This window comes from Phragmites australis, chromosome 2 (genome assembly GCF_958298935.1).
Source record: "Phragmites australis chromosome 2, lpPhrAust1.1, whole genome shotgun sequence".
Lineage (NCBI taxonomy): Eukaryota > Viridiplantae > Streptophyta > Magnoliopsida > Poales > Poaceae > Phragmites > Phragmites australis.
Window position 1 is genome coordinate 35,935,353 of NC_084922.1, and position 70,469 is coordinate 36,005,821.

General features: G+C 43.6%; 6 protein-coding genes, 2 non-coding genes and 2 pseudogenes across 12 annotated transcripts in view; 5 read left to right on the top strand and 5 right to left on the bottom strand.

The window, feature by feature from the left end:
* Window positions 1-3,954: 3,954 nt before the first annotated feature.
* LOC133906309 (uncharacterized) lies at window positions 3,955-8,600 on the bottom strand (annotated as a pseudogene).
* A 991-nt stretch (window positions 8,601-9,591) lies between these two features.
* LOC133908570 (uncharacterized) lies at window positions 9,592-15,517 on the top strand. Of its 2 annotated transcripts, XM_062350648.1 has the most exons (7): window positions 9,592-9,923; window positions 10,030-10,162; window positions 11,063-11,166; window positions 11,474-11,645; window positions 11,774-11,914; window positions 12,000-12,345; window positions 12,438-15,517. In XM_062350648.1, exons 1-7 carry the CDS (start codon window positions 9,862-9,864, stop codon window positions 15,155-15,157), a joined length of 3,678 nt encoding a protein of 1,225 aa, XP_062206632.1. In that variant the 5' UTR covers window positions 9,592-9,861; the 3' UTR covers window positions 15,158-15,517. The 2 variants fall into 2 exon arrangements, with proteins under 2 accessions (XP_062206632.1, XP_062206633.1); XM_062350649.1 differs by lacking the exons at window positions 9,592-9,923; window positions 10,030-10,162 and adding an exon at window positions 10,173-10,898.
* A 932-nt stretch (window positions 15,518-16,449) lies between these two features.
* Window positions 16,450-19,208, top strand: LOC133908571 (large ribosomal subunit protein eL28z-like). The gene is made up of 4 exons (XM_062350650.1): window positions 16,450-16,540; window positions 17,045-17,202; window positions 17,284-17,450; window positions 18,785-19,208. Exons 2-4 carry the CDS (start codon window positions 17,055-17,057, stop codon window positions 18,905-18,907), a joined length of 438 nt encoding a protein of 145 aa, XP_062206634.1. The 5' UTR covers window positions 16,450-16,540; window positions 17,045-17,054; the 3' UTR covers window positions 18,908-19,208.
* On the top strand, window positions 18,294-18,386 carry LOC133910332 (small nucleolar RNA R24). Its single transcript, XR_009908504.1, has one exon. It is a non-coding gene; the product is annotated as a small nucleolar RNA R24 (small nucleolar RNA).
* Window positions 18,608-18,700, top strand: LOC133910331 (small nucleolar RNA R24). Its single transcript, XR_009908503.1, has one exon. It is a non-coding gene; the product is annotated as a small nucleolar RNA R24 (small nucleolar RNA).
* A 337-nt stretch (window positions 19,209-19,545) lies between the features above and the next one.
* Window positions 19,546-20,319, top strand: LOC133908572 (uncharacterized). Its single transcript, XM_062350651.1, has one exon. The coding sequence runs from the start codon at window positions 19,772-19,774 to the stop codon at window positions 20,060-20,062; it is 291 nt and encodes a 96-aa protein (XP_062206635.1). The 5' UTR covers window positions 19,546-19,771; the 3' UTR covers window positions 20,063-20,319.
* Window positions 20,320-20,450: 131 nt separating this feature from the next.
* LOC133906328 (anoctamin-like protein Os01g0706700) lies at window positions 20,451-24,687 on the bottom strand (annotated as a pseudogene).
* A 1,367-nt stretch (window positions 24,688-26,054) lies between these two features.
* LOC133910050 (jacalin-related lectin 19-like) lies at window positions 26,055-27,333 on the bottom strand. Its single transcript, XM_062352574.1, has 3 exons — window positions 27,088-27,333; window positions 26,762-26,995; window positions 26,055-26,670 (listed from the first exon to the last, which is right to left on the bottom strand). The coding sequence occupies exons 1-3, from the start codon at window positions 27,088-27,090 to the stop codon at window positions 26,278-26,280; spliced, it is 630 nt and encodes a 209-aa protein (XP_062208558.1). The 5' UTR covers window positions 27,091-27,333; the 3' UTR covers window positions 26,055-26,277.
* Window positions 27,334-33,623: 6,290 nt separating this feature from the next.
* Window positions 33,624-49,477, bottom strand: LOC133908573 (IAA-amino acid hydrolase ILR1-like 2). The gene is made up of 4 exons (XM_062350652.1): window positions 49,044-49,477; window positions 48,423-48,548; window positions 34,622-34,936; window positions 33,624-34,517 (listed from the first exon to the last, which is right to left on the bottom strand). The coding sequence occupies exons 1-4, from the start codon at window positions 49,389-49,391 to the stop codon at window positions 33,981-33,983; spliced, it is 1,326 nt and encodes a 441-aa protein (XP_062206636.1). The 5' UTR covers window positions 49,392-49,477; the 3' UTR covers window positions 33,624-33,980.
* Window positions 49,478-69,007: 19,530 nt separating this feature from the next.
* The window catches only part of LOC133908574 (uncharacterized), a 5,257-nt gene continuing 3,795 nt past the window's right edge, over window positions 69,008-70,469 (bottom strand). For all 4 annotated transcript variants that reach the window (XM_062350653.1, XM_062350656.1, XM_062350655.1 and 1 more), the window contains 2 exons: window positions 69,546-69,623; window positions 69,008-69,465 (listed from right to left, as the gene is read on the bottom strand). In XM_062350653.1, the coding sequence (XP_062206637.1) occupies window positions 69,415-69,465; window positions 69,546-69,623 (129 nt within the window). In that variant the 3' untranslated portion in view covers window positions 69,008-69,414. The remainder of the gene's footprint in view (window positions 69,466-69,545; window positions 69,624-70,469) is intronic.

A 70,469-nucleotide genomic window follows, 5' to 3' on the forward strand; every position in this document is an offset into this window, starting at 1 on the left:
AACAACACCTTCCTCCATGGCACCCTCACTGAGACTGTTTATTGTCAGCAACTGTCGATGTATCAGGAACCAGGGGTCCCCGAATCTCGAGGCCAGGCCAGCAATCCGCCACATGGCGCCATCCCGCGGAATCTCCCCCGCAAGGTGAAAAAGATCAAGTCCCGGGAGAGGGCGCTCGGGGCCACAGTCGGTGGTCCCCGAGTGTCCCAGCTCCCCGATGATCCACGAAGTCTAAGTGCCGGGAAGAAAGTGCTCGGGAAGGTGTGCGCTGACCTCCGAGCACCCAAGTCCCCCGACGACTAGGAAAGCTAAGTACCGGGAGGAACGTGCCCGGGGCCGCTAGCGGTGGCCCCCTGGGCACCCAAGTATCCCGAGGACCCACCGAAGGAAGTTTCAGGAGAGAGTGCTCGGGGTTGCGTGCAGCAGCCTCCGAGCACTCGGTCCCACGAGGAGCCGTACAAGTGTGCCCGGGAGAGAGCGCTCGGGGAGGTGAACAGTACCCCCGAGCACTCGGTTCCCCGAGGACAAGAAAAGGCATTCTCTGGAGAGAGTGCTCAGGGAGGTGAACAGTGGCCCCCGAGCACTCGGTTCCCCGATGACCCAGGGAGCCCCCTGACAATGGCCCCCGAGGGGCCCACTGATGAGGTGTCAGCCAGTCAAAGGCCCAAGGCCGCATTTAAAGAGCGTGCGTGGCCTGTCACCTCCAACTGCTCGCGCCGCGCTCGGTGTCAGTTCCTACCACGTTCTGACAGAAGGGCGTGGGGTCATTGAATGCACGGGTCCCATCCCGTGCCATCTGGCCCGTCTCGGGATAACGTCGTAAGGGCCAAGGTATTCCGTCTGCCGCGCTGCTGTGGCAGGGAACAAGACAGGACGGGCACGCCGGGCCGCTCTGCGGCTACCCGGTGGGCCCTCTCCACGACGCCCATTGTCAGTGCATTTATGGTGACGGACGACTGGGCGTGGGACGCATTTTCCACCCCTGGTCACTTCGCCCAGAGGAAATGATGACGCCCTTTCCATTTATGGTGCCTCGGAACTCGTGCTCCCCCTCCCATTCGGGGCACACTGCTGCCGACGGGTATTTAAAGCAGCCGGTGGCACAAAAGGAAAGAAAGGAGAGAAAAAAAAAAGACAAGCTTCAAAAGAGGAAACAATTGCTCATAAGCAGAGAAGAGAAGATCACAGGCCAAAGAACAAAGAGCCCCAGGCTCTAAGATAGATAAACATCCTTGTAACCAGCAACATCCTTGAGGGACTTTCTCAGGGCATTCATAGTATCCATACAGGAGTAGGGTGTTACGCCCCCGTGCAGCCCGAACCTGTCTAAACACCAGCACATTTACTCCTTTCCGTATTAGATCACTCCGCACCACTGGCCATCGCATTCATACCCATTTATTTCTCCGGCGAACATATTCAGGATCATCCCCCCGGCCGAATCTCTAAAAAGGGGTCCCCCAGGATCCCTGCGACAGGAGTTCACCCTCCGACAGCAACCAACCGGGGGTTTGATGACATCTCTTGTCCTAACCATGTGTGTCGTCTACTGAAGTCTATCTACGGTCTCAAGCAGGCCCCTCGTGTGTGGTACCAGTGATTCGCCTCGCACATCCACACCCTGGGTTTCACTATCTCAGCCTTTGATGCTTCGTTGTTTGTGCTCCGTGATGGTTCTGTGCTCATGTACATTCTCCTGTACGTCGACGACATCATTCTGACAACCTCCTCCACGGCTTTTCTTCAGCACATCACCAGGCATCTTCATGAGGAGTTTGTCATGAACGATCTTGGCGATCTCCACTTCTTCCTCGGCATCGACGTCTGCTCCTCCACAGATGGCATGTTCGTCTCCCAGAGATAGTACACCGTTGACCTTCTTTAGCGTGCTGGTATGGCTGAGTGTCACTCGATAGCAACACTTGTTGACACGAAAGCTAAGCTCTCCGCCTCTGAAGGTGAGCCCATAGCCGATCCTACTGAGTACCGTCGTCTTGCCGATGCCTTGCAGTATCTCACCCTAACTCATTTGGATCTTGCTTATGCCGTTCAGCAAGTCTACCTCTGCATGCATGATCCGCGCGAGCCTCACTTCAACATGATCAAGCAATCCTACGATACATCAAGGATCCTTGGATCATGGTCTCCATCTTTCGGCAGTGTCATCCCTAACATCTCTCATGGCGTATTCTGATGCTGATTGGGCCAACTGCCCCAACTCTCGACACTCTACTTCTAGCTATTGTGTATACCTTGGTGACAACCTCATCTCCTGGTCTTCCAAGCGACAAACCACTGTTTCTCGCTCCAATGCCAAAGCCGAGTACCATGCAATTGCTCATGTTGTTGCTGAGTGTTGTTGGTTTCGTCAGCTATTGAAAGATCTTCATCACCCTCTCCACCGCACCACCGTTGTCTATTGTGACAATGTGAGCGCAGTCTACATGGTGTCAAACCCTGTACATCACCTTCGTACCAAGCACATATAGATCGACATCCACTTTGTGCGGGAAAAGGTGTCTCTTTGGTCAGGTTTGGGTGATGCACGTCCCCTCCGGTCATCAGTTCACGGACATCATGACTAAAGGGCTTCCCATTCAGCTATTCGAAGAGTTTCGTTCCAATCTGTGTGTTTGAGAGCCTCACGCTTCGACTACGGGGGGCGGGGGGAGTTTTAACGTGTATATGTTTGATATGTACGGGAGATAAGCCATATAGTTAGTTTGTTTTCTGGTCATCTTTTTCCTTATATATTGGGATTTCCATCTCTTGAACCTTGTATATGGCTATATAATGAAACCGAAGGCCGCCTCGATTTGTGCGCTGTGTTCCCAAATCTTAGACTCTTTCAGTGCAGAAATAGAGATTCCTTCCTATTTGGATCAACTCTTAGAACCAAAGATGCCATTTTAAATTGGAGCCAGGACACCAGCTTTCAGCATGGAGGAGTAGGTCACACATCTACTCACTCATCTTGCTAAATGCTAATCTCCTTTCTGAAAAAAAAAATATATCTTTGCTTAGAGCTAAATAAACTAGTACGATCGCCTCAGAAACTGGCTGGAGACAGCCATTGCTGACCCAGCATGACCTTAAAATGGTGCGAAGGGATATTATAGATAAGATAATACATTGGTTATTGTAATCCACAAGAATTTGTGAGGTACACCTGTGCCTCAATGTGATGGTGACCTATAGCTAGCATATGCAACACGAATGCGAAGGTCTGTTGAGCTCCTGCTTTTGTTTTGTTGTGTAAGATAGTCCACTAGTTCACGTCCTTTTTGCTGCGAATTTTTGACTGATTCAAACCAGAACACATGTCGATTTCTCCCAGGCTCCCACATCCTTGCTCGCAGTTTAGTTTATGTTGATCTCACGTGACTGTACAGCGCATGTGTTGGTTGACAGGGAACAATATCGAACTAATTTCTTACCACAATTCAACTTCTTCAGGTTTAAGATAACCTCTGTTATGGCAATCTATATAGATCACATCTAGATTTCTTCATCGAGTCCTACTACAATTCTTTGGTGTATCATCGAGAATCTTACAATAATTCTTTGATGTATCATCGAGAAACTAACCGGATATGACGGGCTTTTGGTGTATACATGATTACAATTGTGAAAAACAATACCTCAGTTCGAAAGTTCAGTTCAACCTTTCCATTGTCAACATGCTACCACACATTCCCAACTCTTTATCCAACACATAGCAATACAGCATGCGAAACATCAAGCCACCGTAACGGTGGATTGCTTGTTAGCAAATATTCCCAGCTGTCTATCCTACACATGGCCCTAGGCAGCTTGACTAAGTAAATCCTTTTACAGAAGTTCGTAGGAACTCTAGTAGCTCCACAGTACTTGCAAGTCACGTATGGCCCTTGTAAAGGGCCAGAATGGGCCTTCAAATTTGATACAGGCAAAAAGGGCTTATAAAACATGCTTTCAGTCTGAGGACTCTCCAACCTTTTTGATGGCATCCTCTATTGCAGGTACAGCATTGTGAAATGCTTCCCACTGCTAGACAGTCAAACTTATTCCTACATTTAGGCAGAATGTTAGTAAAACAAATGAAGAATGTGCAATCAAAGATGGCAGTGGCACACTAATACATGGAATGAAACAAAAACAAAGTGATCGCAAATCCAAAACATTGGCAAAACAAGCTGTGTAATCACAGTAAACCTGATTGAGATGACATAATAGACGCCTGGCACGCTGAGTTTCTTTTGAATCATATTGAATATGTAGTGTCCAATGCAAGATATAAAAACTGAAACACTACAAAATATTTTCACCTTGGAAAGATTGAGCACAGCATATAATAGTTGCTAATCCTGACATATCAACATGATACGAACATGAGGAACAACTCATGTGAAACAATGCCCAGGACCTGACATCCCAGTGTGTCATAATAAAGACCGTACAACAAAATCTAGACATTGCAGATGCAGCAGAAGAAAAGGCACGTAATCATAATCAAGCAGTGACAAATAGAGAGAATCAAACAGTGGTGGTATTGTCATAGTTTCTCTAACATGGCCACAGGTAAATGACAAATAGGGATGGTGGCTTTGACCAAGAATGCTACTAAAAAGTATCAATACACATTATCTGAGAAACTATGTACAAAAAATTAGTAGCTACATAAATTGAAAGAGCACCCTTCATGTTAAGATGCTGTATACCACAATTCACATATTATTTTTTCAAAGAACACACGCCCTATTATCATCCCTTCGTTTTTGCAGCAATTCTCCCAAGTTGGTCCTGCAATACAGACTGTAGATCAGGGTTGCAAGTTACAAATGTGCAAGATTCAATGTAGGCATGCATACAACCAGACGCAAATATTCCCAAAAGGAAAACAGATAATAAAGAAAAGTGACCTCACATAGTTTTCCGTTTTAACAGAATTTGGTGGTGCGGATTTCAGGACACTGAAATATATATTTTTTTACTATAAAAGGCAGAACAAGATCTAAACAATATTCCAGATTGTAGTAAGCTCGCCATGACTAGTAAGCTTGTTAGAAACGTGAACACATTAAGGTCCATTTGAGCTGAGCGCATCAAAGCATTCGAGCAGCAAAGCAAGGTTGCAGCTCAAGGAAGAAGGAAGATATGGGTCACCTTTGGAGGTGGGCATCTCCTTGCCGTCCTTAAAGTAGAACTCGCGGATCGACACCAGCGTCCTGCCCTTGAACTCCGACAGCGTCACCCTCCTCTTGGTCGACAGCTGCACGCGCAAACCAAATCACGCCACAAAACCCTAGCCCCCGGATCGATCAAACAAAGAGCGAAAGAAAGAAAAATCCGAGCGTTTGAGGCACGGATGGAAGAACTCACGCGGCATAGGATAAGGTCGCCCTGGTCGTCGTACTCCCTCTTCAGGCCATCTTTCTCCTCGTCCTCCTCCTCCTCGTCCTCCTGCTGTTTGTCCTTCCCCTCCTCGCCGGCGCCGTCCTGCTGCTTGTCCTCCTCCTCGGAGGGAAGGGAGCGGAGGTAGCTCTCGACCACCGCTAACTGACGCCGAAGCTCCGGTTTCCTTCGCCACAGTTCGTAGTCCGTACAACGCCTAAGCAAATCGTTGATGGGGGAAGACGGGCAGACGACTCGTGGGCTACAGGCTGAGATCTGGGCCGTGCCGCTGCAACTCGTGGGCCGTAGATTTTGGCCCTTCCGTTCGGTGTGTTGGGCCTTAGTGGGAAGCGGTTCCTCTAATGTCGGTTGACATCGTAGCTGATACATAAAACCCATTAAAAATTAACCCACGTATCAATAGTCACGTCACGATATAATTACATCAGAGAATACTTGCAGCTTTAGTGCTGATTAGTGATCATTATTTACGGTTGAGCTGAAGGCGCACACCTTCGTATTCCATTCGTTTCACGTGAACTGATGGAAGTAGTAAATCGGAGGGAGTAGTATATTATGCTGTTTCACTAGTAACAGCGTTGGAGGGAGGATCATCATTTGTCAAGTAAGCCAACACATCATCCGAAACTTCAAGCCACCATACCGGTCGACTACTTGTTAGCAAATATTACCCTAAACATGGCACTAGGCGGCCCGACTAAGTGGAACACTTCTACAAAAGTTCATGGGAAGTCTAGCGGCTCCATGAGGTAGTTGCAAGCCACGCATGCCCCTTACAAAGGGCCAGAATGGGCTTTTAAAGTTGATTTTAGTCTGATTCTCCCAGCTTTTTTATGGCATCCTCTATTGCAGGCACAACATCACGAAATGCTTCCCATTGCTCGACTGTCAAGCTTACTCCTGCATTTAGGCAGAATGTTAATGAAAGAAATGACAAACGTGCAATCAAAGATGGTACACTAAAGCACGGGATGAAACATGCCATAACATAAAACAATGAAGAAATCGAAGAACTCCAAAACATTGGCATCATTAACCACACCATTCCTGTAAAGATGATATGATACACACCTAGCAAGCTCCTAATTTCTTTAGAAACATATTTTGTAGACATGTGAAAACAAATGAAAAATTGTATTTTGGGCAATCGAAGTATAGAAACTGATAAAACACCTGCAAAAGATTGAGCACAGCATAGCAGAGTTGTTAACCCTGACATATTAGCATATCAGGAACACGAGGATAACTCATGCGAAACAATCACCAGGACCTGACATCACAAGTGTGTCATAAAGGATGGCAACTGATTTACAATTGCTTGCTTGTGAACACAGAATACCACAGATATGACTGAATCCTAAACAAAATTGACTTGCCATTTCCACAAACATATAATAAAGGAAGAAACACAAGTTGTAACATGACAGAAGAAAGAATTATCAACTGGCTTGTGAACCAAAGATTAATGCAGTTGAATATGGCAGGAAGATACTTCTGCAGATCAGTTAGCATATGCTTGAAATGACTTCAGATTTTTCATTATACCTCACAAAGCAGTTAAAATCTAAGACCGGCATTTTCTTGCTAATCAATTATGTTTACCTAGACGCCGGGGGGGGGGGGGGGGACCTCTGTAACAACTTCATGGCTAGGCTAAAAACTTTCGAATATGCATGAAACGCACCTTAAGATAGATATGAACTATCGTATAAATAAGAAACAGACAAGCATACCAATAACTCATAGCAGAGACCATACACAAAATCTAGGTGTTGCAGTGCAGCAGAAGAAAAGAAAGCCTAATCACAACTAGGCAGTAACAAATGGAAAACCGAATTTTGGTATTTGCATAGTTTCTACAACATAAGACCAAAGTTTATGGAAATATGGAATAACTAATAGCCGCAGGTAAATGACAAATAGGTATGTTGGCTTTGATCAAGAACACTTAACAAATTAGATGAGAAATACTGTACCGGTTCGCTGCTTACATAAATTGGAAGAACACTCTTCATGTTAACGCTGTATACCACAATTCACACAAAAACTATTAGCATCCCTTTGTTTTTGCAGCGATTCTCCCAGCTCATTAATGTGGTAGAGTATAACTAAGATCTTCTAAGTTATAAATGAGCAAGATTCAACCTAGGAATGTTGCCATGTTCTGAACAACGCGAAATATGACCAAAAGAAAAGCAGATAACAGAGACAACTGACCTCACATGGTTTTCAGTTCTGAGACAAATTGGTTATGTGGAATTCAGTTTCAGGAAACTGAGACATTCTTTACTGTAAGAGTGTAAAGTGCTAAAGGCGTGACAAGATCTAGCTGACATTGCAAATTGCAGTGAGCTTGCTAAGAGTAGTAGTTTCGTTAAAAAATGATATACTTAAGGAAGAACTAGGTGTCTTGGCATTAAGTAGAAAGACACCAAAATTTGAGGTTAGTTCTTAACTTCGCCATAAACATGAATGCATTAAGGTACATTTGAGTTGATCGCATCACATCTAGGATTCGAGCAGTAATCCATGGTGAAGAAGATATGAGTCACCTTTGGAGCTGGGCAGCTCCTTGCCGTCCTTGGAGTAGGACTCGCGGATCGACACCAGCATCTTGCCTCGGAACTCCTGTAGCGTCACCCTCCTGTTGGTTGCGAGCTGCACGCGCAAACCATATCATGCCACAAAACCCTAGCACACGGATCGATCGAACAAATGGCGAAAGAAAAGAGCCCGAGCGTTTGAGTAACGGAAGGGAGTACTCACGCGGCAGAGGATAAGGCCGCCCATGTCGTCGTACTCCCTCTTCCCTCCACCTCCCTCCTCCTCCTCTCCCTCCGCTTCTGTGTCCTTTCCCTCCCCGCCGGCCCCGTGCTGATGCTCCTCCTCCTCATCTTCTTGCAAGGAGAGGGAGCGGATGTAGCCATCAAAAACGCCGCGGACGAAGAGCTTGCGGTCGGGGACGGAGAGGTCCATGCCGAGGCGGTCGGCGGCGGCAGCGCGGACCTTGCACTCCGCGACGGACTCCCGGAGTATTTCCAGCACCGTAGCCTCCACCTTCTTCTTCGTCTCCTCGTCCATGGCGATGCCGCTATCCCGCCGCTGCGGCTCCCTTCGCCGGAGTTTTTCGTTTTTTCTGAGAGGTACAAAACGACGCACATTACTCACACACTCCACGCCTCGATCCGTGTAAGCCTCGATCCTGCTGATCCCTTCTCAGCTTTGATTCGGGGAGACAGGGGGACTCCTGGGCTACGGCCTACGGGCTGAACCTTGAGGCTTTCGGTCTTGGGCCCATATAGGCTAAGATCCTTCCGATCGTTGTGTACTTGTGTTGGGCCATCCCATCAGAGAGGCCCGGGTAGATGACCTTGAGGCCCATGCGCTCCACATACGTAGCAGCATGCTGAGTTTTTCTTACTTTTATATTTTCTAACATAAATAATTAAATAAATATACTCCGGATAAAAAGATTAGTAATAAAAGGAGAGCTGTTACGGTACGGGTGAACAGTACAGATCAAAAGTACTGTTTGCATGGCTCTTCATGTTCTCTGTATAAAACAGTAGTCTTCTGGTGATCTAAAAATCCTATAGTTTTTTTACGTATTTTATAATCTATGTGTAACCTATTTTAATTAGATTCATTCAAAAATTATGTATAGAATTTAAACTAAAATTCTCTGAAAAATGCTAGTTTTATAAGTTCTAACAATGGTTAGGATCCCAAATAAATTTTCAAAAATCTGAAAAAAAATCATTAATATTCTTTTTATGTGAATACATAACTTAAAAAAGTAGATTAAAACTCTGCAAACAGAATATACCTCTCGTGACCAAGGAATTGAAACTACACGGCACCTCTTCGGTGTACCGCACGGTCGACGATCAATCCTGCTGCTCCCTCGTCAACAGGGGGAATTCCCAACTCCCATTCCCCAGGCCACCACGGCAAGTTCCCGGCAGCAGGATGCATGGCCCGTGTCGCCCGAAGATCCCCACCGCCAAGCCGTGTTTCGACCGAGCGAGGCCCGAGCCGGCAGGGTCAAGGTCAATCGAGTTACTGGGCGCCTGCATCGACCCGTGCGTGCCACGCGGGACGGAAGCGGCGAGGAAGGCGCCGCTGCTGTGCCCGCCGCGCTTCGCCCCTCGACGCACACGGAATCCACCCCCCTTTCCACGAGAAAACGCTTCCTTTCCTTTTCTTCCCAGAAAAGTATCCTCTCCACCTCCCTTCCCCTGTCCTGTCCGCTCCCCCTTGGCGGCACCGAGCACACGCATCCGGAGCCTTTCTTTCCTATCCACCGCGGCAACGCAACGGAGCGGTCTGTTGGTAAAGAGTAGTTACTAGGTAGCGGGCGCGGCCTCCCAGTCTCCCACGGGGGCGGTTCGGTTTGGTTTCATTCCAATCTAGCCGGAAAAGGAGCTGCGTCGTGTGTCGCGCGGCAGGGGGGAGGAGAAGGCGGAGATGCATAAGAGCAAGGGGAAGCTCTCCGGCGTCCTGCACAAGGGCTTCAAGCCCGACAAGTGGTCCGTCGAGATCATCTATTTTTAGTTTTTTTTTTCTGCTTTCCCTGCGGATGTAGGCGGAGGACGAAAGCTTGACAGCTGTTTGTTCGCTTTGGTGATTCCGCAGCAAGACGGCGCTGCGGATGGCGGTGGCGCGGATCAAGCTGCTGCGGAACCGCAAGGAGGCGCAGGTGCGCCAGATGCGCCGAGAGCTCGCGCAGCTGCTCGAAGCCAACCAGGACATGACCGCGCGCATCAGGGTGCGTCTTCTGCTCCCTCGTTCACCTGCCATTTCGTTTCATCTCGATCCCTTCGGTTCGAGTTGACTCCATGCGCCATCAGCGCGTGGTAGTGCAGTTGACCTGATTGATGGTAGAGTTCGGTGATCCGGTCGCGTGGACTTGACTTTTGAAGCTGAGTACTACTGCTCAGTTATTCCGTGTGGTTTAGGTGTTTATACGCGGAAATGAAAGAGTTGGCTATAATTTGAGATGGAGTACATATGGTCTGACTCTTCTAGATAAGCCAGAAGAGTTGGCAAAAATTTGAGATGGAGTACATATGGTCTGACTCTTCTAGATAAGCCATGATCCGTAACTGTTGGAGGTGGAGTCATTGTTACGTTGTGAGCTCCAACGACTATGGACAATGTGACTTGTTTGATGGCATTTAGCATTGGTTCTTCCGCACTATGTGCTTTCCTTGGACACACTGGAGCATATCCTTGCAGCTTGAATTTATTTCCAGTTCCATTCATCCACTGCAGTTATTGTGTGAGAATTCGTGCTTGTGCTACTGAATTTTCAGCTGATGTTCCATGGGAGCATTGGATCCTCATCTGATATTATTGTATGGTTTTGTTGCTTGGTCGATGTGGAACCAGCAATTGGCTGACTGCGCCAGTTCCGCCTTCACTTTTACATGCCTATTGTTGCATATGCCCATGCTTAAGTTATGTATGGTCGTATACAAGTGTCTTCAGAGACCGTTATCCTGGTAGGCAACTTTGGTGTGGTATAAGCCATAGAAAGTGACCAATTTCTTTGTAGTTCGGTTAAATTTATACTCTCAACAGTCATAATATGTCTTAATGGTACTATGTCTCCAAGAAGCTCATTATCTTTTGTTGGCTCCATTTTGTTTCTTTTTCCCTCCCACAGGTCGAACATGCCATAAGGGAAGAGAAGCTCATGCAAGCATATGACTTAATTGAAGTATACTGTGAACTTATAGTGGCACGTCTGTCCATTATCGACTCACAGAAGTAAGCCAACCTTTTCATTCGTGTATGTAAGCCTTTACTTGCAGGTCTATGTCTTTAGCTGATGTCAGGAGCCGTTTCATTATCTCCGAGGTCACAGAAACACATAATGTTAGTTTGAAGACTATCACTAGGATCTCATACTAGATGACTTCTTTAGTTGATAACTTGATATGATAAGAATTATTTATTTTTCATGATCAGCCAACCACAGTTTCTTGAATAACATTCCTTATCAGCCAACCATGATTTAGCTTGGCTTTTTCACACATCTAAAAGCCCTTATGTGTTTTATTTACCTGAAATTTAGGACTTGCCCGATTGATCTGAAGGAGGCAATAGCCAGTGTTATATTTGCATCAATGAGGTGTGCAGATGTCACAGAACTAGCGGACGTTCGGAAGCATTTCACAAGCAAGTATGGAAAAGAGTTCGCTGCAGCAGCTCTTGAAGTGCGACCAGACAGTGGTGTAAACCGTCTGGTAATCTTTGCTACTCCTAGAGTTTTAAATTTTACGAAAGATTTTCCTTATCGTCTTTGGTTGCTAAAGGAATGCGTGTCACTTGTTTTAATCTAGACACAGTCTAAATACAATTGTTTTGGATACAGGTAATCGAAAAGCTATCAGCAGGAGCACCTGATGTACAGACCAAAATCAAAACCTTGAGCTCAATTGCGGAAGAGCACAACATCAAATGGGAGCCAAAAGCATTTGAGGAGAAATTGCAGAAGCCAAATGAAGATCTTCTGGTAAATAACTGGTTTAGAGTGTTTTTACTTTTTCTTCCTGACTGAAAATTGTGGCCATAACCTGATTGGTTAATTTATTTGTTAGCCTGGCCCTGCAACATATTGTGGAGGAAACATTTCAACAATGGGATCATTTACCTCTAGCATGTCAGCGCCACAGCCTACATATTCTGGTGTTAGTGTGGCAACAGTGGACTCAGCCACTTCCCGTGTGCCAACAGAGTCTTATTCACCTGCAGAGGTCTCAGCAAACAATGCTTTCTCACAAGAACACCGAAGGGGTTCCAATGCTTCAGTGGCTCCTAGCTTTCAACATGGTGCATCTGCTCACTCTTCAGCACAAATTCCTGGTTCTGACAATTTCTCACATGGAAATCTTGGTGGTCCAAGTATTTCTAAACCTTACTCTCAATATGATGCAACAGTCCCAGGTACAGAAAGGTTGTGTTGTTTGAATACCTGTCAGTTTTTATTGCTTTCTTGTTCAGATTCCCATCGACTAGTTCATTTTTTTTCTTTTCAGACACATTGTCCAGGAATGAAGAGATCAATCTGCATAGAGAAAGAAAACCTTCAGTAAGCGGTGCCAATTGGAATGTGGAATTCAAGGATGCAACATCTGCTGCACAGGCAGCAGCAGAGTCTGCAGAGATGGCAAGCATTGCTGCTAGAGCTGCCGCTCAACTTGCTAGTCGTGGAAACTATTCTGGAGAGCAAAGCACTGGAGCTTATGATTCAGCTGCATACAGTCACGAAAATACACTGAGGAAGCAACCGGCTGAACATTTAGTGAAGGATGGGAAGAGGAGTTTCCATGACCACAGTTCAGGTATTAATGATCCGAGGGTGATATCAAGTAATGTAAGAAAACATTCTGGAGGAGCAGAAACAAATCATATTGATAGTCAGAATGTACCAACTGCTCACATCCCAGCTCCATTCCATTCTCATGCTGTTGAAAGCCATACAAATGTTTATGAAATGCCAACTGAACCACCTTGTGCTCATTCACCTGAGCCTCCACATTTTGATGATTTATATGAGAGAGAAAGCAACATTGGAAGATCCGCATACAGTCACGAAAATACACTGATGAAGCAACCGGCTGAGAATTTAGTGAAGGATGAGACGAGGAGTTTCCATGACCAGAGTTCAGGTATTAATGATCCGGGGGTGATCTCAAGTAATGTAAGAAAACATTCTGGAGGAGCAGAAAAAAATCGTGTTGATAATCAGAATATGCCAACCACTCACATCCCAGCTCCATTCCATTCTTATGGTGTTGAAAGCTATACAGATGTTTATGAAATGCCAACTGAACCACCTAGTGCTCATTCACCTGAGCCTCCACATTTTGATGATTTATATGAGAGAGAAAGCAACATTGGAGGATCCGAAGTTCATCAGTTTGGTTTTCCTGGGGAGAAGTTGCAAGATACTGCACTTGGTGGTCGCAACGTTAAAGATGTGGAGCTTAGGAGAAGTAGCTCTGATCAAGAGAGCACAAATGACCACTATGGCAACTTTAGTTCTTCCCACGGTACATTTACCCATGGCAGCAGTACTATTTGGGACAACCAGAATGACAAAACTCAAGATAATTCCTCAGCTGTTGTTTTTGATCAATATGATTCTGATGTTGCAGAAGTGAATTTGTTTGATACTTTCTCCTCAAAGCATACTGATCACCTACCTGGTGTCCAAGATCACATGGGATTCTCAACCGCAGATTGGAGTAAACAGCATAGAAGTGAATCTCCCATTTATCGTAGAACTTCAACACTATTTTCCAGAACAGAAACACAACCATCTGATAATTTGGGAGCAAACAGAAGGGATATTCCTTCACCTCATTCTTATGATAACTTGCCTCCTACTTTTGATTCAGACGGAGGTAGTTCTGATGAGGAAATTACCACAAGCATGCATGCAGAGTCTTTAAGGTCTCATTCAAGAAGATCTGCTTCTTCTGTCTTGACTAAAGAAGCTAATAGAATTTCTGGTAAGCTCGTCCCTGATGTTAACGAAAGCGTTGAAGATTATGAATCTAGCCCTAGGAAGAAATATGGGACACCTGATCTTAATGTATTATACAAGGAGCCCTATGGCAGTGGTTCACCCAGATCTGGGTATTCAGGGGCACAGGGACAGAGGAACTTGAATCGTGTACAAAGCCAAGATTCAGATCTTTCGGATGAAGAAACAGATCCAGATAAACTGAAAGGTGCATCCTCGGCAGGAGCAAATGAGAACCAGAAGCTGCCTTTTTCCATGCAAACTTCAGCAACATCTGATGATAAGGACAAAGGTGGTCTTGGCCTGAACTTTGAAAGGTTAACTCCTGGACTAAGAAACAAACCCAGGCAACTTCCGCCATACACCAAAAACTCCAGGGAGAACATGCTGCCAAGGCAGTCCATGCTTAAGGCTTCTGCCAGCATTGAAGAATCAGTCGATTCCGAAGAGAGTATTACTTCATCTGGACAGACTGCAAATGCCCCGATAAGCTCACGCTCAACCAGGGCTTCTTTAGGTGGAAATTACAATAGTGAACTTTATGATAGGAATCGAAGTGTTGGAACAAGCAGGGAAGCAAGATCAACCACTGAGAAGTTATCTGAACAATCTGGTAATACAAGTCCTATCACAACTAAGAGTTCTGAATGGGCGAATTCTAGTCAAGAGCTTTATCATGAAAAACCAGGTATGGGAGCTCGCAGGGAAATGAGATCAAGTGTGACCAGAAATTACTTTAATTCAGATGACAGTGAGGAAGAACCTGAGCAACAACAGACTCCAAAGTCAAAGTGGTCTGGACAGCAGATACAATCACGCAGGACTCGGGAGGTAACATCAGACGCAAAGAGAGATGTCCGTGTCGGAACTGGAGTGAAATATGCTGATGAAACCGAAAGCATGCCAAAGGAGACAAAAGTCACTCAAGCATTCTCCAACTCAAGTACTGAAAGGAGGAGGGGTGGACCTGTATACTCCAGGGTTGGAGTACAACAATCTTCACCAAAAACGGAGCATGCTGAATCTCCGATGGCAAGAGGGAAGTCGCAAGAAGCTGAACTGGATAAAAGCTCTGTTCCAGAAAATGAGGGGAACACAGAAACCTCAGCAGGAACTCCGAAAGAAAGCACGCCAAAAACTCCCCCAGCGCATGTTCACCCCAAGCTTCCAACGGACTATGATTCGTTTGCTGCACACTTTATGTCACTTCGAACGAACCGCCGCTAGATTTGCATGTATACAGAGTGTGGATTTTCATGAATAAGTCATACTTACAATAGACAATGATACGTTCTAAAGATTGAGTTGAGATCTGTACAGTATAGCAACACATGATGTTTTCTGGATTTCATTGTGCGATGCCATTTTTGAGCTCGCTATTCTTTTGTTCTCTTTTGGCCTCAGATATTCTACAGATTTTATAATGTAAAGACTTTCCCGTTAGTGTTTGTAATAAGCACATCATGCTGCCAGATGTATAGAACCTTCGCGTTTCTTTCATTTAATTCCATTGTAACTGGGGCTGAACCATATTTGGTGCGTTCATGCTATGCATGAATTTGAAAGAGATTGTTCCGTGCTTTTCTGGAGTCTGGTCTATTGTCGATTTATGTAAACCGATATGGCCAAAAATCGCAGTATTGCCACGGCGTATATTTTGAAGTATTTCTTGGGAGTCAGGGAGTTGAATTTTTCCTTAAGAGTCAGATGCTGACTCTTGGGTGAACTTCTAATCGCCAAATAACGCAAATGGTGACTAGTAGAAAACATGGTAGCGTTGGGATGCTTAGGTTGACAATACTGGCATGATTATCATTTTATAAAATGATAGTACAGGGATGTGATCCTGAAACTAATATTAAGGCTCGTTTAGTATTAATGGTTACAAAAGAATTGTTGATGCACTTCTGCTACTTATGGGTGTGTCTGATTGCAGAAGAGGAGTTGTATCGTATAGCCTGGCTAAGTGAAAATAGATTAGGGAAGCTATATAATTTTTGAAAAGAGTATTTAATTGGCTGTATGAGCAGATACAATAGCGGATGTAGTGAAATTGTGAAGATATTTGGTTGTCTATACGAGTAGATGTAATAATCATGTGACCTGAGACTGACGAGTAAATCCTATAATATTGTAGCTCATGCAGCATGCATCCACCCAGCCTGTATGCAAATGAAGCTCGATTTAGCTGTATCGTACAGGCAAGATGACTCATATAAGATGTATCCACTATACAGATAATCAAACAAACTTCTATACGATAATATATAAATGGATACAAATTTCTCATATATACAGGTTCAGATATAGCAAAACAAACAAATCCTATATGTTCACTGTAGCCATTTCACGCTCCGAGAGAAAACTCAGAAAAAATAGGATCGTCGTCATGACCTATTATGCGCACAGGGAAAAGAAAAAAAATGGGAATATAGACCAAGATAAAAGCCCAAAATGGAAAGCAACTCGGTCCAGTCCGGCCCACAAAGCAGCCACCTGAACCTAGGCCGCAACACTATAAAATGGAGCCTCCAAAGCTCGTCGCGCCGACGCCGCCACCACCCGAGCCCCGGAGAGAAGAAGACTGGCGGCGCGGTACTCCAATCTCCGGTGAGAAGAAACCTTCCCTTGTCGCATCAACCTTCTTACTTGAATCCATCCGTGTGAACCTAGCGGCCTTCTTTATTCCGCGTAAATCGATCTGTTCGACCTCCGCAAGTGCTTGATTTGCCCTTACTCCATTGTCATCCGAGACTTGTTCGCCTCAGTGCTATAGAGTGTTTAATGAGTCCGGTTGTTCGTAGCTAAGTGCGCATCATCCCTGTGGAACACGTAGAATCGCTTTTGCATACACTTTTCAGGTCACTAATTGTTTATCGATTCGCCTATTTGTCTTCATTGACTCCACTAAAATCCAAACCGGTAGGCGGTAAGAGTAGAACATGTGGAACATCCATCTTGCAAATAATATGTTCTGTGTTGCCATCCTTAGTCTATAGCTCTCAGTTTTAGTGAAACTGCTAGTAAGTTTGCGATTCCAATGTTTATCATTTAGTTTAGCTGTTCCTGTTTGGCTGTTGGGTCTCATGTTGTTTTGCTGGATTGATGCTTTAGGTAAGCATAAATGGCGACTGTTCCGGATTCTCTGATCTGGGAGATCGTGAAGAAGAACAACTCCTTCCTGGTCAAGCAGTTCGGCAACGGCAATGCCAAGGTTCAGTTCAGCAAGGAACCCAACAACCTCTACAATGTCCACTCGTACAAGTACTCTGGTCAGTATTTGTTGCCCAGCCCGTTCGGTTGAATTCTTGATGTCATGTGTGGCTTTGGCGGCACTGATGGTTTCTTTTCAGGGCTTGCAAACAAGAAGACCGTGACAGTGCAGCCAGCGGGTGGCAAGGAGATGGCGGTGGTCCTCTCGACAACCAAGACAAAGAAGCAGAACAAGCCTGCCAGCCTCTACCACAAGTCTATCATGCGTAAGGAGTTCCGCAAGATGGCCAAGACTGTCAAGAACCAGGTATTAGCACTAGAACAAACACATGGTGCTTAAATATTTATATTGTTTTCCTTTGATGTCGTGTTCTGGTGGAAGATGATCTGGTTAGGAACAGTGTTACACGGACACAGGTGCGGGTGCCCGAGAGTCCGACTCGGGTGCGGGTGTCCGATTCGGCAAATTCTGAAAAACAGTACTCGGATTCGTCATATATATACTACTATTTGAGATGTATATACTATTTTCTGAGATGTGTATACTTCTTTATAAGAAATATTTTGTCCTGAAGTGTATATACTAATTTTTAAGATGTACATACTCCTTTTTGAACACTCATTAGAGGGAGAGTATGTACACCTGAGAGTACAGAAAAAAACTCTCTCTCTCTCTCTCTCTCTATATATATATATATATTATTTTATAAAATAAAAATGGAAATTCAAATTAGAGAAAATATGTTGTGCAATTAATTTTGCATTGCAGTACTATTTTTTTCACATTCTGATCCATATAAATCCACAATGCATCACATGTTTAATAAGAAAAATGAAAAAAAGAAAAGAAAAATGGAATAAAGGATTAGATGAGCTATTGGGCTGTCATTTCCAGCCCGTCTACACTAACCCTTCCCAACTCCCTCTCCAGCTCTCCTCTACCCAGCAGCTGCCGCCACCCCTCGCTCTAGCCACCGCCGCATCCTCCCCTAGCCGTCGCCGCCTCCCCCCCCCCCTCCCCCAGCCGCCTCTACCTCCTCGCCCCCGCTGCTGTCTCTTCCTCTCCCCCACCGCTGCCACTGGAGTTGCCGTCGGCTGAAGCAAATGTGGCGATTTGGCAGAGAAGAGTCCAATGCGTGTCGCGCACAAAGTTGCTCTGATGAGCTTTAACATGTTAGAAGATCCATTCACCTGTTTGGGTTATCAATGAAATTACACTTGTTACGCTTGTTCTCTGAGCTTGAACAGAGTTTGTTTTGCATTATCATCATGGTCCTTTCAGCCTATTTTTCCAAGTTAAACTATAGATGCTAGTTATACCACGAGCTTTAAGTTCTTGGAGCCAAAATATCTGTTGGTTCTAATAGCAGTCTTCACAAAAGAATGAAGTACTTGCCAACTTCTTAAACTGTATGGTAGAATCATTTCTGTGGACTCTGCTTGTCCTTGTGGTTCTCATATACAGTTGCTGTGATGAGCCTTAACATGTAAGAAGATCCATTCGTGAAAGTTGGTTCTTCAATGAGATATACTTGTTACGCTTGGCTTCTGAGCTACTTTGCATATTTGTCAGTTCTATTTAAATGTCAAGCATTTGCATAGTTTCATTTTCGTAATGGTTTTGCTTCTTGTTTTCTACAGGTCAGTGACAACTACTACAGGCCTGATCTTACCAAGCCAGCTCTTGCAAGGCTGAGTGCAGTGTACCGCAGTCTCCAGGTTGCCAAGTCCGGTGTCAAGAAGAAGAACAGGCAGTCAAATTAAAGAAGGATCAATGAGCTTGTTTTGTGGATGGGTATCAATGTTTATGTTTCTACCTTTTTAGATTTGTTATGAAAATATGGGACTGAAGTAAGATGAATGATGTGTTCACTCGAGGATGCTACAGATTTTCCTAGTAGGTTCCACCTTTCGCCAGAGTTTTTCTGCTGTTGATCTTGGAGTTTATGTAACTTTATTTGAAACTGTCGTGCTTCGCTTGTATGGGATGCAAGTTGACATGAATCCTGACGTGACGCCGACTGAACAAATTCTATCGGTACTTCGGAATTTCGTGCTTCGAATATTCCATGCGGGCAACTTTGAGGTAGTCTTATGATTATGCCATGAATTTTCCTCTATGGTCTTAATCTGTGTGTCGTGTTACGTGTTGAAGCATGAGAGTTCTAGATGAGTTTCGTTTTTTCCTAACTGGTTACGCATTTGAAATGCTGAATGCTTAGATTGCTTTTTTTTTTTGGTATATTTAATGCATTTTTTCAACGTTTACAAAGAGGCTGCAATTGCTGCCTATTGCCTCTGCTTTTAGCCAATAATCAAAATCAGAATGTCGAATTTAGAATACAAATACATTCTCTTTTTTTGAACTATGAATACATTGTCTCTTTTGAAGGCTACAATACTATTGCACCGTGTGCAATCGCCTTGCGTGCACAGGAAATTGTCAAATCCGGTACGCGCCGCTGAAAAATCGATGGCTTGGAAGCGAAACCTAGGTGCATCTTGGAAGGAACCATGGACCGAAACTCACTCTTACCAGACGTGCGGGACACCAACTTCCCCTGGTTTAAAACCGAACTCAAACTGTCCAACCCATGGTTCACCAGGAAGCCGGTACTACTCTGACACATGTCGGTCGGTAAGACGGCGGCCGAGGCAACGGCGGTCGGCGGACGACGGCGTACCGGCCAGCAGCTGAAGCCATCGTCACGCGGCGTCGCTCGCTTCGAGCGCCTCTTGTCCGGGCTGGGCGCCGATCCTCTCGTGGACGTCGAGCCCGACAAGGTCAAGGACGAGATCCGGCGATGGGCCAAGAAGGTGGCGGCGCTGGTGCGCCAGCTAAGCTTCGGCGCCTGGCCGGAGAAGAGCGACGGCTCGTCTGAGCACCAGTGTGCAAGCGATGATGGATCCGCGAGCTGAGCATCTCTAACTTACTATAGCTTCCGCAGGCAGCTACCACAACTCCGCTGACATGGTGGCGAAGACGCAGCAGGCGATTACAATGTTCATCGATTGCATTCATTCATTCAATCATTCGAGGTCAAACATGGGCGACGCAGGCTCTTGTACGTGCACTAGATCTTTCCTCCATTCTGTCAAACATAATAAAATTTCGCTGCAAAAGACATGGATGTGAATAATAATAAACAGCGGCCGGCATATTCTCCTGTAAGTTTATTGTATCACAAAGAAAGGATTTGCACGTGTCATCAATTCGTTTGTGTTCTCTTTGTCAACTGTGATGCTATTCTACTCCTAAAAAATAACCCAAAGCACACTACATGGTGAAAACTCTGACGCATGTCTGAGTTTCAGTTCAACTCAACCGGTCAGTAAAATTCGAAGGAAAAAACACACATTCTCACACTGATGGGCAACATGCTCCACGCTTGTCTATAAGTTCGGTACCGATATCTACACTTACCAGTTAGCAATAACAATATATTTCCTACGATTTGTACACCTGCTGTACCATACAAACCTCGCTCTACCTAAGCTACAAAACTAGCGATGCTTTCTGAACTGTACCCTATGTTTCTCAATCCAGCTTTGCGTCCAATTGAAATACTCCTCAAAAGTTGTTTGGAGCAGACATTTTGTGCCTGAGCTACGTATCGCACACGATTTACTTTCACCCACGCAGGTTCCTAATTGACAAAGAAAATCAACAAACCACACATTGCTGCTTCAGTTATCAAGAAATCAGTAAACCTTCACAGAAGAAGCAGAAAAAGATAGAAAATCACCTCAGGCACAAAGTGTGAGAATCCAAACTTGATTAAGAGGAGAGCATGCTCCATCATGAGGATTGCTGCAAGTCCTGGCTCAATCCTCCAGTTGCCCTCCTCATCATACAGACAAACAAGAAGCAAGCAGTTGGTGCATATTGCCATCACAACCAAGAACTGAAAATAATCTCCACAGTGAACATCAAGGCACGCATGTATACACGCTAGGAATCGAATTAAAAATTGAATTGATAGCAAACCTGGAATATGTTCAGCCATGCTCCAATCGTAGCTGCGGCATGAGGAATAGGTCTTCTCAACATGACTAACAACTTCAATGCATCTGCTCTTATTTCAGTAACATTGTTCTGCAGTGAAAATAGTTACAGAACATAACAGACATAAATCAAAGCAAAAAATCAACGGAGATCACATACCAGAGCTGCAAAGCAGAAAATCAACAGAAATGCACAGGCAAACATCATGATCATTCCAAATTGTAGAGTTAGCTAAAAAAAAGTCTGTAATGGATTCAATACTGTAAGCACAAATGCCATTGTTTTTTTCTTTACAGATCGCAAATACTATAACTGAAAGATTAGGAAGAGCGGTATATGCGAACCACATCCAAAGCAGACCACCAAAAGAACTGAAAAAGATAAATATTTACCATCAAATAAACCATCTTCAAGCTCTTCTCCTATGCTTGCAGTATAAGAGGGTTTCAAATATTCTTTCTCCACTCGTGTTGATAACAGGACTGACCTTCCTGCTGGTGATTCTTTCTCATCTTTTTTCTTGCTACAAGATGGGAGAATTCATACATTCATCTATTGGTCTGGGAATAAGAACAATAAGACAAAGAGTTTGTGCAAAACTTACTGAACAGCTATGTACTTTTTATAACTGTACTTGAGGTAAGGTATGGAATTCTTGATCAGATTTTCCAATACCTGAAAAAATTAAATATATCATCAGTTGGAGTCTATGGCACCATCATATCCAACAGTGAAACAGTTACGGTGCAGACATGGCTGGGACACAATGAGACGCTGGATGAGGACTTGCCGGAGGGCCAGTATATCACGATACAGAGAAGCATGGTAAAATAACCCAATATATGATTGCATAAAGTAAAGGCCAAAGACCTGCATTTCAAAAATGAGTGAGAAGCCCAACTTTTAAGAATGAACTGTCTTTCCTATTTTATAGTATTTACCTTATAAACTAAACTAGCAGAACTAGACTCTTCTCCTTGGTTGTTTTCATACTTTATCAAAGCGACATACCTTGCCACCAATTCTGGTGTAATACTGAATTGCAACAAGATATACCACAGTCAATAAATACCTGTATGAGGGAACATCAATCAGAACAATACATTGCAGATTTTAATGATAACCAGAAATGACAAAATAACAATAGGGAAACTGACAAGAATAATAAGGGAAGAAATCTGTTGCACAGTTTGACGAGAACTGTACCAGAGATGGATCATATTGACATACTTCAACACCTCAGTCTCTTTAATCTCGTATAGATGAGCATAGGCCAACTAAAATGGCAGCTGAAGACAAAATGATAGCCGACACAATGATAGTATTGTTCCTAATTCTAAGGAGGACACCAAACCACTCATTCCTCTGTAACTTTCTTTTCTCAACAGATGCATCGCTAATCTTCTTTTCCTCAATAATCAGAGAATCGCTGAAGGTGTCAAGTTCATTGCCCAATTTTTTGTATTCAGAGAATGAATAATTAATACCACATCTGTTGGAGGCCATCGTAAAGATGTCAGGGAATAGTTGTGAACAAGGAATTAATCAGCTTGAAATATACAGATCCAACATAAATTGCACGTCCTGCCTAGCAAGAAGCACTGAATTCTTCCGTTTCCAAAATTGCAAAAAGAAGATAGCCCGAGAAATAACAAAGATAAAGGAAGCAGGAGGAACCAACCACTGCAACAGCCTGAATTCAAATTTTAGAGGAGGAAACGTAGAAGTTAGAACAGACAGCTGACAATACAGTTCTATTAATAAATTTTCCAAAAGAGGCATAGTAAGTAAAATGCATACCCAAAATCTATAAGTTGAATTGCCAGTCCAAAAACGGCTGGGAAGAACAGCCAACGTGTATACATTCCTAGGAAAGCAAAGTATGTTGCGATCTGCAGTTCGAAATGGATTATTTTTAAGTAAAAGGTGGAAACATTAATTATACTTGCTTCAGACAGAAAGGTACAAAGATTAATATGGTAGGTGTAAGCTATGCTGAACACAGTTGTACCTTCGTTCCAAAGTAGGAGTAAATCTCATCGATAGGTTGCCATGTGAAGTCAAGCCAGTTAAGCGCCCAATTTCTCAGGAGTTACTTCCTTTTAATTTCATCTGCAACAAATTTGTTAGCTGGCTAATGCTAATAATTTGACGAATATAAGAACAAGCAGGATTCAGATTAGTGTACCATGCAAAGGAAATAAAAGCTTTAGACCTCCTTCATCTTCCAGCCTGGTCAATAGTGGCTCACTTTGATTCCAGTGGAACTCTTTTTCATCAAATTTAAGAGTTATTTGAGAGTTTGTCTTGTTGACCTGCGTAACTCGATTCCCACTTACTATCACATAAGTATATCCAAATAACAAAGAGTCGAACACTTTGTATGCTAGCTATATGATTCACTTCTCGCACATAATATCAAGCAAAAACAATGAAGGTGAAGCAAAGTGCGTTGATCTCACAAACTAGGCGCCAGCGATGGAACAAAGTGCATTTGAAAGAGCATCACATTATATACTAGGTTATTGGCAGTTTATGAAGAAGATCACAGAAGCAGAAGTATAGAATGTTTCCATAGCTAGGAATATAGAACAATACACGACAAATCACTAGGCGTAACTACAATGTTACAATCTGGAACAACAGCAGCTATACGTGAGGACAATTGTGCACTTACAATGCCATAAATCAAGTAGCGGAAGCAGCAATAGCGTTCTCTCCAGCTAAACAGGGACCCATCTGGTTGCCGGACGAATGCTGCGACCTGGTCCCATTCGAACTGCAGCTCCATTCCTGAACCGCAAATTAACAGCACACATGAGCACACCACCACTCTCAACCCGCATTTCAAATGCCCCTAGGTCTAGGTGGAGTAGTTCGGTTACCGATGTAAGTTAGCTTCTTCATCTGCATCTCAGCAGCAGCTCTCCCCAGGGTCCCCATTGGTGCAGCCAGCTAAATTCAAACAGCAAGTCCACAAGCATCAGAACTGAAAAGGCAAGCAGCACGCGTTCCAGAATTTCCAGAGGGAAGCAAATCCTAGGGATTGCGGTCTGAATCGCCTCATTCGGCTCAATCTCAGGGCACCAGCGAAAAACGAATTCAGAAAAACACTCACACCACACACCTTGATGAACTCGGCGGGGACGACACGCTCGACGAGCAGCCCGACGCTCTCCAACTCCCGCACCAGCCGCGCCACGCAGTCCTTGGCGCCGTGCCCCGCCGCGGCGGCGCGGGGGAGCTTGGGCACGACGATGCTCACCTCGAAACCCGTGGCCTCCTCCACTGCCCCATCCCCTCCTCCTCCTACTACTAATACCCCTATCGCCTCCTCCACCGGGATCAGATTCAGACGCAGGCGGCGGTGGACGCAAGGAAGCGGATCCGCATGAGCGGAAAGCGGAATGCAGGGGGTAAACAAAAGGAAAGCGAAAATAAATTTTAGTCTTCGGGAACGGCGGAGGCGGAGGAGGGAGGCGAGGCGAGGCGGCGGGGGGTAACGGATTAGAAGGGCCGGTGTCTGCGTTAATTCGATTTAATTAATTAATCGGGTGATTAGTTGGTGTCGTAACTGTCACTGAGCACGGAGAGCAGGCTGCGCTTGCATGCATATGAAATTCTGGCGGGGAAAATAATTTTTCGGGGAAATCATGCGTGCGATTAGACAGACGGCATGGCAGTGGGGACGAAGCGAGGGATGGGAGGACGCGATTTAAAAGCCGTGGCCCCGTGGCAGGAGGCAAGCGCTGGGTACTGGTATCAAATATTCCCTCTAATTACAGACATAGTTCGTTTTAGATTTATATATAAGAATTAAAAAAGTAAATTAAATAATTTTATTACTTTTTATTTATTCTGTATTGAAAAAGATAACTCATTTATTTGTGAGAGTAGTATTTATTAAATAAAGGTAAGACAGGAAAAAAAAAAGAAAAAAGTGTATAGAAGTTCGAGAATAACTTATATTTATAGAATAGTTGATAAGATTAAAACGACCTATATTTGTAAACAGAGGGAGTATCATTTTTTAAGACACGCGTGGGTATGAATATAGGGTGCAGATTTTAGCTAGTTTATAAGAAATATGTGGATGAATAGTTACATGTGGCATGAGTGTATATATATATATATGAGTTCAGATACTATAATTTATATTTTGGAGTTAAGGAAAAAAGGTATGTGAGATGCGGAACTCGCGTGTGTCCATGTGTATGCAACGCAAAGGGTGCAAGGGCGGATGGGTTTTTCCTTCCGGGAGCGGCAGTCGGAAGAGGTTTTGGCCGAACGGGGATGGGGTTGAGACAGTCGCACGACTGACGGTGGGGCCTGATGCTTCTTCTGGCCTGTGCGGCACCTGCTTCAACGTGGTGTGGCGTGGTGCGGCGCGGCGCGGCGTTATAGGCTAGTGGAAGAAAGGGTAGTGTTGGACTAGTCATCGGGCTGGTTCGAGACAAATTGCGGTCAGTGTTATCCAATTGCTGATCACGACACTTTTGACATGAATCGTCCCAATTTCGCTCACGTTTCTCTTAACCAGTCATCCAAATATAAGTCCATTTGGATATGTCTTAAATAAAAAGTTAGCTTTGATCATTAATAATTAAAGGATTAATTAGATTTATGATATTATAAATATTATGGTTTTAAAAATACCATTACAAATCCAGTATTTAAAATATATTGTTATAAATCTTTTGGAATTGGGTTTATGCTATTACAAATCTTCTAAAATATCATATTTGTAACGATATATTTTAAAACCACAATAATTATAATAGTATGATCTAATTAACCTATAATTAAAATATTATATAGATTGACAACATAAGGATGATGTTATTAGATTTATCACGAAAAATACATTCATAGTATATGACTCCTCCTATTTAAAATTATATTTTATTAATTAAAATGTCATACAATATACTAATGACTTATATTTGGGATGAGAGAGTATGTATTGATAGGGATTACTACCCTCTAAGTTAAGTGGCTTGCTCTTATCTTGTGATAGGCGAGTAGGCGACTGCACGGCCTTTAATTGGGTTCTTTTTTAGTGTTGGGGGGGGGGGGGGGGGGGGGGTCACGCTCATGAAACACTTCAGTGCGGTTCGGCTCGATTCGGCTATTTGTAGCACCACTCGAACGGCTTCTTGTTCTGATGCGTCGCCCCGTGCGGCTGCCGCGCCCCGCCGCTCCCGTGGACGAACGACCGGTACGCCGCGAGCCCGCGCTCCTGGACCACATAGCAGAGCGTCTCCGGCCGCAGCGCCGCGACGTGCAGGCCCACGGCGTCGAGGTGCCAGCCGCTCCGCCCCGTGAACCCGACCACCACGCCGCCCTCCATCGGGTACGAGAACGGCGTCCCCTCCGCGCCCGCGTCCCCGAACGGCCCGTGCACCGTCCACCGGCTCGTCGCGAACGTCAGGGACTGGACCACCGGCGGCGACCCGCCGTGCGCCGCGCCGTAGCAGCCACTGACGCCCGTCAGGAACTCGTACGGGAAGTCCAGCTCGATCTGCACGCACGTCAATTAGCAAGATAACACGCGCCGTTCTGGGTAGATGCAAGACTGACGAGCAGTTCGCGTGTCGCCTAGGCTTGTGCACCTTCTGGGAGCGGCTGCGGCGCGTCCCGCCGCCGTGCTTCTCGCCGAGGACTGGGCGGCCGCTCCTGTCGACGTACTCCACCTGCATCGACTCCAGCAACCGGTCCCACGTGACGGTGATGCTCCGGACGCCCCGGTGCGGACCGTCGTCCCACGGGCTCCCTCCGCGGCCTCCCCACGGCCCGACCTTGATGACCTTGCTCGATGCGACCATTCTTGGCTGATGAGCAGATTGCTGAGAAAAAGAAGAACACAATGCACTTATGCACATGAACATGCACACACAACGAAAAAAATTCTTTCTTATTAAACGATGGATGCCATTACCATGATTGATAGCTTTTCACCTAAAACTCGAGGATGTGAACTTGTGAAGTGAAACTAGGATTTCTTCAGAGTTAAGTGTGCAGTGCAGAGACATGTAGACAAAACTAAGTTCTGGTAGAAGCACTTACATATACAGGTCGAGAACCGAACTTCTGGGTATCTGGGACAGGTGGTCGGGGGAATTGGATACCCTAGATTTTCGACCAGGTCGAGCATAAATGCTTGTTAGTGTACTTGTTTTTCACACCAGACGACCTGAAAGTCTTAAACTTGACGTCTCCTGACTCTTGGTGATGCAAATAATTGAGGTGACAACTGAAGATTATTATCGTACATATACGGCACGATAAATTGATGAGCTGCTCTCGAACTGGCGAATACGATACCGATAGTGAGCATTGTGGACTTGTGGAATATTAGGTTGGAGAGAATCACATGATTGGCGCTTGTGGAATATTAGGTTGGGGAGAATCGCATGACTGGCGTTGATGTATACGTATACTTTTCCTGGTTCGAAAGAGTGCAAAAATAGAAAAATAGATAACATATGTCATCGTATTTGCTAAAAGAGATAATATAGTGATATATTTACAAATCTAGTACTCGTATTCGGTACTCAAATTCCAAAAAACCTTGGACCGGTGGGCTTGGTGAATACGGTCGAATATGGGCAACAGTGCTATATTCGGCACCTCAGGCACTGAATATGGCCCGGCCTACTGTGCGGTCGCATTGTGTCTTTGCTTTCGACGCGCGGTCATGTCGAGTTGTCTTGCTGTCACTCCGTGTCTCTACTATTCCCGATAATTAGTGATCCTCACGTTGTTATTTTTCACTATAAAATGAGAGCGCGCTTACGAGGAGTAGTCATTAAAATAGTGATGCACACATGAACTCCTATCCTTAGTTAAATAAAAGAAACAGCTATGAAGTAAAATAGAGGAATATTTTTATTGTCTTGTACTCATCGTAGACTCCATTACTCCCCTCAGCTCACTCAGAAAAAAAAAAAATCTATGAATAGGTTGTAGTGTCAATTTATAATGAGATTGAAGATTTGCTCAATATAACTTTCATATTAGGTTAAATAATATTTTAATTCAATATTACATATTAATTATTTCATTTTTATTCAATAATGATGATTTAATTAGCATTGTTAATTACTTAAATATTTAGCATGTGTATCGTGTAAATATGTAAGTAGTAATTTTATTAGATGTAACTTTATTTAACAGATATAATATGACTTTTCATATTTATTATGGAGAATATCCCGCAGTTTTGCACGAGAGGCTCGTAACAATTTAGAACTGTCAGTACATAAAGAATTCGGTTGAGGCATCTACTGACCTAGATGATCTGGAATCACATGTTATGAGCTTTTTACATGTAAACCAGAAATCATATACTATTGTCCTGGAGGATGTGCGGTCACAGGTTATTCCAAACAGTTCGGTTGTTGTACATCTATTGTTCGAGATGAGAAGAAACAATATATGAACTTCTTACTCACCTAAGATATTGAAGGAGAACTTTAATAGAGGGTGTACTTACATGCAGAATGATAATTGACAAGCACTTGCAGGAGAGGGCACAAGAAGACTCCAGTTGGTTGAAGAACAGAGCAGAGGATGGATGGTAATGTTATCTACACAATACGACTCAGCAAACTACTAATATAACTGCGATCAGTTGAGAACTTGTGGTGGTTTACAGTTTACAATAACCAAGCAACAAGAGCCAAGAACCGAAGTGTAGACTTCTTGCTGTTCCGTGGGTATGGATTTGCTCATTCTCATTAGCAGACTAGCTATGGCCTATGTATTGCTTCACCACTGGTAATCATGGATACCGTGGCTTCAAGTAAGTCGCTGCAGTGACGGTTATGCGTGACCTCAGATTTCTTGTTCTCCAATGCACCAACCTCGTATTTGGACAGACTGACTGATTGACGGTTGAACTGCTCCCATGATCAGTAGTCATCCAACGATCGACATCAGGTTTGCGCTGTCAAGAGGCGAAATTTCCAACTTTGCTGGGACATTCCACCACATACCCACTGCTATATTGGGGCCCTGTGCCGCGCTGCAAGATTCTTGAAGTGGTTCAAATCACTCACTAGCCCTACTTTTAGTGAGTAGTGACACTCCCTATGCTTCAGACAATTGTTTGCTTATCATTGTTCCTAAGTCAGTCTGTCAGTAGTTGTTTATTTTTTTTACTATCGGCAAAAGAATTGCCGTGCTATATTAAAAAAGAGAGAGAGAAAACAAGTTAGATCTTCCCTACGGAACGGTCAGGTCAACGAAAGTTCCCAACAAAACACATACATGAGTGGCAAAAGCCCTCCATACTCTATAGTAGACCGGTAGGCTGGAATGTGATTGCCTATATAGCCAGTTGTTGTCTATTTCCCCAACCTGTCTATTTCTTGTTCTCCAATCGCTTGTTTATAGGCTAGAATGTGATTGCCTATACAGCCAATAGTTCATCAGTCTTGTTTTACTCCGTAGACCGGTAGGCTAGAATGCGATTGCCCTGTTCCATGAGTTCTGAAAAACAAAAGAAGAAAAAGCTGTTCCATGGTCGCTTGGTCTTTGGCCTAAGTTCCGCTCGGAATCGTCTCGGTATCATGGACACCTCGACCACTTTCTGAAAGGCAAGTTAGCAATTAGCCAAGAGATAAGTACGGCAATGGCAGCTCCTTGATGGGTTCGCCATATAAAGAGCAACGGCATCTAAAGCTTCGCCGACCCGCCGACTGTCGTCTTTGTACATGCTCCGGTGATGATCAAAAGGGAAGGAAACGAAGTAGCCAAACACGACGACGCCATGAGACCGAGGCACACTGGACGCCCGTCATCACTGGCGAACAGTTTGGCAAGGCATATGGTTGCGCTGTCCGCTCGACTGCCTTTCCGTTGGCTCCTCGGGTTCTCAGATCAAAGTTCAAATTGCCTGAACCAACCTTGGCAAAATGACTGCGAACAAGAAGACTAACTGAATAATACTCCTGTGAAATTCTCGGTGCATTCGTTCACATGCATGTGACACCCATGCACCTGAACTTATTCATCAGCCTGAACTAGTGTACTCTGTCTGTGTCAAATGCAGTGGCAACTAACAAGTCGTACTCTGCACACCTACACATATCAGCTCTCATGCACGAACAATGAACATGCAGCTAGGCCATGCAGAGCCTACCAGCCGTTGATCATGAGCTGTCGCGGGGAGTCAGGCAGGCCAGCCCAGCCAGACTGTAAACGCCTATCCAACTACATGCACGGATTAGTTTACTTAAAAGTCTAATAGTTAACTATAATTTTTATTTAATTGTTTTTGTCTGGACTCAAATTCAAGACTTTTAGTCATCATACTATATTAAGTTGCACGGTCAATTCACTTAAAAACCTAAACTAATGAGAAAAAATTAAACAATTCATTTATACTTTAACACGATTTCTTTGCTTTTTGGATATAAAGAGAAGCGTTATTCATGGCTCCCTCATCTCTCGTTCCCTTACACACACCATCCCTCCAGTTAGTTAGCTACTGGCTTCGTGCTTTAACGTACGCTACGAAGGCAGCGTTTGCAACGTTTCTAGTAGCAGCATGGCCTTCAAGTTCCTCCGCTCCGTCGTCTTCACCGCCATCGCAGTGTCCTCCCTTGCCGGGGCGGCGCTGGCCGCCGACGAGCCCGACATCCGTGTTGGAGCTAACCTTGATATTTTGTATCTGCATGTTTATTTTCGTTTTGTATGTAGATAATATATTTGTGCAGGCCTATGTGACTTAGCAGGAAGAGCATACATGGACATAAAGAGATGCCGATGTGCCGTGCGAGACGGACGTTGCCGTGTGAAGTGGTGATGTATGTGAGAGCAATGGAGCCAACAGACTGCATGAATTAGTCTATGAGTCAGGTGGTGTCGCAGGCCGAGATATTTAGCTAGGTAATTATCTAGTGGTTGCATGCATGAGCTAGTACCAAGTGATTTGGTCAAGATAGTTAGAACATGCATGTAAGTAGCTAGTGGAGTAGTTGCACACATTCTGGACGTGAGCTTAGGAAGCGGATCAAGGCATTGGCCCTTGGACCATGTTAACTACGTGGGCGTGTGTTCTATTTAAAGCATTGTAATCAGTTTCTTCATTACGAAAATAGAGAAAAAAAAGATGTTGGCTGTGTGAAACAGCACATCACCAAAATAAGAGCCTCTCCATTGTTTTGTGTGTGTTGTGTGAATCAACTGAGTGTCCAGAGTGTTGAGCGATTCACCAAGCTTCTCACGTTCCCGGCAAGCTGTGTTGCCAGGTGATCGAGAACGTTGCCAACATTTGGTATCCAGAGCCGAGTTATGATGAAGACAATGCTGTGCGATGACGCTTCACCGAGCAGAGCCATTGTGAGCAGTGGCTTGGGCAACTCGACGACGACAGCGACGGCGGGGAGGCTCCCGTAGCCGATGCTGACAAGGACGAACTATGCGGCGTGAGCGATGAGGATGAAGTACCTCCTACGAACCAACATCGCATGGGGTGCTGTTGTTCGTGAGAAGGCGTCCGAGGGTGTCGATGAGAGCAAGGACCAGTTGGCCTTGACGATCATCTCCCAGTCGATCGACGATGAGACGCTGCTGTGAGTTGCGGAGAAGGAAACCGCCTCTGATGTGTGGGCGGCGCTGCGCTCCATGCATGTGGGCATCGAGCGCGTCCGGGGGCAAGGATTCAGTCCTTGCGCTCGGATTTTGACAACCTTAAGATGAGTGATGCAGAGTCCGTGGATGATTTTGCGGAGAAGTTCATGACGCTAGTTGGGCGCATCCGTGAGCTTGGAGAAGCGATGGAAGAGAAGTACATCGTGAAGAAGCTACTGCGAGCTATCTCCAACAAATTCATCAACGTTGCTTCGTCGATGATGTTATTCGGCGACATCAACTCTATGACCATGAAGGAGGCCATTGGGTCGCTGAAGGCACATGAAGAGCTACTCAAGGAACGGGAGGTCCAAACGGAAGAGCAACTTCTCATGGCAAGAGGACATGACTCGTCGCGAGGACGAGGTCGAGGCCGTGGCCGCGGCGAAGGGCGCAAAGACAAGAGCAAGGTACAATGCTATAACTGCCAAGAGTATGGACATTATGCTTGGGAATGTCCTAAGAAAGAAAAGGAGGAGAAAACCCTGTTAGCTCAAGGCTACACAAGCAATGAACCAGCCCATCTTTGAAGCTGCGGGTGGAAAATTGCATATCAAGATTAGGAGGGTGATTGTTGGAGCTAATCTTGATATTTTGTATCTGCATGTTTATTTTCGTTTTGCATGTAGTTAGTATATTTGTGCAGGCCTGTGTGGCTTAGCAGGAAGAGCATGCATGGACATAGAGAGGTGCCGACGTGCCGTGCGAGACGGATGTTGCCGTGTGAAGTGGTGCTGCATGTGAGAGCAATGGAGCCAACATACTGCATGAATTAGTCTATGAGTCAGGTGGTGTCGCAGGTCGAGAGATTTGGTTGAGTAATTATCTAGTGGTTGCATGCATAAGCTAGTAGCAAGTGATTTGGTCAGGATAGTTAGAACATGCATGTAAGTAGCTAGTGGAGTAGTTGCACACGTTCTGGACGTGAGCTTAGGAAGCGGATCAAGGCGTTGGCCCTTGGACCGTGTTAGCTACGTGGGCGTGTGTTCTATTTAAAGCATTGTAAGTAGATTCTTCATTACGGAAATAGAGAAAAAAAAAAGATGTTGACTGTGTGAAACAGCACATCACCAAACTAAGAGTCTCTCCATTGTTTTGTGTGCGTTGTGTGAATCAACCGAGTGTCTAGAGTGTTGAGCGATTCACCAAGTTTCTCGCGTTCCCGGCAAGCTGTGTTGCCAGGTGATCGAGAACGTTGCCAACAGTCCGGCGCTGCCGCCGTCTCATCATCGCTCGCCGCCGCCGTCCTCTGCCCCGCGTGGCGCTCCTCTTTGGGACCCTGCGTCGTTGAGTTTGAGGTCGATCACAGCGTGTGCTGGTGACAGGGCTGAATCTGTTGACAGGTCGCGCTGTTCTTGCAGGATCACCTGCCGTCTGTGCCTTGTTTACCTCCTCCTTCCTACATGTATTTAGCAGCTTTCGTCTTCTGTTAGTTTGTAGTGTTTTCTACCTTCTTGTGCAGCCCATCTATTTGTACCAATTCAGATATTTTATATCAGCATCTGCTCAGTTGATTCTTTGACATGTTATGGTCCCCTGTGGCCCTGTGGAATTTAGTCCCTGTGGATTCACTTGTTTGATTTCAGAGGTTCACGATACGCGTGCAGTCTTTATGGGTTGTGGATTTACTGAACACCCGGTGATTTCTTCTTCGAAGTTGCCGGGTTATTCTTCATCTTGTGTCTTGCCTGGGACTATGGGACAGGCACAGCTCGCTCTGTTAATATTTGGAGTTGCAAGCGACAAACGGTTATTGCAGGCAACCGAACACTCCCATTGCTTAGCCAATCAGAAAACGATCGTAACTGGAGTACTGCGGTTTAAGGGCGCGAAGTGTTGGAGTCCACCGGTGAGCTTTCATTTCCCAGATCAGTCTTTGCATCAGAATTCAGACATGAGCACCTCTATCAGGCAGGTTCTCTACATCATTCGCGCCCCCCAAGAATCACATCGTAAGATTCACCAGCTTTACACCCGCCCATCGGACTGCATGATCAGTCACAATGCATCCCTACATTTTTTTTTTATCTGAATACCGAACCGGATCCCGACGCAAGTGCTCGACGATGACAAGCGCCGCCTTCAGATTGGCCTTCTTGAGCTCGTCGAGCTGCCTTGGGCGCGAGCGCGCGCGCGAAGCCGGCGCCGCCAGCGCAGCGGCCGACCCGAAGGTCGCGACACGTGGCGATAGACCTACAGCTCGTCGTGGGAGTCCCTGAGCCCGCTGGACGCTGCGCGGCGCCGCAGGTACCCCATGGCGAGGTTGGCGTGCATCGCGGCGCCGTAGGGAAGCGCCGCGTCGTCGACGAAGAAGTGCGGCGAGTGCGCGTCGTGCACGGCCCCGAGCGCCTCGTTCCGCGTCCCGACGAAGTAGAAGTGCGAGGACGGGACGGCCTCGGAAAAGGCCGCGAAGTCCTCGCTCCCCATGCACGGCTCCATCGCGCCCCGGACGGCGCCCGCGCCGATCGTCTCCGTGGCGACGGCCACGAAGTGCTCGTGCAGCGCGGCGGAGTTGACGGTGGGGGGCAGCAGCGGACTACCGCCGGCGCTGAAGTCCACCGCGGCCGCGCACCGGTGCACCGCGGACTGCGCCACGATCACCTCCTCGATCCGCCGCTTCAGCTGCATGAAGCCCTCGCTCGAGAAGCACCGGAACGTGCCGCCGATGGTGACGGAGTCCGGGATCACGTTGAACGCGCCGCCGCCTCGAAACCTCGTCACGGTTACCACCTGCGCTCGCGAAAGAAAAAACAATCGTCTCACAGGCGCCATTACCATTACCATGGGAAGGGAGCAAGGGACTAAGGGAGTTTGCCATGTTCGAGCGTACGTACCTGGGAGTCAAACGGGTCGGCCTCCCGCGAGACGAGACTCTGCAGGCTGAGGACGACGCTACAGGCGGCCACGACGGGGTCGACGGTGCCGTGGGGGTTGGCCGCGTGGCCGCCCGCCCCGGTGATGACAGCCTCGAAGAACCCGCAGCCGGCCAGCAGGGGGCCGGGTCTGGAGCCCACCACGCCGGTGGGGAACATCACAGTGACATGGAACCCGAAGATGGCCTCGACGTTGTCCACGGCGCCGGTCTCCACCATACTCTTGGCGCCAATGCCCACCTCCTCGCCCGGCTGGAAAAGAAGGATCACCGTGCCCTGCAAAAGAACATCGTTTGGGCTACCTCTTGCTTTTCTTGCACAGTGTGAAATCGCAACAGCAAGAAAATGACAGAACTTCACGCCGCAGAACACGAGCGCATCTCATCGCAGCTCTAATGGGTATAGATAGCAGGGAGTTTTTATTACTATAGTAAGTAAAGAGGAAAAAATAGATGAGATACAGATAAAACTGATATACAAGTGAATCTTGCTAACGATCTTATAAGTTAACTTTTAAAAAAGAGAAAATAAAAGATAGTTTTAAGTACTGTGAGGTACGAAGAATTGAGAAAAATCTTTGTAATTTATTTAAAATAGGGCTGACCTCTTTAAGTAATAAAGTTTATGTTTTTTTATATGCTTGAATTTTCATTCTTCTAGTCTCTCTCTATTGGTTCCCTTTAAGTTCGTAACTTTTCTTTTTCGGTTGTGATTTTTTTTTTGTTTTTTGTTTTTGTGTTTGAGCTGCGGTTTTTCAATCTTAGGAAGTTATTCTTCTTGTTGCTAGAGGCATAAATTTTCATATACTCATGTATTTGAGAGGTCTTGAATCCCTTTATCTTTAAACCATCAACTTGGAGAGTTATTTTTTTCGATGACTATCTTTTTGCTTTATTGTTTATTCAAGTTTTAAGCTTTTATGTTCAAAGACACATTAAATGGTCTTAAATAGAGCCTATGGTTCATATTTCATGTGAAGCTATATTGTCTTGCAACTTTCTTTGTCGCTTTATCTCTCTAAAATTTATGATTCCATTTATACGTTTTTAAGGAGCGTTAGGTGAATAAGGAGTAGGCCATCTATATCGCAAGAAATTTGTAAGACGCCTATCCACCCCCCTCCTCTAGTCGTCATTCTCGGTCTTACAATTGTTACTAGAGCCGGTTTGATCACTTGTTGACCTTAACAGACTTTGTGATTCGTAGGCGATATGGAGATAAGTGAGAAGATTCTGTTGTTCGATAGAAGAGACTTTTCGTACTGGAAGGTGCGTATGGAGGCTTATCTTCTAAGCTAAGGAAGTGCAATATGGGAAGTAGTTGATTCTAACTATGAGATCCCTGTTATTTGCATGACTTAGATTCAAATCGAATAGTATGAGACTAACAACAATGTCAGAAATATTTTGATCACCAGCCTGAGTCGGAATGAATTTGATAGGGTTCAGCACATCCGTACTGCTCGGGAGATCTAGACTACTCGGAGTGTCTTCCATGAAGGCATTAATCAGATTAAAGCTGGACACTAAAGCACTTACATCCAAGAATACCAAATGTTTATTATAGGGTCTGGTGAATCTTTGGATGTTATGCTTGCTCGTTTTGATGGAATTGTGAGCAACCTTACATCCACTGGTGTTTTGCCCTATTCTGATCATGAGAGGGCGATCAAGCTTCTCTATACTCTTGAACGTAGCATATAGGAAGTGAAGATCTCGAGTATTGAAGAGTCACCAAGTTACGACACGCTAACTTATGATGAACTCTTTAGCAAGTTCATGTCCGTCAAGATAGCTAAGGTGGCTCGGATTGGCCTCAGAAACCCCCTGTATCAGAATATGGCGTTGGTTTCTGGACCAAATGGTGGCAATCAAGCTGGAGCTAGCTTTTCTTGTGCTAACATCTCACCGAGTGGTTTTGTTTTGTCTTTCTTGGTTTATATCACAGAGGAGCAGGTGGATGCACTGGATGATAAGGACCTTTCTCTCATCATGAAGATTTTCACCTGCTTCTACAACAGCAGAAGAGACCGGAGGAGAGGGGGCTCCCATGCTTGTTTTGAGTGCGGTGATACCACTCACTTGAAGGTGGACTGCCCCAAGCTCAAGAAGAGGGAAGACAACGACCATGCCTATAACAAGCACAAGAAAAAGAACAAGAAGCCCCTTTTCAAGAAGAACCGTGATAAGAGGGTCAAGAAGGCGGCCAATGCGGCTTCTAGGGCATTCGTGGTAGCTCTCAGCGATATCAACACCTCATCAAGCTCGGAGGAGAGCTCGAAGGAGGAGGAACCACAAGTGAAGAACAAGAAAAAACCCAAAGACTTCACCGGCCTCTACTTTATGGAAGACGACAACAACGACAACGACCTCGAGCTTGATCCCTCCAAGGTATTACCTTCCTACGATCATCTTTTCATCCAAGTCGATACCTTGAATGATGCTCTCGTTAGCCATGATAGGTTACTTAAGAAAGCTGTGTGTGAGTTGAAGGAGCTTAGGCCTAATTATGAATATGTTTATTTTGAGCTTAAGTTGCTTAGGTGTAGGGTCAAGGTTGAGGATAAGGACTATGAAAGTTATTTGGTTGTCATGAGTGATCTTGCCGAGCTTTAAACTGTGCATGCTCAATTCGCTAGTGGCCTTGAGACTACCGAGAAGAAGCCCCTTGAGGAGGAGTCTAAACCTACTCTATTAGGTGCTTGCAATAATTGCCATTTGCTTTCAAAGGATGATGAAGTAAGAGACAAACGCATAAAAAAACTAGAATCTAGATTAGAGAGTGCTGAAAGTTGTACGAATGTGCAACCTAAGTGTCCCACCTGCATGATCCTTAAGGACAAGCTCAACTGGTTAGAGGGCAAGTAAAGCTCATGGCTGAGAATGAGTACCTCCTTTTCTTGTTGAGAAGTGCTCATAAGGCGAGGGTAAAATGGATTTGATCTTGGCCAAGATCAAGATGTATGCTGATAAGGCTGTGTTAACTTTGGATTTGGGCTTTGAGAGAGTTACTTACACCAGTTTTGACAAGACTGTGTTCACCCCACCCGCTATCCTAGAGTCGGAGAAAGCCAAGATCAATGCCTCACAATCCATGCCAGAAAAGAACAAGCCTACACCTTAACCTACAAAGAAGAAATCCACACCCAAGAGAGCTCCATAACCTAAGATGAGGGTACCTGTGAAAGAGCGTAGAGTAACTAGCAGTCGAGTTCCTAAGAGACACTATCACTGCACCTACTACTAGAGAGAGGGTCACCTTATTGGGTTTTGCTTTCTCCGTAAGAGAGATGAGAGGCGTGAGTGAGAATGGAGTACCCGGGACATGTATCGCCCCTCTGTTTGTGTACATAAGTCTTTTTCTCGCTCCTACCCACGAGTCTATAGCGTTTTTCAGTCTCTTCCTAAAGGCATTGCCCAGTGTGAATTTTACCATGACTCATATGGTTTTGGTCCACATTTTAGAGGCTTTGACTCCTAGCGCTTTGGCGGAACACATGTTCCCTATCGTGGTACTCGTCCCTAGCATGTTGGTATTGAGTTGCATGCTCCTACAATTTCAGTATCAAGGCAAATGACCCAGTACTGGATTCTTAGTAGGTTTTTGATTAACCCCAGTATGGAGCATCTATCTTCTATTCTTCTTCTATGTAGGTGGTAGGTGGAGGCTTGGAGAACAAGTGGCTTATTAACTATAGTTGTTCACGCCACATGACCAGAGATTCATCATGGTTCTCTAGCCTCACCCTGACAAAGCATCACGAGTACATCACTTCCGGGGATGATTGGAAAGGTAGAGTGGAGGTCAAAGAAATGGTGAGGGTAAATGAGAGTTTTACTCTCAAAGATATGACTTTGGTTGAGTATCTAAGATACAACCTGCTTTCTATATCTCAGTTGCTAGATGAGGACTTGGAAATGCGCTTCAAGCGCGATACTTCTCGAGTTCTTGATTCTTCTAGCGCTTTGATTTGCAAGATTTCTCGAGTTGGGAGAGTTTTTGGAGCTGATTTTTTCTGAGATTTCTAGTTCTTCTCAGTGTTTACTTGCTCAACCTTCTTCCAAGCTTTGGATGTGGCATAGGAGATTATGGCACATGAGCTTTGATTTCCTTACTCGTTTGAGTGTCCTATGCTTGATCCGAAGATTGCCTAAGCTTTAGTTTGAGAAGAACATTGTTTGTACTCCTTGTCGGCATGGCAAGATGGTTACCGCTCTTCACCCACCAGTCAATCTAGTGATGATTGAACGACAGGGAGAACTTCTCCATATGGATATTGTTGGTCTCTGGGTCATGAGAATGCTTCTTGGACGGAGTTCCGCCAAGCCTTCCGTGATTATCACATCCCCAACTGGTTGTGGAGATCAAGAGATGGGAGTTTCTGGACCTCAAGCAAGGAGGCAAGCCTGTCATGAAGTATGTGCAGGTGTTCAACTACCTTATACAATATACGTCTTATGAGATCAACACCGATGAGAAGAAGCAATATCGGTTTGTGAATGGCCTCTCCTCAAAGATGCAAGACCGGTTGTCAGCTCATGAGTTCACCAACTTCAACAAGTTAGCGAGCACCTCCCTCATGGTTGAGTTCAAGATGAAGGGTCATCGGGAGGAGAAAAAACACAAGAGGGTTCTATCGTCTTCCATGGGCGGGAGCTCTCAACGTACTCGAATGGAGATTCAACCTCCTCCATTTCACATGTCAGCCTCAACTGCTCCACGACCAATGTGGATAGTGCGGCGTCCATCTTTCTCCGCTCCTCAAGGACAACCTCCAAGTCCTACCATATCTCAGGGGAGTGTGACAGGTGGTCCTAGCGGCCTGTGTTACAATTGTGGTTGTGTCTATCACTATGCGCGGGATTGCCCTTTCCTGAAGCCTAGAGCCATGGCGACTGCTCTAAGACCTTCACAGTCAGCTCAACCCATTCCCCAAGTTTCTTAGATGGCGCACGCTCCCAAGTGTGACCGAGTGAACTACACCACCACCGAGGAAGCTCACGAGGACGCCGATGTATTGATGAGTATGTTACTCATAAATTCTTCCCCTGCAATTGTGCTTTTTGATTCTGGGGCATCTCATTCATTCATCAAGGAAGGGTATGTTTTGAGTCACAATATTGCCACCCAAACCCTGCCTTCTTCATTCCGTATCGATGCACCTGGTGCTAAGTTGCAAACCAATCGGTTCGTCCCTTTGGCCAAGATTCTCATTGAAGGAGTTCATTATTTTGCAAATTTGATCCTCATTGACACTAAAGGAGTAGATATCATATTACGAATGAATTGGTTAACCCAATATGGTGCTCGTATTGATTGCGCCAAAAGGGTGGTTTCTCTCAAGAATCCAAGTAGTGTGCGGATTTCTCTTCACCTTGGAGCGGGTGGTCTCCACTTGTAAACCTTGAAGGTTGCCACTACCACAGATCTCCGAAATATTCCTATAGTCTGTGAATTTCTTGATGTCTTCTTAGAAGAACTTCCCAGAATGCCACCTGACCGAGAAGTGGAGTTCTCTATTGATCTTTTACCAGGTACGGCTCTGATTTCGAAGAGGTTGTATAAGATGCCTCCAAATGAGTTAGTGGAGTTAAAGTGGTAGATTCAGGAGTTGCTCTCAAAGGGTTTCATTCGCCCGAGCTCCTCACCCTCGGGATGTCCGATGCTCTTTATGAAGAAGAAGGACCAAACTCTTCGGATGTGTGTTGATTACCGTCCGTTGAATGAAGTCACTGTCAAGAACAAGTATCTGATTACTCGGATTGATATTCTGTTCGATCAACTGACTGGTGCTCGGGTTTTCTCCAAGATTGACTTGAGGTTAGGCTATCACCAAATAAGGGTCCGATTGGAGGATATTCCAAAGATGATTTTCTCTACTGTTATGGGCTTTATGAATTCACTGTGATGTCCTTCGGTCTTACCAATGCACTGACATTCTTCATGTACTTGATGAATACAGTCTTTATAGAAGAACTCGATAAATTTGTCGTGGTTTTCATCTCATATACTCCAAGACTGAGGAAGAGCATGTGGAGCACCTCCATGTTGTTCTTGGCCGACTTCGAGACCACCAACTCTACGTCAAGTTTAGCAAGTGTGAGTTTAGGCGCAACGAAGTCACTTTTCTGGGTCATTTTCTATCCAAGAATGGTATTGCCGTTGATCTGAGCAAAGTGCAAAAAGTCCTCAATTGGGTTCAACCCAAGAATGTCACAGACATCCGGAGTTTTCTCGGACTTGCGGGGTATTATTGTCGGTTCATCGAGAACTTCTCCAAGATTGTCAAGCCAATGATTGAGCTATTGAAGCAAGAAAGTGTATTTGAGTGGTTGAGCGAATGTGGGTTAGCTTTCCAAATTTTGAAGAAATTGCTCATGATCGCTCCCGTTCTTGCTTAACCCGAAGTGGACAAGGATTTTGACATTTATTGCTCTGCTTCGCACATAGGCCTCGGATGTGTCCTCATGCAAGAAGGTCAGCTTGTTGCTTATGCCGCACGCCAGTTGAAGCGTCATGAGGAGAACTACCCAATTCATGACTTAGAGCTTGTGTTAGTTGTGTACACTCTAAAGATTTGGTGCCACTATCTGCTAGAAAATCTGTGTCGTATCTATACGGACCACAAAAAGTCTCAAATACTTCTTCACTCAAGTAAATCTGAACATGAGACAGAGAAGATGGCTCGAGTTAATCAAATACTATGAGCTAGAAGTTCATTATCATCACAGTAAGGCAAATATGGTCGCCGATGCACTAAGTCAAAACGCTCGATGCAATTGTCTTATGGTTAAGCCCAGAAATGCCACACTTTATGATAAATCCCGTAGGCTTGGGCTCGAAATAGTCCTGGAGGGGTTTCTTGCAAACTTGGAGATCAAATCCACCCTCCTGTATGAGATCAAGGAAGCTCAAAAGGATGACAAGGGTATGACCTGAATCCGAGAGAAAATGAAGGAAGTCAAGGACACATGTTTTTCTGAAGATAATTAGGGTGTCTTATGGTTTGATAAAAGACTAGTTGTTTCAAAGGTTAAGGCACCAAGGAAGAAGATTCTGGATGAAGCTCATGATTATATTCATTTAGAAAGTACCAAGATATACCAGGACCTCAAGTCAAGATTCTGGTGTACTCGCATGAAGCGAGAAATCGCTCGATATATTACGAAGTGTGATGTCTACCGAAGAGTGAAGACCGAGCACCTCAAGCTAGCCGGTACGCTCTAACATTTGCCTATTCCCTCCTAAAAGTGGGAGGAGATCAGAATAGACTTAATTACTGGATTGGCAAAGCCTTCTCATGGATAAGACTCAATTTTGGTCATATGGACCAGTTGACAAAGTCTGCTCATTTCTTTTCTATCAAGATCACATATTCGGTCAAGCAATATGTGGAGTTATATCTCACTTGGATTGTTTGTCTTCATGGGATTCTGAACAAGATCATTTCAGATCGAGACACTTAGTTCACTTCATATTTCTAGAAGAGCCTTCATAAAGACATAGGAACCGAGCTCTTCCTTAGCACTGCCTACCACCCTCAAATCGATGGTCAAACCGAGAGGGTGAATCAGGTTCTAGAAGACATGTTACGAGTTTGTAATCTCACATATGGGAAGAAGTGGGAAATTTGCTTGCCATTCACCAAGGGATGGTATTCCAGATAATCATCATGGTCATGATTAAGCAAATGATCATCCTGATGATTGATTGGAATATTATTTGGACGATTCCTTACACAAAACAAACTCCTTGATTTCAACGATAAAAAAGAAAAGGAGGCCAAAGTGGGGGCTACATTTCGGTACCAATGAAGTTGAAGTAACACTCAAATTGCTTAGAAATGCAAAACCTACATTTTCGTCAATATATGTGCGGCATTCACAAAAAAAGTGTAGAAGTAAATGTACTGTGAATACTGAAGCAACACTCGGATAGAAGGTTGTTGTTGAAGGTTCCACGCGGCTTGAAAGTCGTGGGGGTGTTTTTCGATCGACGCTTCATGCACATTGCTGCCGAAGGTCCCTACGGCTTGAAAGTCGGGGGCACAATGTTTTTCGATCGACACTTCATGCACATTGCTGTCGAAGGTCCCTGCGGCTCAAAATTCTAGGGACGAGGACTTATAGAGACTACAACAAATGATAACAAGTTTATTCGGCAAATTCATAGATGTCAGGATCTACAAAGTCACAAATGGATGTGACCAAATTGGAAAGCAATGCCCTGACTAGCATGAAAAGACTACATCAGATCTCATGGGGATCCGATATAGCTGTTTGAAGAGGTGCTAGGTGAACTCACAGGTGAGGCACTACGATCATCGGTATATGGTGTAATGTGTGAAGCATCTGGACCTCGACGATAAAAAAATTGAAAATGTCTGAGTGGGGATCCATAGGTTTCCTCCAGTGGCTCAGTTTTCGGTTCGACGAAAACAAGCGGAAGCTCATAGTCTTTGCACGCTATCCTGTGGATTTCCCGCTCGGTCCTTTGGATCTCTAGGTCTGAAGGGCAGAATGACCCTGAAAATGCTTTTGAGTTAGCATTTATCGTCTCATATAACCTGGCCTTCGCTCGCCAATACTTGCCAAACTTTATGGTAGAATGGCAACGATGGAAAGAATCCCAACAATTCCAAGACATGAGAAAAGTATCTCGCATCATGGTGATCGATACAACATCTTCGACAACATGCACAGTGTCTGAAGGCAAGACCTGCTCAGCAAGCGAAGGTTGTCAAAATATTTAATAAGAAGTTAAACAAACGTGTATATTACACGTTTCAAGCATCATAAAGTGTTTCAAACTCGTGACAATACATCGCTCATCGCTCACACCTGCTCATCGCCAATGCTTTGCAAATGGGCAGACTGGGGGGCTCCTTGAGTGGAGCGTCCCACAGAAGATGAAGCACCTTTGTTCTTCACTACAGCCTTAGCGAAAACAAATAAAAAATATGCGGAGAAATGATCAAACAGATTCAAAGGTGTACCAAAAGACACTTACTCAAAGATGGTTATTCTCCGCCTCTTGAAGGGCCCGATCACACCCATGCTTACACCAGCAATTGCTGGTAAATGATCTCGTGGAGACCCTTGATGCCTTCGACGTTGTTCCAGTGGAAAAATCCGGAGGGCAGAAGAACGATTGGCTCTAAAGCTCCTTGTGATGGTCGTAGCCTGTCAACTCAATTGATTGGATGAGGCTCTGAGCTGATACCATGGCGCAGAAGTCACCATATAGTTGGGTTGGAGTTTAAAGGCTGCCAGAAGACTCAGCGATCCAATTGAGAAGGTCGCCTAGATCAACTTCCTTGAGCGTTGGAGGCACGGCCGAAGCACCTAGTTTTTCAAGAGTCTAGTTGATAGCTTTGCTAGCCTTGACTGCCCTTGGCTCTAGGACCTCTACCCGCTCTTTAATTGCATCACAGGAGAATTGCTTCGCCTCTTGCAATGCTTCATGCAACCATTGGTTTTCAGCTCTTTGAACATCGTAAAGAGCTCGAAGCTCTAATACACTCGCTTGGGACGCCTCAGTGCTTGTGCGAAGGGTCATTACCTTTTGTTCAATGTCTCACGTACCCGAGCGAAGACTGGCCACTTCTTTTTCAAGCTCTTGCGAGTGTAGAACGACCTCCTTCGATTGTCGAACGTAATCCTTTTGCTTGGTCTCGGCTTCTTCCACCCACGCGAGATACATGGCCTTCAAGGCCTCCACGCCCTTCGCACGACCCTTTGCCTGCTTTGCTTGTTTGCGCAGAGTGCATGAGAGAAGCGTAACCTATGATAGTACAACAATATAAGAACGGGCATGTGAAGGATAGCCTAATGACAAGTCAAAATACCTTTGTAGCTGCCACGTCGAAGGCGTCTATGAGTTCAGAGGTAGGTTTCCACGCCAGTTGTATCTCGAGCTTGGGAAGGACAAAACTATTGAATATTTTATTTGCATCTTTCACCTTCCCAAAACTCGGTTCAAACAAAGAAATCTTGAATGCTTCAGTATCAATTTCCTTAGCATAGCGTGAGGTGCTAATAGACATGAGATCCTGGCCAGCGCGATGGGGTTGAGGTGGCGAAGCGTTCCCCTCTTCTTCGATTTCTGTGGCTTTGTTAGCTTCAATCGAGTTGGAGCTAGAGGTAGAGCTGAAGGATGAGCTGGGGGATGACTCAATCCTGCTCCTTTAGCGCCTTTAGGCTCATCGGTTTTCTCTGTTTCTTCTACCGGTGGTCTTGTAGCAACTTGCGGGTCCAACAACTCATTTTCCTCGTCATCGCTGAGTAAGAGGGGGCGAGATTCATTTGCGTAGTAGCAGCATACTTCTACGAAGCTATGGGGACTTCCAGTGCGTCCTTTGGGGACACATGTCGAAGGCGTAATGTAGGAATGGCTTCAAAACCCCTGAGGTCTTCTTCACCCCTCCCCCCCAAATCGTCGAAGGCCATTGGGGGAGGCCTTTTCTTCAAGGCCAGAGCTTTCTTCTTTCTGGCTCCTTCAACCGGAGGGTCCCCAATTTTTCTTTTCCTCTGAATTTTAGTGGTAGAGGTTTCGTCGATGTCAGTGTTTGAAGAGCGATCACCTTTGGCACGAGCCGTTGAGGACCTGGACAGCTTTGGCCTATCCTGGTAAGCGAGCCCCCATAGCTCAAAAATCCGATTGAGCCGATGGTTGAGGACCTGTTTGGCGCATATTTGAGCCTCTGCTTGGGTGAATTTTCATAGAAGAAGCACGACTTCGACTTCTGCCTCAACTACTGTCAAATCTGTTACACGGGGCAAAACATAAGAACGGTAGAAAATCGAAGAACAATAAAAAAGAAGGGCTCAGTGAACATACCGGTAAACCCTCTAACATCGAGCTGGGGTGGCAGCAGAGTCCCTCTGGTCCTTTTGAGACGAAGCCAGGGATGGACCACCCTTCGCTCAAAGGCCACACCCTAGCTGCCACGAACTATTCGATGAGGTCACACATACTCAAGTACTTCGAGCACCTTGTGAATGCCTCAAAGGACGCCCGCTGTGAGTCCTTTAGTGGCACATTTGGGGCTCGGTTCCCTTTGTACTCTACTTGGATACAAGGTACTCCTTTTTGTCCACCTTGTGGTAGAACCACCATTGTATCTAGTCCTTCGGCCACTTATTCTTGTAGGCCACGATAGACGTTGTCAGGCCAGGTCAGTAGGTAAAGTTGACACAGTTGTAGTGGGCCTCGCTTTGCACGCTGGCTTTGAAGACTGGCTTCGGCTGGTGATGGAGCTGGTGAGCTACAACGAAGGCTCTAGCCGAGGCCTTCGCTCCCTTTGACCGCGCCGCCCAAGCGAAGAGATTGAGTTGTACGTTGGTGTTCGGTGTCAACTAATGAAGGAAGATTTCAAAACTTTTCAGAGCCTTTGGGACAATCTCATTGCATGGAAGGTGAAGCCCGACCTGAAAGTAATCCATGAACACAAGGCTTCGTCTTTTTCCAGCATAGGAAACTCCTAGTCCTTCGGGAGCCTGACCTTGGAGACTTTGCTAATAAAACCTTCCTTGATCAGTCTGGCTAAGGATTCATCATCAACTTTAGATCGTCCAATCCAATATGTCTTCGGTCTGCCATATTTTCTCTTTGGAGACATTGTGTTAGGCTATCTGGATTGTGTGTACGAAGGGTTGCAGATGCCTTTGTGCAAGGTGAAAAGAGCTGTGCAGGCAAGATTGAAGCAACAGAGTTCACAATAAAAATGACCTTAGGGGTGAAATATATAGTGATAAAAGTCTGAGGCTAGTTGAAAATACGTTGGTTCGGGGTCCAAACCGCCTTCTTTATGGTAGTTAAAGCGTCAGTTTGAGATCCGAACCGTCCCTAGTGGCAGTTAAGGCGTCCATTCGAGATCAAACCGTCCCCTTTGTGGTAGTTAATGCAAAACAGTTTAAAAACACCACAAAACTTGAGATGTTTCACTAGAAAATGTTACGAGCACAAAGTTATACTGATCAGACGCAAAGGGGGCTCCTTCGCTGAAGACAAACCTTAGGCCGAGAGTCCTTCGACGGGCCGAAGGGGACGACGTTCGACGCTAGCATCTAGTTCACGAATCCGGCCCATCGAAGAAGAGCCTTGCCCGTAGGGGGTTGCTCTTAGTGATGGTTTCACAGGCCCCTTCGGAAAAGGGTCAAAGGCCTCTACAACCACTGCTTACTAACAACTTATAGTTGTTGTGGGTTTGACATGTTGCAGGAGTCCTTCGAATATGCCGAAGGTACTTTACGGACGCTCGGCGCCACCAAAGCGTGTCCGAATGCCGGTATCGGCGAAGCTATTGACAGGCCTTCGAAAATTGACAAAAGATCTCTGTTGTGCTTCGTGAGGGAACCGACCGAAGGGATGCCGGAGGCGCCGTCACGGGCGAAGCTCTCAGTGAGTCTTCGAAGGCAAGGCGAAGACCATTGCATGGTGCCGTGAGGAAGACGACTGAGGGTGCTCCAAAGGTGCCATCGATCGTAGACCTTCAGAAGTATGGCGGAGGCAAAATCGATGCTGGCAACCGAGGATGTAGAAAGGTATATTGTAAATAGGGTTGATATACTTAACAATAATACAACATTGTTGTTAAATATATCGAGAATGTGATAGTTAGAGGGGTATTATTGTATATTGTAATAGAAAGTGGTTGGTATGACATATAAATAGGATGGTACTGTTAAAAAAACAGATGACATTAATTATAATACACAGTTTCTCATTCAATTAATGTCTCTCGTCTAACCTTCGGACCATTTCAATGGACCTTGGGCCCCTCTCTTATCTGAAAGTTTCCAACAGACATTTAAGAGCTAGCAGAAACACTGCACGAAGGAAACAGTTAAACGGCTCCATGCCTCCATCAGAAGAGACAATCCTGTCAAATCGAAGTCAAATTAGTCGCGTACTATAAAACGTCTACCGCTGAAGGCAAAACAAAACACAAGCATCCTAGCAGATCCCAAATACCTATCTGCCCGACCAGGTGTCTCTGAAGGAGCTTGACGTCAGCAGGAAAACAAGAGCTTCCCCGCGGTTTCCTCAACGGGCTGGCAGGCATGTCTTTGTTGACAAACACTGGATTCCGTGGGACACAGGCATTTTTGACAAAGACATCTGACTTGTCTCATCGAAGATCTTTCTTGTTGCAAGGAGGAAAAATCTTATATGATGTGCACGTTTTAGCAGAGAAATCAAGCAATGCGACATGTGCCTGCTCTGTAAATCCATCTAGTAGCAGCCCATTTTAAATCAGTGGTGGCAGCGCAAATCCAAAGGATGGTCCATTTTAAACAATTACCACTTGTCTAATGTCTAAACAGTGAGGAGACAAAGCAAATCTAAGCGCTAAATTATCTTCCATTTGAAAGAAAAGAAAAGAAAACAAAGAAGGATGCTGAGGGGAGTTGGCACGCTCATCTCGCTTTAAAGGGGAACACACAGATTTGAGGAATCTACCGGGGGGAAATGACGGCGCAACAAATGAATGCTTATGCTAACTGTTTCTGAATGAAACCTGCATAAATAATTGCGCGCGAATGTGCAACCGCACAATATGAACATCAACAATTCCAAATCAGACGAGTGAACAATCCAGCAAACTGTTTGAAGCTGACGTGGACACAGGTTGCTCGAAGACAATTAGAAGATAAACAAATGTTATTAGACGCTGTTGGAAGGATGCGACGATGCGTGAGAGATAGTGAGACAGCGGAGGGAGACTCGAGAAGAAGACGACGATGAGGTTACGACCAACCTGCAGCTCGCGGCGGCGCTCGTGGAGGATCCTGGCGGCGCCAAGCAGCATTGCGGTGTGCGCGTCGTGGCCGCAGGCGTGCATCTTCCTGGCCTCCTTGCTCTTGTGCTCCCACTCCACTTCCTCCTAATTTATGAAAAGTTTTATTAGGGAATGCAACTTCGGAGCAACAGGATTAAAAAGTCAACTTACTGAGGTTAACACATGAACTAGATAGGATCTGCTTCTTGTTTGACTAAACTTTACAAGTTGTTCTTCTCGTTCCCCAAAGTTTATCCCGGATTCTAAATGTAATCTTGCTTGACTTTGCACTTTTACACGACGAAAGACACTTAAAAACGTGCACGACTCTTCATAGTTTGAATTCTATCACAGCGTAGCCTTGCCCTTGCTAGCGGGAGCCTTGAGAAAACCTAGTGCCATTCTAGTAGGCTTTCAGCGGTTCAAATCTTTCTTTTTTTAAAGAAAAAGGAAACAGTCCAAATGGCACGGCATCCTCGATAGGCACCTGAATGTATCGTCCAATTTGCGACGGAAAATCAATTACGAGATGAAATCTCAGCTGTTCCTCTTGATTTTACACCACAAGGCTCCATATCAAATCCCGGAACGAACACGTACCTGCAGCGGGAGCGCGTCCATGTCGGCGCGCAGCGCGACGAACGGCGGGGCCCCGGTGCCGACGGCCGCGACGACGCCGGTGCCGGCGACCGGGTACCTGTACGCGACGCCCATCGCGTCGAGCTCCCTCCTGACCAGCGCGCTCGTCTCGTGCTCCTGGAACGCCAGCTCGGGCCGCTCGTGGATGGCACCCCTGACGGCGGCCATCCACGCAGCGAACTCCGGCCGCTGCGCCCGCCGCAGCACGTCGTTGTCGGCGCCCGCCCCGCCCTCCGAGGCACCGAGCCCCATGGCGACGAGAAGCAGGAGAAGCGAGAGGATGCGCGGTGGCGGCGCGGGCGCGGCCATGGTTAGCACGGGCGCCCTCAGGAGAACGCCGGACGGCACGGGGCTTTTGGCGCAGGCGGCGCCCGCCCGCGTGTGGTGGGTTATATATACTCGTGCGCTCGCGCGACGTGTGATTTGTATGTTTTTATAACTGAGGCAGGAGGGGATGCTCAAAAAATTATATAGTAAGATCATCCTCAACTATATTTTTTTTTATTTCGTTTTTTCTTCAGTTCTTTTTTCCGTTTCTATTACTTTATTTTTTCTCATCTTCAACAGCTTCACTTCGAGAAGAATCACGAAGTAAAAGAAGAGAATCCTATCATAAAGGGAATAATTCTGAGAATCTTTTTATGATAAAAATCGTAAAGTAAAATTATTAGAGTGTTAAAAGAAAAAAAAATCCTTTCACGACGGTATTTTCACCCGTGACAGAAATCCATTAGATATAGTCTCGTGAATGCATAGTGAATAGCCTCGTGAATGCTGAACAGGGAAATTACACCGTGTCAACAAAGATCACGACTAACCGGGTCTAATAAGTGGCCTAATTTACTCGTGACCCACGCTATCGCTTCATCCTTTATGTTTTTAAAATAAAACAGGTGCCAATGAACTCAGTGATGTGCTGCACCTTGTCCCAGAGGATCACGAACTCAGTGATGTGCTGCACCGATGTGATTTTTGCAATGTCAATTTCCAGGATACAGTTACCGTCTCTAAGGCCATCTCCAGCAGAGGAGGTATTTTTGCAGATTCGGGCGCTACAGTGATTTGCGGTGCACTGTTCATGTACTGTAGCAACTCCAGCAGAATCTGCATCCGGTGCTACAGTACGCTACAGTGTTGCTACAGTACTGCGGAGAGAGAAATTTGGACTGCAAATTTGCGGAGCTACTGTAGCACCCGCAACACTGTAGCACTACTGTAGCGACAGTGCTAAAAGAGGCTGACAGTGGGCCCGGAGTACATAAAACAATGCCTGTTACTGTAGCGCCAATGTAGCTGTACTGTTCATAGAGGCTGACATCGGGTCCCGAGAGAAAAAAAAAGAGTAGAAGATAGAAAATATGGTAGCTGCTGGAGATGAAAAAATAAGGGATGCTGTAATAGTGATATGGGATGCTGTAATAGTGTTTTAGAGGATGAAAATTTGAGGTAGCTGCTGGAGATGGCCTAAGGCCTCCTTCACGCTTCGTTTCTTCCTCTTGGATGCCTGAAAGATGCTTGGTGCTATATCCTTGGGGCGCATGGCATGTAGCCAGTGGGATTCCCAAAAGGCGATCGTGTACTCATCCCCTGTTTATAGAGCTTTTTTACGGTTATTTATACTATCTATAGGTAGGAGATAGTATAAATTTAATTTGATTGTTCACGTGATTTGATATTTCTGTAATTACGATAATAATATTAATATTTACCCACTGTATCATTGAAGGGTACTGCAATCTTTTTTTATATCTAATTCCCAAATAATTGGTCAACCAAATAATCAGCACTAAGGTCAGTCTAAACATTAAACCTATGAATTTGCACGATATAACTATCATACTATTTTTTTTCCTAAAAATACCCTTATACTACATATACTCATATCATATACTACTCATACTACCTCTAAATAATAGGTAGTATTCTAACTAATCTAGACCATCCGATAAAAAAAAATAGATGGTTCAAGTTCCTCCGAGACCACTGTAAAATTTTTCTATTTATACGCTCGTTGCCGCTATGAATAGTTGTCTATCTGTCACATGCTATGAATAGTTGTCTATCTGTCACATGCTATGAATAGTTGTCTATCCGTTACATCGCAAGGTAACAGCATACCGACCCAATGCTTATGGGAGAAAGTCCACTCTTATCATAGCCAGCGCAGCCTGAGGGCTTGCGTGAATTTTTTCGATTGCCCAGCTTGCCTAGCGATTTTGGGTGGCAAACTTTCTCCCAATTCACCTTGGATTTGCTTTCCGAGATTAAAGATGTCCAAATGGGCTGTGCAACATGGACCGGCCCGAGGTATGACACTGTTGGCACGCCCAAACATGGCACGACACGACGGCTAACGGGTCGGGCCGGCACGACACGACCCGTTTAACTGTTTATATTTTTATAGTATTTTATATAATTTATTTAGATCTAATAACATATAGGATATGTGATGTAATGGTAGTGTATTTGACTCACAAGTAGAAGGTCGGATGTTCGATTCCGAGTGAAAGCAAGTTTTTGTGATTTTTTTTTAATTTTCCGCGGGCTGACGGGCCAAAAAAAGTCATCGGGCCTACTGTGCCGTGAGCCGGCATGGCACGACCCGGTCTTAAATGGGCCATGCCTAGACTGGAGTCGAGGCATGCGGGCTGGCACGGCATGACCCGTTTAGCTAAATGGGCCGTGCCTCAATGAGCCCATGTCGTGCCAAGCTGAACCGCCCATTTGGGCATCTCTGCTCGGGACCGTCTCCTTCCCCAACCAAAGGAAGCGTCTACGCCTATTGTCAAGGCTTTTGACTGTAGTGGTTGGGACTTTGAGGGTGTTGAAAAAATAGATTGGTTGGGAGGTGAGCACATATTTGATGAGGGAGGTTCATCCTGTCGGGTTTAAAAGCCTACTTTTCTAGTTTGCAAGCCTGTTTGCTACTTTGTCTTCTGGTATTTGAAAATTCACTCTTCTGAGTTTTGTAATGTAAGAGAGGAGGCATATATATTTAATTGAGAAGGTAGACATTGTAATGTAAGAGAGGAGGCATATATATTTAATTGAGAAGGTAGACGTCGGAGCTTGAATATTGGATGTATTGACTGCATCATTTGGTGTAACTAGTTATTCTTTGCCTTGGGATCAAATTGGTTATTGGGCAGTCAAAATTGTGACAGGTGTACCTGAAGTGATTCCGGTAATAGAATCCCCTTCAGTGAAGTTATTACGTGGAAGTGCTAGTGTGGGCCAATCCACTTTGACTCATTTTTATAGTTTACATACCTTTGTACCACCTCTGCTTACTGCCGTATTTATGTTAATGCATTTTCCAATGATATGTAAACAAGGTATTTTGGGTCTTTTATATGGAAGACATATCATAGAGAATTCTAATTTTCATATATCATATCGGGTAGGTTGTGGTATTTCATTGCTACAAACATGGGTTATTGTAAAATAAGACATGTCATTTGGATACTTTTCTTCAACTCCGAAATATTTTGATACAAATAGTTGAAGTGAATTTTACGAAAGAAAATAAGGCGGATTATGGGAGTGTGTGACTTGAATTATTGATTTGGCCATGCAGATAGAGAATTGGATCTGCCACATTAGAATTTATGACAAAAGGTGTCTTCATTCTGGATTTTTAAAGAATCACAAATCGAGATCGTTTTCGCTTAACCAAAAAAGGACCCTTCTTTTTTACTAATAATACAACAAAACAAAAATCTATCTCTATCATAAAGGGATAGGTCTCATTTTTTATACAGTGTTTTCCCTCATAAATTTTTGTTTTTCAATCAATTCGAAAGTCGAGTAGACATAATATATGAATTTATCTCTAATCCTCACATTCCATTGATTTAGAAATGTTTATTTTCAAATAAGATAATACCTAAAATAGAAAAATTGAGTCCCTATCCGTAGAATGGAAACCCTTTTCTTTTTTCTCACGTCGATCTTGGTCAAAAGTTTTAAGGCCTGTGTTAAAACTAAAAACATCCTACTCTTTAATCTGGCCATGAAACATAGAATTAGGATACTCCCCCTTTTATTTTCTTTTTTTTTACTTACTTTAGTTCGAGAAAAAGAAATAGGGGTACTTCTTTTCTTTCACATAAGAATTCCCACTTCTTCTTTTCTTTCACATAAGAATTCCCACTTCATAGATATGGAGCACAAAGTTTATCTAAGAAGTTCGAATTTCAAAGCACATCTTGCATGTTGATCTCTTGGCATTTGATTGGTAGAACATGTGTCTTTTGAAAATTTATTTTGAGGCCTGTGATATCTCCAAATTACTAAGGATCTTTGCAAGAGTCAGCTTTTTCGGCAGGATGATGTGTGATTTGTATGGCCCGTGTTTGTTCATGTTAGGAAACCTAGAGTTTCACAATCGAATATAGGTCGTCTCGATCTCTTGAAAGATTCAATTTTATCTCTTAGGGGTTTTTGACATTATATATATTTGGTTTTTGGCACTATATATACGGGGCAACACCCCTAATTGTAAATAGATGAATAAAAAATAGACAGTCTTTCCCTAGACTACATTGTGTCTCTCTTTTGCAATCGTTCTCTCATGGAATTACTGGACTACGTTTGGTAGCAGCAATTTCTTAACACTTTATCAGCATGAGACTCTGCCAGGAGAAGCTAGAGAATCGGATCGTCTCGCTCACAAGGATTAAAAGGTACGAGATCATCCGGTATGTTTTCTCGATGCTACCATTTTCATTACTAAAAAGATCTATGAACAGTAGCCCATAGCAATGAACAGTAGCAAACAGATCTATAGTATCGTGCAGCATCGTCGCTGTGAAAGTCGATCACATGAACAATAGTAATCGCAACCGTAGCAAACATATCGCATCACATTGGTGGGGCCCATAGCCACCATCGAGCACTGCCGGCCAGCAAACTGGTGGCCAAACTCCCCTGCACATATTAGAAACAAAGAAAAAAGGGATGGTGCATGGTACCTCACCGGCATGAAGCCGGCGGGCTCACCGCACCACCACTGACGGCATGTAGCTAGCAAAGTACATGGTGGCTCGATGGTCATCACCACAAAAAAAATGGGCAAACCGCCGGCATGAAGCCAGCGGCCTTCTCCACCGTCTCTCATCACTCGCTCCGGCTGCCTCCACCATGCCATCGCCTTGAAGCTGCTACGCTACAGAACCGTCACCGGATCTCTGCCCGAAGCAGCCCCACCACCGGCATGAAGCCGACGCCCTCGTAGCTCTGTTGCGCCGTACGTGTCGCCGAACCGAGCGACACTGCAGACCCAGTGAGCACCACCGTGCTGCTCCCGCACTGACCCTCACCGACGCCACTGCGCACCAGCCGCCGACACTGCCACGTCGCTTCCTCACCGGCGTTCGCAGCTCCCGCATGAGCGTCATCGCCGTGTGCTACTGCTCGCTGAACATGTCGCCCGAAGCACGTACGCCACTGGGCCACCAGGCTGCTCGAGGTGCGCACTGTTGCCACGCACCTGCTCTCGCCCGACCGGAAGCCACCGACGCCTCGCGCCCGGCGCCGCCCCACACAACGTCGTGTGCTGCCAACTGGCCACCGGAAGGAGCCCCACTCAAATATGCGGGCGATGTCGGGCCAGGTCGGCCAAAAGATTAAGCGGCCGACCCATGGGTAAAACCAATGGAAAAGGCAAAAGGAAAAGGAAAAAATAGGAAAAATCTTTTTTTATTTAGCCCTTGAGTTTTATCGTTAATTGAGTGCAGTTCCTGAAATTTTCTATTTAGGCCCCTGGATGTTCTGAAATTATCCAAACGCTCTATTTTTGCATAGAAGTACCCCTGTAATTCGAATTTTGTACCTATTTTAGCAATTATGCAGTACTTAATTTAGTTATTATTGTTTATATGCTATTAATTATTATTTTTACCATTTAAATTACATGTTATGCATTTAAATTCAGTAAAATTCGTATAATAACATAGAAAATATCGAAAAATTTGCATTAATCAAATTTAGTAATATGATGCAACTTTACTAGTAGTAATGCTGGTGTTATTAAATATGTAGATGGTTTGCATCATGAACAAGGAGTTCGCTAAGCTAAGTGCTAATGGCCGCAACTATCTCACTTGGGCATCGGATGTCCGGATTGTACTGGGAGCGAAAAGACTTCGCGCTGCAATTGGCATAGGAACAAGTGGTGTAATGGTTCCCACGGAGGATGAGAATGATCAGGCATTTTATTTTCTCCGCCACCATCTCTCTCCTACTTTGAAGGATGAGTACATGGCAATGACCAGCGCTAAGGCACTATAGGACGCACTGCAGGAGCATTTTGAGCGCCTTAAGTACAATATCAAGCCTCTCGTAGAGCAAGAATGGGTTTGGTTCCGTTTTTGTGACTTCAAGCATGTCAGAGAGTACAACTCTATGATGCACCATATTTGCATACTACTGTGTCTCTGTGAGAAAGAGATCGCATAAGAGGATAAAATTGAGAAGACTCTCTCCACTTTCCACCTGAATGCGGCAGAATCCGTATGCAATCACCGTCAATCAAATTATAAGAAGTATTTTGAATTGATTGATGTGTTGCGACTCCATGAAGTTCACAACAAAGTTATAAATAAGAACTTCTTATCCCAGTCTCAAGGGAAGAGTAGTGGCCTAGAAGTCAATCACATCTCTTTTAAAGCGCACAAGAAGGGAGGAAAGAAAGTGGTGACAGACAAAGTCAAACCTGGTGATGATAATAGAAAGACAAAGAAAGAAGTCAAGCCATACGGTGAGCAGAACTAGACATGCTATAAGTGCAGTATTTATGGCCATTGGTCCTGAATCTGCAAAGCACCAAAGAATGTTGTGGAAGCATACTGTCACGTCCCAAATTCCATAATCATGTGATTAAGCTTAATCATGCATCATTAGCGTCATAATTATTTTGGCGTATTAGAGCACTTTCTTTGAAATCAATTGGATGAGAGAAATAAATTCAGGAGAGAAAAGAATTAAATTCACAGTTAAAATAGACATCTTTCTCTCTAACATGTGGGACCCACCCGGCCCCACCATCTCTCCCTCCACTTGGGCAACAGCCCCACCTGCCCCCTCACTCCCACTCACATGCCTCTCTCCTCTCCCAACCAGCCAAAGCAAGGGAGCTCCCCCTCACTCTCCCTCTCACTCCCTCTCTCCTTTCTCCCTCAAATCCGCACTCTAGGAGCCGAATCAAGGTATGCATGTGGTACCATTGCGATCACAAGCTCACAAGCATCCCATTCCTCCAATTTGTTTGCTCATTCCCGAAGGATTTGAGCCAATTTGGATGTCTTTTGGTGTTAGGGTTGAAAAGTGAAGAACATCGGGGTTCTTCGATTTCCCATCGTTTTCTCCTTCTCCCAGCGGTCCCCGACCTCGGCAAAGCACCTTGGGTAAGTCCTCTAGGCTTCTCATGGCTTGGATACGCATTTGGTTGGTCGAAATCAGAATTTGCAGTTATGTGGTGAAGTTTGGGTATTTTTGGATGTTTAGACCTAATTTGAGGAATTAGATGAATTTAAGTTAAGAATAGAGTTTCTAGGTTGTTAAATGAGTTCTAGAACCCTTGACCTAGCTCAAACATATTCCATTTTGGTTTGAAGAAGATCGTAATTCGTTTCGGGCATTTCCCCCCTCAAAATAGTCCAGTTCTGGAGTTTTCTCGGAGTATCCGGCCTTCCATGAAGTCTCCGGGTGAGCCCCAGCCAAAAATAATGGAGAGGGTTCTGCCGGAGAGTCTCCCGGAGTCTCCGGTACACCGGAGTATTCGGGTGCACTGTTCATCAGCCTATGCTGATAACTTGTAAAATTCATAATTATATCATACGAACTCCAAAAATCATGAAACAAATTTTTTTGGTTTCATAATAAACTACTCTATCTATTAAAAATATATCCAGCCATTAAATGTCTAATTAAATTTTTGAGGCTAATTAATTAGGCTTAAGCTTCATTAATTCACCATTAATTCTTTACAAATCCAAAATGGATGAAACCAATTTTGCTAGTCTTCTTATGACTTTTTCTAGCTAGGAAAAATGTTTTCCTACATTTTAAAGCATATGTTTATGGCATTTCATCATTTGCACCTTGTGGCTTAGATTGTTGCATTTCATTTATGCTTAACATTGCACGCGTTATGTTTCTTAGAACACGCCGACCCATCGATCCCGGAGACCGAGGTCGATCCCGAGGCACCGCACCTTTGTGAACCAGTGCATCAAGGCAAGCAACCTATTATGTTTGCATATTGCACCCGTTTAATCGAATTGAATGAAGTCTAAAATTGATAAATTATGCTCGTGTATGTTTGCATGTTTAGTGAGTCATTGTTGGGTATAAATGCGTAGATCCTATGTTGAATTGCATATCCTCTACCTTGAGATGTTGTTTATACATTCCTTGTAGCCTTGAGTTGTTGTCAATGTCTAGGTATGAGTTCGACTTATATACTTAGCCATGCTTAGGTCATTCGGTAGAAGTCGAACAACGGTGCGTTCCGTTGTTCGTGAGTATAGGACCTTCTTATGGTTATACACACTTGTTGAGGTTGAGGTGGTTATATGAGTGGTGAGTATGAGACGAGATGTGGGCGGTACTAGGATGGTGTTTTGTCCTGCCCGAATGTAGAGTTCCCCTGGGTAGGTCGGTAGAGGAAGACCGGACACCGTAGACCACTTGCATCGTTTAAGGTCGATCGTCGGGGTATTTGGCTTTAGCACTTACCTTACTCACCACATGCCAATCTAATGGTAAGGCGAGCCGAATACCTTCGCTGCTGTGGCTTTGTGGGGCCTGAACAACGACGGTGTGAGCGGGCAGGCTTGTAAGCGGTATTAGTTTGCTCCGGGAGTAATTCTGGTACCGCCACACCGAGCGTTGCATGTCGCACACGGTTGGGGCTGGTTGGGAAAGGTTGTCACGGGTACCCTCTTGTGTGCACTTTAGCAGGTGGCACAAGCCATATGGTCCTCGTGTCGTGTGAGTCCAGGAGTATCCCTCTGCAGGATGTATAAACATTTTAAAATGCTGTGCTCTCGGTCATGAGTATGCTATTGTTTCATTTACACCCGGTCGTAGAGTTTCGATTGTGGTTGTGGTTGGTTATGTGGGAGATGGACGAGTTGGTTCTTGGTTACATATATACTCATGTTGGTTCTAGTTTTATGTTTATGTTGGTTACAGTTACCTTTATGTTCAGTTGGTATATGAAGGGTAGAATCATGTTGTTGGTTAAGTTAGTTGCTCACACATAGATGTCTAGATTGCTTACCGCTTATGTTTAACATAATCATGTGGCTTTATCCTTGCTAATGGATCAATGCATAATCCTTGGAGTCGAGCTATGTTTATGTGCTCTATATGGTTTAAGTCTTGCGAGTACCCTTCGTACTCATGCCTGCGTTTTAAGCGTTGCTGGTGAGGAAGAGGCGGTGTTTGACTACTTCGTGCCTGCCGATCTTGGTGGTGGGCAAGAGTAATGCATCCTACTCTGAAAATGACGCTTTTGGGACGGTGCCTAAGGGCATGTGGTGCCGTTCTCTTTTGTTGTTTATAAGTTTAACTTTCCGCTGCGTAGTTCTTTTGTGGTTAGAAGTTAAGGGGTTTTTGTCTCCTCTTAGCTCGCTTTTGTTGTAAATTGTTGAAATCAGTTGGATGCTTAATACTTGTAATATAAATGTTTATTACTCGCTCTTTATTAAGCTATGTTGTGATGTACCTGTTGGAAGGTATGTGTTTCGATTTTGGGCACAAAATACGTGCCGGGACTACCGGTATGATATTCTGGTTAATCATCGAGGTTGTGATTATAAATAATGATCCTCCTGGTGATTAATTAGAATATTATTTAGACGGTTCCTCACACATACCGGAAGAAGAAGAGCAGTCAAAAGCACACCTCACCATTGCAGTGGGGATGAAAGTGGACAAAGCAACAGTAGTTGAAAGGGAAACATCTCACATGTAAGTTCATAAGGCTGCCGCACTGACAGTGAAAGACCTCTCAATGAAAGATGCAGAGGCCTCTACTTTGCCCACCTCCACTACCATAGATGATGCCACAATGGATGAAGCGGAAAAGAAAGCCATTGAAGATAAAGTGGCAGGATATTTCACATATTCTATCTAGAATTAGAGTAATTAACCATTTACTTAGTTGCTGAATTTAGAAGGATTAAGTGAATAAATGTAAGATCTAGAAGAGCAATCTTAATTGCAAACAATTTTTTCGATAGTTAATAAAGCATGTAGGCTTGTTGCTACTTTTTCACATGTGAATAATTGAATGCTTTATTTATAGAATATGTGTGGCGTCCGTATGGAGAAAATGTGTATTGTAGATAGTGGAACCATAAACACCATCTTAAGAGAAAATATGTATTTTCAGTCTATTAAAAATAGCTCTAGAAAAGTAATGACTGTCACTGGTAGTGATAAATGCATAGTAGGTTCTGGAAGAGCCACAGTCAGACTATACATGGGAACTACTTTGCACATTAAAGAAGTATTGTTGTACCCTGAATCTGCAAGAAATCTCTTAAGTTTTAAAGACATTCGTGCTAACAATTTCCACGTAGAAATTGTTAAAGAAGATGGTAGGGAGTGCCTATACATCACTAAGCGTGATAGTGAAGTGAAAATACTAGAAAAACTTCCCTCCATGAGTAGTGGCTTGTACTACACTCGTATTGGGGCACCTGAAGTGTTCACTACCTTGAAGAATGTGTTTCATATTTCAGAATTATTCTTCCTATGGCATATGATAGATTAGGTCACCCTAGGCTTAGAATGATAAGGAACATAATTACTAACTCACAAGGTCATTGCATAAATGTGAAGAATTTTCCAAATCATGAAGATTTTGTATGCCATGTATATGCTACCAAGAAATTAATAATAAGAATGTTTACCTTGAAGGTACAATATGAAATTACTGCATTCCTGGATCAAATCCAGAGGATATTTGTGGTACTATTCAGCCGCTTTCTGGCCCGTTTCGGTACTTTATTGTATTAATAGATGCATCCTTGAAGTGGTCGCATGTATGTCTATTATCTACCCGCAATCACGCCTCTGCAAAGTTGATCTCGCATATAATACAAATTAGGAATAATTTTCCAGATCATCAAGTGAAGACTATTAGAATGGACAACGCTAAAGAATTACTTCTAAAATGTTCGATCATTATTGCATTAGTATGGAAATTAAAGTTAAACATTCTATATCGTATGTCCACACTTAGAATCGGCTAGCCGAAGCGGTGATAAAGAGAATAAAGTTCATTGCTAGATCGTTGTTGCAGCACTGTAATTTGCCTCATACATGTTGGGAACATGCAGTCTTACATACAGTAGCCCTCATTAATTATAGACCATCCTCCTACAACATTCATTCACCTATGCAACTAGTGCAAGGGGTAATTCCGAAGATTTCCCATTTACACATATTTGGATGTATGGTTTATGTGCCAACACCGCCGCCATAACGAACTACTATGGGATATTTGCGGAAAGTTGGAATATATGTTGGTTATGAGATTGTATCTATAATACGATATTTAGAAACAACAACTAGAAATCTGCATGCGGCCCGCTTTGCTGACTGTATTTCTGGTGAAAATAATTTTCCTTCATTAGGGGGAGGAAATATACCCTTGGATGAAAAATATCAGGAAATTATATGGCAGGCTGAAGGAATTGTAGCATATGATCCTCGCACTAGTAAAGCAAATGATGAAATACAGAAAATTATCGATTTGCAGAAATTAGCAAACAATCTTTCAGATCATTTTTGTGATTTGAAGAGTGTGACTAAGTCGCATGTGCATACACGTAATGCACCTGAGAGGATGGAAGTACCAAAGAAAGGTACCCCTCATCTTGTCCTAAGAGCTCCGAAAAATAATAAAAGGACAAGAAATTCAGTTTCTCAAGTCCCAAATAGCCGGAGACATCTGACGAAAGTGTGAAATGAGAGCTTAACACATCCGATCACAAGAGTGTCCCAAAGGAAAACGAAGGGGAGCCAGTTGAGACTTGGCGATATTATAGAACCTTAGGAAGTAGGTATACCAAATTTAAATCTTCCTACGCAGGAAGAAACCAGCGAAAATGCGTACGCTGAAATTGATGCTAGTAAATTAAAGGACCTTTCTCCAACAGTAAGAAATTATGAAGAGCAAGATGAAGAAGCCCTTGAAAGTGCAACTAATGATGAAATAGCAATAAACTATGTGAATTCAGAGGAATCCTGGAATAGAATAACCACAATAGTCGATACATACTTGGCAAGCAAAATTGCCACAGTTATAGATCATGACCCTAAGCCTGCATCGCTCACGGAATGTAGAATGAGGTCAGATTGGGAAGACTGGAAGAAGGCAATAACAGTTGAACTGTTGTCCCTGAACAAAAGATGTTTTTGGGCCAGTATACCGCACACCTCCCCATATCAAGCCAGGATACAAGTAAGATTTTGTTCGTAAGAGTAATGAAAGGAATGAAATTGTGAGATACAAAGCATGACTAATGGCACAATGTTTCACTCAATGACCAGATGTTGATTATGAAGAAACCTATTCCACAATGATGGGTGGCATTACCTTTAGATATTTAATCTCAATGATAATCAACATGGAGTTGAAAATGAAATTGATGGATGTTGTGACCGCATATCTTTATGAGAGTCTAGATTCTAATATTTATATGAAGGTACCTGAAGGAATAACATTGCCGAATCAGGATAAAGGAAATAGACACATTTATAGCGTACAATTGAAGAAGTGGCTATATGGGTTGAAACAGTCAGGTAGAATGTGGTACAATTGTTTGAGTGAATTTTTTAGAAAACGAGGTTACAAAAACAGTACAGATTGTCCCTATATATTTATAAGAAGGTCCCATAATGGATTTTGCATAATATCTGTATATGTAGATGATCTGAATATCATCAGTACAGAAGAAGAAATAGAAGAAGCAAGTTCATACTTGAAGTCTAAATTCGAAATGAAAGATTTGGGTAAAACCAAGTTTTGCTTGGGCCTGCAGCTAGAGCATGTGACAGATAGAATCTTTCTACATCAATCAAACTACACTCAGAGGGTGTTAGAGCGGTTTGGTTTTGAAAAATCATTTCTCGCTAAAACCCCCATGGTCGGAAGATCATTGCAAGCAGATTAAGATCCCTATAGACCTAGAGAAGAGAGGGAGGAAGTATTGGGACCGGAATTCCTATACTTAAGTGCAATAGGTGCGCTGATGTATCTGGCTAATTGTACTAGACCAGACATAGCGTTTGCGGTAAAGCTACTTGCACGATACAGTGCATAGCCCACTAAAAGGCATTGGAAGGGTTTGATGGATATTATGCGCTACTTGTAAGGTAGCACAGATCTAGGACTATTCTATAGAAAGAATCAGTACCTAAGTCTGATTGGATATGTAGATGCTGGTTACCTGTCAGACCCGCATACAACGAAATCACATACTTGCTATATTTTCCTATGTGATGGAACTGTAATTTCCTGAAAATCATCAAAGCAAAGTCTTGTATCTACTTCGACGAACCACTCGAAAATAATAGCTTTATATGAAGTCGTACGGGAATGCATATGGCTTAGAAAAGTGATCAATCATATCCAACAGTCACGTAGTTTGAACACTACTAACACCTCTACCATTATCTATGAAGATAATATTGCATGTGTCGCACAGGTGCAATTGGGATATGTGAAAAGCAACTTAAGGAAGCATATCAACCTTAAATTCTTTTATGCTCATGAATTACATAAGATGAACGAAAAAAGGTAATATATACGAAGTCATGTGAAAATCTTGTAGATTTATTCACCAAGTCTCTACTCACATCTAGCTTAGAGAGTTGCATATTTCAGGGAGAGAAATTTAATATAATACCGATATAAAGAATTAAATCTTAGTCAAGAATACGAAGTGTCCAAAGTTAATCACGAAGATTATATGAAGCATTTTTCACTTAAATGAGTTTTCTTGAAGTTTCTCATGTTAAGGTTTTTAATGAGTTAATTCGTGTGACCATGTTGCGAGTTATGTGCTCTTTCTTCTAATTGTTCTTACTGGGTTTTTAGAAGTTTTGATAAAACATATGCATTTCGCGAGAAGTAACTAAGGGGAAATATTAAGAAATGTAGAGTTTCACAACCGATATGGGTACATCTCTATTTTTTAAAAGATTCGATTCTTTCTTAGGGACTTTTAATACTATATATATATAACAACACCTCTAATTATAAATAGATAAATAAAAATAAACAATTGTTTTCTTATATTATACTTCTTTTCTATAATCATTCTCACGTAAAATTACTATACTTGCCTTCTCTCCGGAGCTGTGGGTGGGTGGACGTCGCACCGGCGCACGTGGGCAACGTGGCTGGCCGAGCGTGCCGCGCGGCATTCAGAACACGTTTCAAGGAGGAAGCGACACGCCGGGGCGGGGCGCGTGGGCATGGCAGGAGGAGTCATTGCGGCCTGAACAACGAGCCTTGTCACGGATCACGACTCCGTGACAGGGTAAGCTTGTCCTTGAGGGTGGTGCAAAGTTCAACGGATCTGGAAGCCGTTGGATCGGCCTTGAGATTTGGGCTGACGGTACAGAAGCAAGTAAGTTGAATGGGATAAGGATCTTTTGGATAGAGATTGGGTTAGGGAAAAGGAAATGAGGTCGGATACGAAGGGGTGGGTAAAGGATGGGGATTGGAGATTTTAATCTAATTTGTTATTTGTCATGTACTGAATTTAAGTTTAGGATATATACAATTAAATGACAAAAATATTCCTACCAAAGTTAAGTTATGGAAGGATCGTATGGACAAACAGGGGCAGTTTTGTGATTTCACCATCTTTTCCTACCTTTCCTGACCATAACCCACCTCCTCCCTTGGGTTTGAAACGGTGGGAAATAGGCTGCCCAAAACCCATTCCTGAACCAAGTTCATTTCCCAATCCACAAATCCAAACATTGGATTATATCTATCCCATCACTCATTTCCCATTCCCAATCTCGATATCCCCATATCCAAACGCCACGTGAATAGATGGATAGTCTGGATGAGTCTATATAAATAAATTATTTAGTTAGATGTATTCTAATATTATAAGAATGTATTTAGTTGGATGTATAGGAGAATATTTTTATATGCTTAAAAATTATGTATTATATCTATGTATAACTTAACTATTTTATAGATAAAAAAAACTTAACTATTTTATAGAAATAATAAATTTATATTTATTATTATCAACAAACTATGCTAATTAGTACTAATCATCACTAATTCCAATTAATTCTAACTTAAGTTATCAATAATCATCACTAAATACTCATGATAATAATTGGTTATAGTTAATAACATCTAATTGTAACTAATATTTAATTAAAATTCTTAATAACCATTGATAGTTACTAATCATCACTAACGGTAAGTGATTAGCGGAATTGACAGAATCTATATGAGTCGTTCGGTCAAATTTGTCGTACGACTTGGTATAATATCTTCTCAGTATATTTTAAGAATCTGATCTATCTCATTCTGGACGGAATGATACGATTCAATAAATTCAACTCTAAGACCGTGCTTAGATCTCGCACCAATTCATATATGTATCGGTTTATTCGGTAAATGCATTTATCAGTTCAAATACACGGCACCAGTGTTGGGTTCAAACTGAATTTTGAATCACGCGTGGAACTATTGGAAGCGTCAGTTCATTCAATTTTGCATGTGATTTAATCACAAAACTAACATGATCAATGTTCTGAACGTTTTCTTCGGTTATTTGCACTTGGTCTTAGCATTCGGTCTGTTAGGCCATCTCCAACGAAAGCTTCATCCGCCGGCCGTATTCCTGTTGATGTACCTTTTGCCGATCGACTCTCCCGCAACGCTCTCCAACAGGTATGTTTTCCAGCGCTACAGGGAAGCCGGACAGAGGAGACGGCGGTATTTTTGCGGATGAAAACCGGACGCTGTATTACTGATTACGGAGTATGCACGTGGACCCGAAGAGATGAGGAGAGTAATGAAAGGTAGGAAATAGAGTAGCTGTTGGAGATAGAAAAAATAGAAGATACTGTAATAGTATTAGAGGATGCTGTAATAGTATTATAAAGAATAAATTTTTAGAGTATCTGTTGGAGATAATCTTAGAACGTAGCCAAGTGGCAATCGCTAAGTTTGTCAAAGCAGCTTGCAAAAAGTTGCGTCGATCTATTAGTCAATGTCTACCGTACAATGGTATAAGTTCCGGTTAAACTTAGTCCGCGCAAGAAGCTGACATTTCGGATGAATTATATGAACCCAAAAGGTTTGATCTTCATTTTTTTTTAAATGAACTCAAAAGGTTGATTGGAGAAAAGTTCAAGCTCAACCAGTTAAAAGACGATGGAAATAGGAGTATACCTCACCACTCTCATGCTCTTGAATTTTCACAGATTCGTGCAGGAACTAAACTTATTTCCGTTAAATTCCTGCGTTTTAAACGTGGCATAAGATGTTGCAAGGATGTATCAATATGCTTCAACAGGACGGATACATCCATTTGCAAATGATGCACAGATATCTTTCGCTGATAACTACAGTACAAGAGTAGTAAAGACTAAAAATAGACCTTTTTTTTGCAGCTGTTTCAACTCATTAGTACATCAGTAAACAGTGGGAGGGGTACCAGGTACATTTATCTCGCTGCCTGCAGGCCCTGCACTGCACTCTCCCTGATAAGGCTGGTTGGATGGGGGGAAAAAAAGAAAAAGATAAGGCTTGGATGAGGGTAGGTGACCATCCTGATTTCATCCATTCTCGTTCCATCCGTCCCGCTCATGTTAAATCTTAGTTAGGCTTCTGTCACCTGCTGCCATCACTTGTCACCTATGTCACTTGTTAGCGTCTAGTGCGTCACTCCACACCGCCACTCATCATCGTCGTTCACCGTATCCTAGCCGCACTATTAGCTAACTGTGTCCCCCAATCACCGCGTGTCGGTTGCCGCCTCCAGCCATGTTGCCAGAGCACCGCCGTCGACCAACGAGTACAGGAGGGGCATATTGCAAGGAGTAGAAGGGAGAGAAGAAGGGAAGAAGAAAGAAAGAGGAGGGGGAAAAAGAAATGAAGAAGAAAGAGAAAAGGAAGGAGGAAGAAGATGAGGAGAAGAAGAAGGGGAAAGAAGATTTCGTGGGATTTGTTGAAAATCTATCATCAATCTACGTAGCTTCTAGCTATTCATAGATCCAATTTGTTGCTTCGATTCATGCATATGGTGAAAGTTTGATAAATAGACAGAAGTAATTGTGGTGTCTATCACTAATAGAACTTTATCGGTAGAGCACCTCTAAGCTTTCTTTTTATGAAGGGGCAGAAGTAACTTGTGGTCATCTTTAATAGACTGTGTTTGATTGCTAGGGTCATGATGTGGAGCAACTTGGGAGTAAATCGATGGACTTAGTTAGCTATTTGCCGTTAGGAAATGGGGTGCTTAATGAAACAAGTCTAGACTTGTTTGTGTTTTCGATGCAGAGTTTAAGAGATATAGTTAGGTTCTGCCCTAGAGCCTAAAAGCAAAGAGTTATATAATTTTTTGTAACTTTGGTAATATCTTGTATGCGGGGTTTTCATATGTACTAAATGTGTGCTTGTCTTTGTGTGTTTTGCTTATGTTGTTGATGCTTAAAGTGCGCTTGTTTAGCTGGTAGTGCTCCAGATCGTGCTTAGTATCATATCGTCTTCGATAAAAGGCAAGTAAATATAGCGGTGGTTGCTACAGCTATACCTTGTTATTTTTTACTATCTCCATGAAGCACACATGATGATCTTAATAATCAGAATATGATGAGTTTTTTTTCTAATCTAGTATGATTACTTTTAATGATGTTCTCGGGTTAAATATGGGAGAAGTATTTGCTGTTACCGCACCTTGCATAGAAGACAAAGTTTACTCATGTTTCACATATGAAATTGATGGAGTCTAAGATCCTGTTTGGCAAAGTTCTAGCTCCGATATCTATGCAGAATTTGAAGTTTGTAGGATAAAATAAAGTAATTTAAATATTAATTTTTAGTCTAAAATAAGAAAAAGATGCATCAACCAAAGACACTCAATATGTCCATAGCTTCAGCTCTAAGAATTTCTAAGCTAAAGATGACCAATTCTAAAAAATTTTAGAGTTGGAACTCTACCAAACATGCCCTAAATTAGATGTCATTCATAGTTTTCATATGAAGCACATCACATACATAACATTTACATTGGAGACACGTGCCTTTTATGATTTCTTGCATAGATGACGTTGGTTATTAGTATTTCATTCCCATATAAAAGATGAGGATCAAAAATATGTATTGCAGAGTATTGTTAAAATAAAGTATGTCTTATGCACTTGCTTAGCCATTCTTATGCAAGTGAATGTAGTAGTTGTGCTACGCTTTAACATGTTATTTAGTTATTTAATCTTTTAATTGCAACACTATTAATAATATATTATATTGAATGTGAACATGTCACTTACTTTCTATATTCTAAAGATTATATTTTTTTTTGGACTATGGGGTAAAAGAAGCGGGATAAATCGTTTTGCAGTTGTTCATATTCTTCTTATGCAATTCATGATGTATATACATATGTTGGAAGTTATGTTTTTCATTTATGCATGGTGCATGTCATATACATCTCATGCATTAGAAGTTAAAACTTATGGAGTTGCTCCTGTGGTTCTCATGGAGATTTTATTTTTGGTCATGATGTCTTATGATCCATGACATGCTAAGATAAAGTTCAATATAATGATATAATATGTACTATTGTTATGGTGATGATAATATCTATTTTTTTAATCGTAATAGTAGTTTTTGGTAATTTCAATATAAAGTCTATAAATTACTCATGGCTAGTCTTGAATCTTGAATCGCTTTAACATGATGCTTGAGTAGGTGCTTCTAACCTTAACACAATGTTTATATTATGTTCATAAATGGTAATGAAACCAATATATGTTTTAAGACGATGTTTAATCAACTTGTAATAGCTTGCTATAGTAATTTTCTTGCTGAGATCGTTGTTTCAATCTCATTTTTGTTATCTTTCCATGTGTGTCGTTAGATGATTGCGAGCATACGAGATAGGTAGTAGCATGACTTTTATACGATCACCTTTGCTTTTTTGCTTAGTTATGTTGTGATGTCAGTTTGGTCACCTTTAGTCATTTTGATGTATGAGTGTACTATTATGGTGCTTATGTATATTGGAGATATATCCCTTTTAGCTAGGATATCGCTATACTGTTAGCGTGATGATTATGATTCTTATCTATCTATTATGAGAATGCTATTAAAATTTTCTTGTTTAGCAGATCTGTATATAGGTTGATAGCGTTTCGGGTTTGTGGTGCTCCACGGTGTTACTAAAGGCCTGTTTATTTTAGACGAGGATTCTGAAAAACAGTTTATAAATTGTGGATTGTAAAAACTAGATTGTAAAAAGATTTTAAATTGTGAATTTAATTTTTTTTGATAAACAACTAGTAAAATAAACTTTTATAATATGTGAAAAACTAAATTACCTCAATCCAACAAGTAGATTGTAAAAAATTACGATAAAAAACTACTTGTTTGTTTCAGCTTCGAATTGTAAAAACTAAAAACCATAATCCAAATCCGAAACAAACAGACAGTTTTTTACCATAGTTTTTACCATCCGCTTATTAGATTATGAAAATCTCATAAACTGATTTCTCTTATCTTTTCACATATTGTGAAAGTCTATTTTACTAATCTGATCATCTAAGTTTTTTAAAATCTACAACCTAAAAAGTTTCCACAATTAGCTTTTCAAAATCCTGTGCTGAAATAAACGATCCTTTTTCGTTTTCCACGTGACCATATGTGCAAAAAGATCTTCTCCTTGGATTTACACACTGTAACATCATGTCAGCGTCAATAATCCAGGACCGTTCATAACAGGCACTGCCTGTTCTTTCACAGGACGTACTCTGGAGCCTGGGCGCCAACAGGCGCACCAACATCTTGGCGTCGCGTCACGACTCGCTACTGCGTGTAACATGAGGAGCGCAGGCATTATTGGCATCGCTACTCTGCAGCCTCTTAAATTACGTGCCCCATAGGGCGAGCAACTTGATCTTCATATATGTACCGGCAATGAACAGTAACCGAGTGTACTTCGAGTATGCTTGTTTTGTCTTTCCCTTCTAGGAATCAAGTCATCATGGTACGTATGTATCCCTTCTTCCAGTTCTTTGTGGTGTTTCAGCGATGCTGATTCAGTCGTTTCAGTTACTCTGAATCACTGTCCATATTTTGCATAGCCTTCAATCCCCTTGGCCGCTGCAGCAGCAGGAAATAATCACTCTACATAACATGATCAAGGGTGAATGAAATAGGCAATCAAATGTGAGTCCACTGACCTTTTTCGAAGCCTTCTTCTCTCGGACTTCATACCTTTCAAGAGTCAAATCGCAGAGCCATGTACCCGGGCATACAAGCTGGCGGGAATAAACACATTTGAGTACGAGAATTGCAGGGTGGCACTAGTCGAGTATGCAAACTCGGCAAAGAAGAAAGCGCAACAGTCTAGATTATGTTAACCGTGATTGGCATTTCAATACGCAATAGTATGATGGAGGAGAAAGTACAGATGAAGTGTAGCTTATCCATAAAAGAGCAACACTGCTTGATAAAGTCCACAATGGGTACAGAGTCTAGGTAATACATATTTATAGGATTATAGTAGGGAGTCAGAATGCAAGTTACTCAAATTGGGCCTGCAGTGCATAATCCAGGCATCACTCCATCACGGCCAGGCTTAGATGCTCTAAGTCCCCAACCAGTAAAGCAGCTATGTGCCTCTACCAAATGATGTGATGGTAAATATTATTATGTGCTAGTCATAATGGGCTGTTTTTGCCCTAGTGGACTGTAGCCACGTGGCCACAACAGCTGCATCGCGTCACTGCAACAAACTTTGCTTCTGAGAGAGTAATCCAGTACTTACTTAAAGGACTTACAAAAGTTCTATTAAATATAAGGTGTCAAAAGATGTCTCAAGGCTACCAATTTCAGATACTCCTTGACATAAGGAAGGCTAGTGAAGACCAATACTAAGCATGCTATGGTTCAAGTGACTTCTCTTGACAAGCAACTACTACATTGAGTCACTCGTCAAATCTTGCCAGTTTATTTGCACGTGGCTTTCGTGAAGCATCAAGAAAGGAAGTGTGCACAGATAACTAGATAAGAGGGGCTTTATCTAAGTGTGACCCCATGTCGTAAAAAGAATAGTCCAACTGAAGTTCTGATAATATTGATGATATTCCACATATTTTATGTAA

Coding starts and splice junctions, on each gene's coding strand:
- LOC133908570 (XM_062350648.1), top strand. CDS start 9,862: ATGCATAAGAGCAAGGGGAAGCTCTCCGGCGTCCTGCACAAGGGCTTC. Junction 10,163..11,062: donor ACATGACCGCGCGCATCAGG/GTGCGTCTTCTG, acceptor TCCCTCCCACAG/GTCGAACATGCCATAAGGGA. Junction 12,346..12,437: donor ATATGATGCAACAGTCCCAG/GTACAGAAAGGT, acceptor TTTTCTTTTCAG/ACACATTGTCCAGGAATGAA.
- LOC133908571 (XM_062350650.1), top strand. CDS start 17,055: ATGGCGACTGTTCCGGATTCTCTGATCTGGGAGATCGTGAAGAAGAAC. Junction 17,203..17,283: donor CCACTCGTACAAGTACTCTG/GTCAGTATTTGT, acceptor GTTTCTTTTCAG/GGCTTGCAAACAAGAAGACC. Junction 17,451..18,784: donor CCAAGACTGTCAAGAACCAG/GTATTAGCACTA, acceptor TGTTTTCTACAG/GTCAGTGACAACTACTACAG.
- LOC133908572 (XM_062350651.1), top strand. CDS start 19,772: ATGTCGGTCGGTAAGACGGCGGCCGAGGCAACGGCGGTCGGCGGACGA.
- LOC133910050 (XM_062352574.1), bottom strand. Junction 26,671..26,761: donor GCCGCAGCCGCTCCCAGAAG/GTGCACAAGCCT, acceptor ACGTGCGTGCAG/ATCGAGCTGGACTTCCCGTA.
- LOC133908573 (XM_062350652.1), bottom strand. CDS start 49,391: ATGGCCGCGCCCGCGCCGCCACCGCGCATCCTCTCGCTTCTCCTGCTT. Junction 48,549..49,043: donor TGGACGCGCTCCCGCTGCAG/GTACGTGTTCGT, acceptor TTCATAAATTAG/GAGGAAGTGGAGTGGGAGCA. Junction 34,518..34,621: donor CCGACCCGTTTGACTCCCAG/GTACGTACGCTC, acceptor TCGCGAGCGCAG/GTGGTAACCGTGACGAGGTT.